Source organism: Zea mays, chromosome 9 (assembly GCF_902167145.1).
Source record: "Zea mays cultivar B73 chromosome 9, Zm-B73-REFERENCE-NAM-5.0, whole genome shotgun sequence".
In the NCBI taxonomy this organism is placed as follows: Eukaryota; Viridiplantae; Streptophyta; class Magnoliopsida; order Poales; family Poaceae; genus Zea; species Zea mays.
Window position 1 is genome coordinate 141,924,263 of NC_050104.1, and position 71,866 is coordinate 141,996,128.

General features: G+C 46.6%; 2 protein-coding genes and 2 long non-coding RNA genes across 17 annotated transcripts in view; all 4 read right to left on the reverse strand.

The window, feature by feature from the left end:
* The window catches only part of LOC103639225 (Tetratricopeptide repeat (TPR)-like superfamily protein), a 3,335-nt gene extending 2,711 nt beyond the window's left edge, over window positions 1–624 (reverse strand). Inside the window, exon 1 of the mRNA XM_008661997.4 lies at window positions 176–624. Within this exon, the coding sequence (XP_008660219.1) occupies window positions 176–232 (57 nt within the window). The 5' untranslated portion in view covers window positions 233–624. The remainder of the gene's footprint in view (window positions 1–175) is intronic.
* A 20,104-nt stretch (window positions 625–20,728) lies between these two features.
* On the reverse strand, window positions 20,729–23,371 carry LOC103639227 (uncharacterized). Its single transcript, XR_559320.3, has 2 exons — window positions 22,999–23,371; window positions 20,729–21,215 (listed from the first exon to the last, which is right to left on the reverse strand). It is a non-coding gene; the product is annotated as an uncharacterized lncRNA (long non-coding RNA).
* Window positions 23,372–35,298: 11,927 nt separating this feature from the next.
* Window positions 35,299–45,095, reverse strand: LOC100217147 (uncharacterized). 14 transcript variants are annotated; one of them, XM_035962102.1, is made up of 7 exons: window positions 42,426–42,570; window positions 42,221–42,299; window positions 36,231–36,290; window positions 36,069–36,116; window positions 35,905–35,961; window positions 35,697–35,766; window positions 35,299–35,573 (listed from the first exon to the last, which is right to left on the reverse strand). In XM_035962102.1, exons 1-6 carry the CDS (start codon window positions 42,533–42,535, stop codon window positions 35,713–35,715), a joined length of 408 nt encoding a protein of 135 aa, XP_035817995.1. In that variant the 5' UTR covers window positions 42,536–42,570; the 3' UTR covers window positions 35,299–35,573; window positions 35,697–35,712. The 14 variants fall into 14 exon arrangements, with proteins under 14 accessions (XP_035817995.1, XP_035817994.1, XP_020399099.1 ...); XM_035962101.1 differs by having other exon boundaries at window positions 42,221–42,317; window positions 42,426–42,568; XM_020543510.3 differs by having other exon boundaries at window positions 35,905–35,958; window positions 36,069–36,290; window positions 42,221–42,317; window positions 42,426–42,575.
* Window positions 43,870–44,981, reverse strand: LOC112694719 (uncharacterized). Its single transcript, NR_157344.1, has 2 exons — window positions 44,735–44,981; window positions 43,870–44,363 (listed from the first exon to the last, which is right to left on the reverse strand). It is a non-coding gene; the product is annotated as an uncharacterized lncRNA (long non-coding RNA).
* Window positions 45,096–71,866: the final 26,771 nt, after the last annotated feature.

The following is a 71,866-nucleotide window of genomic DNA, read 5'->3' on the forward strand; positions in this document are numbered from 1 at the left end:
AACGGTTTCACGCCCTCCTGGCATTTGGACGTCAACTGCACCAGAAGTCAAAAAGACACTACCTTGGGCTTTCGTGCAGTTCTTGAACACCAAGAAACATTCAGGTGGAATGGAAGAGAAAGGGAACCCAGCTCAAGAATGGAGTCAGCAGAGGAGGACGGGAACCAGCACTGACCTTCCTGTAGCTGAGTAGCCACTTCCTCTTCTTCTCCGGAGCAGAAGAAACCGCCATTGCCTCCCTCGCATCAATCGACGCAACCCACGCGTAGCCTGTGTCGATCCCCAAACGAGGGGAGGACACGGATTGGGAGGAGATGGGGAGGGGGAGGAGGTAGGAACGCCGGAAGGGCAATCGAAGGCAAGAGATGGCGTGAAGAGGGAGGAGGTTATATATATGGGGCCATTACTAGCTCCCAAATCTATCGCCTCTCTCCCGGGGTACTCTATTTTCATAAGCTTTTTCTGGGCTTGAATCGAGTGGGAAAGAAATGGGGGGAATACAATTCGGAGTCAGGGATAGAGAGAGATAAATGCGATGCCAGCTTTGACTGCACTGCACCCCACCTCCTCTCTCCTCTGCCCTCTCTCTCTCTCCTCGCTGCTTTCCCTTTCAGAGAAAGCTTCCGTCCCTCGCCATCCTAGCTGGCCAAGATGCCCGTCCAGTCCAGCAACACCTCTCATCCTCCTCAACGGCCATCGCAGGACCAGTAATATTAAAAAAAAAGGTCTCACAATTTCAAAAAACCTAAAAAAAATGGGTCTCGTGTAGGGTGGTGGGCTTTTTAAAAGGACAGAAATCAGTCATGCTACACCACTGCTCCTCGATCTCTCCTTCCTCCTCACAGTGAACCATTTTAGTTCCTTTCCTTCTTCCCTTCTCTCGCCATCTTTAATTTTCCCATCTTTTTCCTTGATTCGTTTATTCGCCTCCTTATTTTAGCCTATAGCCCTATACCCGTTTTAAAGCTCAGAGGATCACATTATCAATTTGTTTTAAACAGAAAAATCCGAGACCTCAAAGCTGAGGTAGCCGTTCATCATCCTGTCAGCGGCGGCACATGTTACACACAGAAAGAGTTCATTTTTTTTTAGCGTCATTGGGCGTCTCACCTACCAAATACATAGATGTTGCCACTTGAATATACAAGGCGCAAATGCGAAGCCTCGCAGATCAGAAAATACTGGGTACCACTACATGCAGGCTGGCTGCCTTTATATCCGAGTTTGTACTTCATGTCGAGTACACCGTCACACTGATGTATATCTGTATATATTTACCAATAAATAAATTCGTGCAACACAATAAGAAAATATGAAAAAAAAAATTATAGGCCAAAAATAAATTTCAAGTGTGTTTAAAGCTGCCCAAAAAATGATCAATTTCCATCGACCACGTCATAACCACGTCCTAACCAAAATTTAGCTTATGACACATTAAATATTTGAATATTAAAGTTTTACCAGTTTCCTCTACGAATAACAAAAAGTAAGTACTTTATCTAACACCAACTCTTTTGGGTGTGCGTGTCTCCCTCTTCTCGTATCTCTTGCTGTCACCACTCTCGATCTCGACGTGTTGCCTCCACGTGTTCGCCACGCACTCTCAGTCATGTCGTGTCGTCCCGGTCTCCATTTATATGACATCGTAGTTTAAGGTTGAATAGGATTGATAGAATACCCGTACCACTAAAATGTATTTTTCTTTTTTGGAAATTCTATCTCGAAATAACTTCTAGGTTAGACATGCTTGACATGGAGTTTTTTTTGGATGGTTGACCAACCAAAAAAATTTCTAGGTACGCACAAGTGTGAGCAAAGTGCACACAAAAACGTGTGTTGCTCTATGGGCATAGTCTATGATCCCAGAGAATTGTCATGAGTAACTATTTCTGGTCCAGGAGTAGCTCAGGTATTACGAATGGTATTTCTTTTGTTCCCATTGATAACGTGGTGACGGGTGAGTATTTTCCAACTACATAGAAAACCGACGATGTTTCAAGTAAGTTTTAACTAATCTTCTATTATCATTTCTAGCATTTAGCATAGCTAATAGTGTTTCATTTGTTCCATTCACACATAATATTGCAGCAAAAGGAAATAAACATCACTTTCATCGTGTTCCAAATGCCACCATCGCCGTCATCGCCATAACGAGTCTCTGTTGATGCTTGGACATCGGGTAATCACATTTTTAGCCAGCTCACTCATTATAGCGAAACTCCATTATTGTAGCATAACTTAGTCAATCTAGCTCAAATACTAACAAAAGTTAATGAATTCAACTAAACTCTAGTCATTGTTACTGAATCAGTGAGCACTTTAATCATGCGACAAATCTGAGTTAAGAGTGTTTTTGTGTATGCTTGTTATCTATACCATATATATTCGATCAGTTTAAACATTGCAAAAACCCACCTAACCAAACCACTTCCCACATCCATAAACCCCAATACATGCACTAAATAAATTGTACACAAACTTAACACATCATCAAAATCAATAGTTCAGATCATTGTCGTGGTTTTTTAACACACCATCAAAATCGATAAAAAAAATCGCTAGTCTAATTCTCGTGGTTTTTTTACCAGCGGATTTTTTTGGGATTATAGTTGGGTTAACAACAGCAGGCGGCCTTTTCGTTATGCAGAAACACGGCACTGGGCAAAAGCCTTCTTGTGAAGTCTACGTGCTAGACTGCTAGTAGGCGTTTATGCGTACAGATACATCTTTCAGAAGTGCTGTATGCGTGCAGAAAATACAAGAATATGGGGACGGTGACTCCATAGCAAGAGCAACATGAAACGCTCGCGGGAAGGGTGGTAAAAGTAAACTGCTGGTTACGTTACGTGGGCAAACATACGATGGGTGTGGGGTACGCAATACGAAAGCCTGGTTCTTAAATACGCTCTGTGCGAGGCAGGACCTGCCGTATTTATACGGCGGGCGCGGGCCTGACGTTCTGCATGCGGGGTAGGCCACGCGGGCAACAGGTCTGTTTCTGGGTAACGGCCTCTGTGGTGTCGACCTGACGTCACCGGAGAAAGTTACCCCTGCTTTCACGGAGGGAGGAGTGGATTCACGGTAAAATCCGAAAATTATTTAATTCTAGCTCTATTTGTAGTGATTTCTGACTGAGGCGCCATTTGGTTTGCCAAATGTAGTGATTTAGGGCCTGTTTGGTTCGCTACCTAACTTGTCACACTTCGCCTAACTTTTCTGACTAAGGTTAGTTCTTCAATTCGAACGACTAACCTTAGGCAAAAAGTGTGGCGCAGTTAGCCACGAACCAAACAGGCCCTTAGACCAGCGGTAACATGTTTAAATAGTACAGTATCAATTTTTAGTATATTATCTGATTACAGTTTGACTTAAACAAACAAGGTTTAATGTAATCGATTACCGTTGAACGTTACAAATATGTGAACCAAACAACACCTGAATTCTATTAAGTATACAATACGTATATGTTGCCAAAATACATCCCTTATGACACGCTTTGAGCGATATGTATGTAGTACATCATAAATATGTACTGTAGTTTTCGTGTAAGTTTGGAAAGTTCTTGGATTTTAGGATTGTGCGAGTACTCTCTCTCTCTCTCTCCGCCACGTTAAAGAAAATACATTCTTAAATCAAACAGATTATGGAGTATTTATTTGTGATAAATTAATCCGAAGATGTGAATACCGTTGATATTTTTTTTCTACAAACCTAGCCAGACACTTGCACTATAAAGAAAGTTTGATGCGTGGGAAAAAAATCTTGATAATTGTTATGATCAAAATATCAGCGTGCTCGCTTCCGTCCCGTCCGGGTGGTGCTAGCTGCGTGGCCATCTATTATGACCGCATACACATGCACTCACGAGTAAGCGAAGAGAAAATGGATGAACACACGGGAGAGGCTGTTTGTTTGTTGCGAGATCGTGATTCTTTTCAGCAGTTGGATCGGTCACGCGCTCGCTGCTCGCATCGCATGACGCGCCCTATCCACCGCACGAGAAGCGCAGGGCTAGATTAGCTCCCGGCTCTGAATGGTGCAGTGGCGTCCTAATTAAGCATCGACAGCGCTGCGCCGCCGGTGGGCAATTTATTAATTGCCGGCGAGCCCGACCGGCGGAGCTGCCGCGCGCCGGCCGATCGGACTAGTAGAGTCTAGATCGAGTGCCGCAGAAGCAAGCCACGGCGGCCGCGACCACGCCCAGCACCAGCTACAAACACGAGCTGCTGCTGCTGCTGCTGCCTGCTCTGCTATACTACTACACTGGACTACTGGAGTACACAACGCTAGCCGCGGTACACGGCGACGCCCCTCGCGGCTTTGAATACCTTTCCCTTTTCCGCGTCTCCCCTACCCAGCTTTACCCCCATCGCCATTGAATGCCTTATCACGTGGGCGCCGCCGGGCGCCGAGGAGACGTCACCGTCGTCCCCGGCCGCTTTATTATTACAGCCGAGCCGAGCCGAGCCCCGGCCGCGCGCGCCAGCCTTTCCCCAGTTCCCACCCCCCGGCCCCGCCGAGCCCACGTTCGCGTCGCCGTCGTCCGCTTCCGTTGCTCTGCTGCCTTTTCCTTTTACGCCGTCGTCGCGTTCCGTTCCGTCGCCCATCGCTGCATATTTGTTCGCTTCCCGCGTCTCCCGTTTCCCAGGCCAGCTGGTGCATGGATGTGTACGACACGACGATCCGTGGCCGCTACAGGAGATCGATGGGGGCGACGAGTGGCCGGACACATACGAACGGAGATGTACGTATGTGTGTGTGGTCGTACGTGCAGTGCAAGGTGCAACGTACGCACGACGGCGCAGCATACGTTATTTGCATCAGTGGTACTCCTCCGTCCGGGGGTGCCGGGCACAGGATCAGGCAGGGCAATATATATGCACGCATCACAGGGCATCCAGTAGCTCGATGGATCCATCTGTTCTGTGTACGCGCAAAGGCCCGCTGAAAGCACGGTTCGCTCGTTGGTAGGTAGGTACTACTGGTAAGGCACCGAACGGCGTGCTATATATCGGGCCACGTTAAACTGAGCTTCATGTGTCTTGCAGACAGCAGATTAGACATGGCTTTACGAGATGCATGGCAGCCACCCAGACAGCCATCAGGCTACGTTGAGCTGGTCTTCATGTCTAGCCGATCGACGGTCTAAACATGCATGATATTACGGGGGGTCGTTTTTTGTGCCAAGTCTCAGCCTCAAAAGTACGAGCCCGAATCAGCCTAGAATCTGCAAACTTTATAACCCCTCACCTCATTAATAAATCACACATAAAAAAAATAAAATGGTTCGCTCGTCTATTAATCAGGTTACTTGCTCGGAAAGCATGCATGCATGCCTGCCTGCACCTTAATTTTGGGGCTCTGGATCAAGTTGTCATTTCTCCGACCACGGATCGGACGGAGCCACACGGACCACGTGACGTAACGTAACCTTGGGGCCAGCTAGTTGTAGCTGTAGCTCGGCGGCAGTTCCATATCAATCAACCAGCGCGTGGTTAGTTAATTTACTCGTTCAGCGAGCGTGCGCAACAAGCAAAATCCATTCGCGTGAAAAAAAAATCGTAGGTGGCTGTCGCGCCCGTGTTGTTGCTGTTTGGATGGGGGGTCACCCCTCGAAACTAGAGATGGCAACGGGTACAAATCCGCTGGATTTTACCGTCTCAAACCCGTACCCGTGAAAAATATTCATGCCCATTAAAAAACCCGTACCCATGACGGGTTTGAGATTTTGCCCAAACCCGTACCCATCGGGTTAGCGGGTACCCATGGGTTACCCGCGGGTTTCATCTCCAATATACTTGTTCTTCTCATAATCAATAAGTATCGTAATGATTAATGAGATCATGATCCAAAATCTATGTAATGAACAACGAGTTCATGATTTGGTATAAAAATATTAGTAGAGAGAATGAAATACAAATAATAAGTTGTATAATTAAGTGACCTTGCACTAAGTTATCCATCCACCACATATATAACGCTAGTAAAAACTATAATAGCAAGCAAGCAACACTCTCACCGACTACTGATACATTCACCAATTGATAAAAATTATGAAGTAAATAAGGAATAACAAGTTTGTTGGTCGTTTATAAAATAAAATGACAATATGCACTAGGTTTGGTCGGGTTTAAAAAACCCACGGGTTCACGGGTTTGGGTACTATAGGAACAAACCCGTACCCATAAACCCGCCGGGTATAGATTTATGCCCATTAACAAACTCATGGGTATAAAAATTGACTCAAACCCGTACCCTAAATGGGGTAAAAACCTATCGGGTTTCGGGTACCCATTGTCATCTCTACTCGAAACCACGACTACTACGTACGTGCATGCTTCGAACTGGATAAAACTGTTTGTATAGTAGTCGTCGCGCACCCTCCTCTATTTCTACACATCACGCAGTATTGTTGTTCTACTCCAGCATATGTCTCCATCCAGCATGTGTGCTTCACTTTGCTCCACAGCCTGTCCACGTCGTCGTGCCGTGCCATGCCAGTTGGCAGTACACGCTGCTACCACTGCCTTTCGTTCTGCTAAGACCCTAAACTATTGCTAGATTAGATGAGGAGGGGGCACTGCATGCGACCAGCCCAGCCAGCTTGCCTACTACGTCTACGTGTAACGTGTGCCTGCCATGATGGCCCAGCACGTCCGCGCCAGTTGTCGACCTACTACTGGGGCTCTACTGTTCCCATTGGCCAGTAGTGTGCTTTAGCTTTAGGACAGGTAAGCCTACCCCTGAACTCTGAACAGCTTGTAGACTAGATATATACGCTTTCCATTGGTCTACGTGTACCATTGGGCCATATACAGACCAAGACACCCTGTCACTTCCGACAAGCTAAGCTAGCTCACGCGTGGGCCTCACCACGGAGTATGAAAGCTTGCTCTCCAAGGTCCAAGCTCTCCACACACTCCACAGTACAGTCGTATCCATAGTTCCATACCGAACTGCATTCATATTTTTTTTATGCATTCTACTCTCTCCTTTTTACGCATGTGTGTGTGATTTCTCTGACAGGGCGCAATCTATTAGAGGCTACTGATTCATAACGTAACAAACTATCGTCAAGTAAGCTAAGCTTGCCATGTGATTATTTGTAGCGGCAGTATTTTCACATGCATGAGCATGAGATCGATCGAGCGCGTTTCTTTTTCACGCATGCCAGTTCTCGAAAAGCTTGAAGGATTTTTAATGTGCATGTGACGTGTTTGCTGTAGTTAAAATCTCTACTATGTAAGTATTTTATTGGATTATTCTCGTGTCCTAGCTAGTAGCTACTCGATCCCCTGTCGTCGTCTTGGACAGCAAGAATCTGACTAGCAAATCTTATGGAGACGATTTAATAGATATTTCGGCAAAACAAATGATTAATTGTGCATGCATGATTAATTTCGTTCCGAAGGACTAGCTAGCTATAGGCAGTGTATACGTACCCCGAAATGAAGTTGGTGTACCGAACATATATATCATGCACATGCATGCGCGCCCATAATAGTCTACTTTCTAGAACAGTTTTTGGTGTACCAAATGTATGGGGGGCACAATAAGATCGATCGAAAGTCATCCAAAGCGAGCAACAAATGTATTGGTTCTATGGATTGCTCTCTTGCTTGCTTGTATTGGAGCGATGATCGAGGTACGGTGGTGTATATGGTCCATGACGACCATGCATCCAAGCCAAGCCATTGCACGGAGCATGCCGCTCGCGCGCTGCCAGATCTAATCTTAGCGGTCGTAACGTCTTTGAGACAACAGTAAGCACTCACGCACTGAGCTCAAAAAATAAATGTGGAGTAGCAATTCTAAAATAGATAAGGTTCGCAGAACAGATACTACTGTTTGGAATAAATGCGACATTTGACAGACACTAGGAGGGAATCTTGTTGCGCTAGGCAGGCAGGCAGGCAGCATTGGCCAGGCAGGCGGTGCCGGTACGGTAGTGGGTGAAGAGCCCCCCAGGCCCAGGGTCAATGCGTCGCGGAAAGTTGCGCAAGAAGCCAAGAACAATCTCTGCATAGCCTTCCGAGCCGCGCGCAGCTAGTTCGTAGTACCTCCTACGATCATGTTTTTAAGCTCCACCATCACCGTTGCTTTGCTCGTACGTCTGGATGATGTACTGTAGGAGTACGTAGTACTAGTAGGCCACCCTTACCGCCGTACGTGTACGTGCGTGCAGCTTTTCTTGTGATCTTGCGTCGGTCGCCCCTTTTCACCGCTTCCTCGCTAGCGCTAGCTGCGGCCTCGATCTCTTTCGGTCCCTCGTCTTTTGTTTGCCTCGTCTCAGTATCAGCCCTGAATCACTGACCATGCATCATGCATGCATACCTCGACGATCGTTCTACAGCTGCCATAATAAGTGTAGTGTGTACATATATGCTATGTTCTAGTAGTAGACAGTATGTACCAGTACACACTACGATCCGCTGGTGCGTTCACCTAGAGTATGAGCCTTATGTTTTTTATGAGAACTGATTTGGTGGACAGTGAATTATGAAATCTCCGTTATACACAATGTATGTATAATCTACAAAAAAAATTCTTCGTAAAAAACAAGACGTAAAATCTTCATAAACAAACATATAAGGTGAGAGGTCCAAGTTCCTAACAATTTTTTCCATACTGTTAGATGAATCTTCAATAATCTGTTGGATTTTTTTTTGGCTGGCGTCTCCCTTATAAAATCACTGTGCATGGAAGCAGGTAGCAGCAGGTATGACAGGCACGCAGGCAGGCACGCGTAGGGATGGCAATGACAATTTTCTCGTCGGAGAATGACTCTTCATCCTCGTCCCCGCTCACGGAGAGTTTTTTCTCCCATCCCTGTAAGGAACCCCCGCGAAGAATTTATCCGGTCGAGAAAGTTAACAAGTAAATTGACTAATTTGGATAAAAAAATTCATGGGGCGGGTACACGGGGAACGGAGACGGGGAGATGTTCTCCCCACGAACCTAACAGGGATTAAAATTTTCTTATTTAGATCCCCGCATGAATTAAATTAGTCATATACACTACCGGAATCAACCTCTTCGCCGAGTGCCGGAAGCACTCGGCGAAGCCTTAAAAACACTTTGCCGAGTGTCTGGAGATGACACTCGGCAAACAATTCTTTGCCGAGTGTCTACTACGTGACACTCGGCAAAGAAGCCTCTTTGCCGAGTGCCAGCCGTTGGCTCTCGGCAAATACTGACGGCCGTCAGCACTGCGACGGCCGCTGACGGCCCTTTGCCGAGAGCCCCGTTTGCCGAGTGTGGGACACTCGGCAAACTTGTCTTTGCCGAGTGCTCCTCTATGCCGAGTGTTCAGCACTCGGTAAAGAGGTTCTTTGCCGAGAGCCTAACTTTACCGAGTGCGGCACTCGGCAAAGCCGTCTTTGTCGAGTGCCCGACAAAAGGCACTCGGCAAAGAATACGACATTCGGCAAAGCCTCGGATTCCAGTAGTGATACCCATCCTCTAATTTGAGAATTCTCCTCCGGGTCCCCCTTGCCCTCGCTAGTCACGCGGATGGATGCGTTGCATCAGCGTGGAGGGTCATCATGGCAATGCAGCTGCTGAGATGAGGTTGGTGGGCGACAGGCGACGCGACACCGTGCATGGGAAGGGGAAGCCGCTGCTGATCGAATTCGTACGTACCGTAGTACGCTGAGAAATTAATGGCCGCGCATGCGATGCGATGCGATTGCGTGTCCAGCGGCCGCAGACCGCGGCTGGGTCGTCGGCGCGGCCCCGATTGACTTGTGCCGCGGGCGGGCCGGGACATGCATGCCAGCAGGCGCCTGCCTGCAGCCATGATGGTGCTCACCTCACCTGAGACTCTGAGACTGAGACAGACGAGAGGGAATCGAACCGAGCTGCTGGTCTGATCGATCGCTTCTCTCTCGATCCGGGCTAGCATCGAATGCCCTCACGCCGTCGCTGTGTTGTTGCTAGCTTGCGTTGGTTGGACACAAGCGGGGCGATGCAGCCGTGGACAGTGGACTGAATGCAAGCGCCGTGCGTGCAGTGCGTGTCCGATTCCGATGAGGCCGGCCCGCCGCCGGCACCGTGGTAAAGCCGGCACAGGGTACCAGCACAAGGGCACAGGAAAAGGCGTACTACGTACGGGCTGTGGGCGTACAGTCACCTCACTGTACGCACTACGGCGTCCGCCAGGCGCCAGCGGCAGTACGGCCGGCGCGTCCAATGAACGGCCCCCTGGCCCGCCTGCCGGGTGCCGGCCGCGCCGGCGGCCCCTGTATTACGTGCACCGGCCGCATGGCATGCCAATGCAAGGCTTACATTTCGATCCATCTTATCTTATTCTATATGTTCCACGCATGCAAATGCAAGGCTTACATTTCGTTGCACTCCCTTGTGACGCTCACGTACGTTCTTTTGTTCCGTGAAGCGCAGCGACCGGCCGGGAAAGCAACAGCTACCCAAGCTAGCAAAGCTTTTGCGACGACGTACGTACCCGACACCCATCGGCGCACCTGCATCCATATCCATGGATGCAAATATGATGCCCACTGGCCACTGGTGGCAGTGCACTAGATAGAGTACAGCTCGCCGAGCACACATCACGGTACGTGCCTGCGCGCGGTCACTGGCGAGATGCATGCATGCGAACGGCGGCAGTGCATGTTCTCGCCCGGGCCTCCATTGGTCTAGAATAGATGACATAGACCTTTGGATGGATCGCATGTGTTGGAAGCACGCTGGTTAGTGTTTTTTTTTTCTATCGGGCGGCTCGTCCTGCTAGTAGTGCTGCCGCGAAAGCCAAGTTCCATCGCCCCACCACCAGTAGATAGTGTTAGACTACCCGTCTAGGGTTTGTGTTATTCCCTGTGTAATGACCGTTATACCCCTGTGTAATGGGCCTTGGCCCAGTTACTCTCTCTATTTAATACCACTCCCAACCCCTGATTAGGGTATGGGTTCCTATTCTAACATGGTATCAGCTTAGGGTTTCATCCTCTCCTCCTGCTACAGCCGCCAGCCGCCAGGGGACGTCTTCCCCTTGCAGCCGCGCCTCTCTCCCGCCGCCGGCCCCAGCCCCCAGCCGCCGGCCTCCCCTCTACCTCCCTCCCTCTCCTTCCCACTCGTCCCCAGCCGCCGGCCTCCATCCGCCGCCGGCCCCAGCCCCCAGCCGCCGGCCTCCTTCCGTCTACACAGCGCCGCCCGACCCCGCACTCGCGGCTCGTCGCGCCTCCAGGGGCTGCTGCCGCGCCGCCTTGGACGGCCGCCGCCAGGACGCGCCCCTGCCGCACTCGCGCCTGGGAGCCGTGCTGCTCTGGCGCCGACCCCGACGCCGCCCTGCGCCCGGCCCAGCCGCCGCTCCGCCTGCGCGCCCTGTCCTGTGCCAGCCGCGCCTCCCCTCTCCAGCAGAGCGCGCCCTCCTACCCCCTCACCTCCACCGCCGCAGCCCTCTGCTCACCCTCTGCTCATGGCGGACCTCCGACCCGACCCACACACTGCCGGCCTAGTGCAACCGTCTCTGACCGCGGACCTGGGCACGGCCCCCACTTCCCTGGCCGCCGGCGTCGCCTCCCTGGGCCTCCCTACCACCGGCCAGACCCACCCCATGGGCCCCGGCCGCTCCGTGGCCGATGCCGAGGCTCCCTACATCGTCGGCCTACGGCCCATCCGCGACGTCTCTTCCCCGGCCCACCGTCGAGGCTCCCCACCGGGGTTTCCTGCCCTCGCGGCACCCCCCGGTACCGACTCCACCCTCGGCGACACCCTCGCCATGATCCAGGCGGCTGTGCTGGCCTCGCAGGAGCGTGCGCGCGCCGCCTCCCTCGCCCTGGAGCGTGAGCGTGCTCTGGGTGCCGCTCTGACCACCCAGATGGCCACCACGCAGCGTCTCCTCGGCCGCCCACCGGTCGCCCCGGTGGAACCCCTGGAGGACCCACGCGACTCCGACCTCGACGCCGACCTCATCGCAGCTCTCCACGCTCAAGCCGCTGGTCTGCACAACATCCGGGCCCTCGTGTCCGTGGTGTTGGATCCGGCGTCTTCCCACTACCCCCGGTGGCGTGGACAGGTCCTCCTCACGCTGCGACGGTTCGTCCTCGACGATCACGTCCTCGTCGACCACGACGCTCCACCGCCTCGCTCCTGGTGCCTCATGGACAGCGTTGTCCTCTCGTGGCTCCACGGCACCATCACCGTTGAGCTACAGGACATCATCCGCGACCAGGCGGACACTGCGCGCCAGGCGTGGCTCGCTCTCGAGGACCAGTTCCTCGGGAATCGGGATGCTCGGGCACTCCACCTCGACGCCCAGTTCCACCTGTTCTCTCAGGGGGACCTCTCCGTGGGCGAATACTGCCGCCAGATGAAGGGCCTCGCTGACTCTCTCCGCGATCTCGGCGAGCCAGTTGCCGATCGTACCTTGGTGCTGAACCTCCTGCGTGGCCTCAGCCCCCGCTACGGCCACCTGAAGGCTCTCATCAAGAGGAGCGTGCCCTTCCCCACCTTCCACGCCGTGCGGAACGAGCTTCTCCTCGAGGAGCTCACCATGGCGAATGAGGCACACACTCCTGCCTCGGCCCTCTACAGCGCTCCTACCAGTGGTCAGCCACCTTCAGGGGGCCAGACCACCCGTCCTCCGTCGACCGGGGCTCCCACCCGCCCCCCACCTGCCGTCCCGGCGGCCCCTCGTCCGACTGCCACGACCGACGGGGGTCGACGCTCCCGCAAGGGCGGCCGTGGGAGCGGCGGCTCCTCTCGTGGTGGTCCCTCCGGCCGGGGTAGCGGCCACGCGTGGCCGTCCTTCTACAACCCCTGGACCGGGACCATCGCCATGTGGCCGGGCCAGGCACCGAGTACCCCCCGTCCTCCGGCGCCCGCCCTCCTGACTACACCTCACTACGGCGCACCTCCTTATGGTGTTCCCGTCGCGCCCCAGGCTCCGCCCGCGCTCCTGCCCCCGGGGACCCACACCTCGACGCCTTGGTCCCCGCCGGCTGGTGGTTGGGACAGCACCTCCCTCGCTGCTGCTTTCAGCACCATGGCGATGACCCCACCCCCCTCCGGCTGGGTGATCGACTCCGGTGCCTCGTACCACACCACCCCCACGGCAGGCACGCTCTCTCGCTCTCATCCCCCACTCCCCTCTCACCCATCCTCGATCGTCGTTGGCAACGGTTCCACTCTGCCAGTCACCTCAGTAGGTGCCTCGGTTCTTCCTGGGCCGTTTTACCTCAGCGATGTTCTCGTAGCTCCCCACATCACCCACAATCTTCTTTCTGTTCGTCGATTCACTACTGACAACTCCTGTTCCATTGAGTTTGACCCCTCTGGTTTTTCTGTGAAGGATCTGGCCACCAGGACCCTTCTCGCCCGCTGTGACAGCTCGGGGCCTCTCTACACGCTCCAGCCCTCCACCGCCGGCGTGTCTCCACCTCCTGCCTTGGTCTCCACCACCTCCTCCACCACATGGCATCGACGTCTCGGCCATCCTGGACCCGACGTCATGACCAAGATTACCAGTAGTCTCGATCTTTCATGTAGTAGGGGACATTTTGAGGGTCTCTGTCATGCTTGTCAGTTAGGCCGACATACTCGTCTCCCATTTACTACTTCTTCTTCTCGGGCTGAGCAGGCTTTTGATCTGGTTCATTGTGACCTTTGGACCTCCCCTGTACTCAGTCTTTCTGGTTATAAATATTATCTGGTGATTTTGGATGATTTTTCCCACTTTCTCTGGACCTTCCCGCTTCGGTTGAAGTCGGACACTTTCACCACCCTCACACACTTCTTCACCTGGGTATCCACTCAGTTTCGTCGCCCGGTCCGTGCTCTGCAGTGTGACAATGGCCGCGAGTTCGATAACAACGCCTCTCGCTCCTTCTTCCTCACTCATGGCGTCCAGTTGCGTCTCTCGTGCCCCTACACTTCTGCCCAGAACGGCCGAGCCGAACGCATGATCCGCACCACCACTAATATGCTCCGCTGTCTCCTCTTCCAGGCGTCTCTCCCTGCCAGCTACTGGGCAGAGGCCCTGCATACTGCCACCCACCTCCTCAACCGTCTTCCCTCGAAGGCGGTACGCCACCCTACCCCCACTTCGCCCTTTACGGCACAGCCCCTTCCTATGACCACCTTCGCGTGTTCGGCTGTGCCTGCTACCCTAACACTTCCGCTACCGCTCCACATAAGCTTTCTCCTCGCTCCACCCGCTGTCTATTCCTTGGCTACTCCCCTGACCACAAGGGGTACCGGTGTCTGGACCTCACCTCCCACCGCATCATCATCTCTCGTCATGTCGTCTTTGACGAAGATGTGTTTCCCCTTGCTGGCTCCACCCCACCCACCGATCTTGACTCCCTCCTCGAGTCCGATCCGATTCCTCCCCCCCCGTCGACCCCGCCTGCGCCACGCGCGGCCCCGTCGACCCCTCCTGCGCCTCGCGCGGCCCCGTCGACCCCGCCTGCGCCACGCGCGGCCCCGTCGACCCCGCCTGCGCCACGCGCGGCCCCGTCGGTCCCGCCTGCGCCACGCGCGGCCTCGTCGACCCCGCCTGCGCCACGCGCGGCCCCGTCGACCCCGCCTGCGCCACGCGCGGCCCCGTCGACTCCGGCTCAATTCGCCAACCCCGCCCTCGTCTACCATCGCCGCGGCCACGCCACTACCTCGGCACCCCCCGACGCGTGCCCATCGACGAGCGCGGCCCGCTTCGCCGACCCCGCCGTCGTCTATCACCGCCGTGAGCCGGCCCCTCCAGCCGCTCCCGACGTTCCAGTGGCTCACTCCGAGTCATCCGTATACCACCCGGTCGCCATCCATCGTGACCCCGGGCACGTCCACCCGATGGTGACTCGGCGCGCTGCTGGCGTTCTCCGCCCCGTCGACCGGCTCATCCTGGCAGCCGCTACGACCAGCACTCCACCCGACGCTTCCCCGGTACCCTCCTCCGTTCGCACTGCCCTCGCCGACCCACACTGGCGTCGCGCTATGGAGGAGGAGTACGCGGCCCTCTTGGCCAACCACACTTGGGACCTGGTGCCGCGTCCACCAGGCACCAACGTGGTCACCGGCAAGTGGCTATTTCGCCACAAGCTGACCTCAGACGGCTCCCTCGACCGCTACAAGGCCCGTTGGGTCCTTCGGGGCTTCACCCAGCGCCCCGGAGTGGACTACGACGAGACCTTCAGCCCTGTCGTCAAGTTCGCCACTGTTCGCGCCGTCCTCTCCCTCGCCCTCTCCCGCGACTGGGCGATCCATCAGCTCGATGTCAAGAATGCCTTCCTCCATGGCACTCTGACGGAGACTGTCTACTGCAGCCAGCCCACCGGCTTCGTCGACGCTGACCGTCCGGACCTGGTTTGCCGGCTGAACCGATCCCTGTACGGCCTCAAGCAGGCGCCACGGGCTTGGTACAGCCGCTTCGCCTCCTACCTGGCCTCTGTCGGCTTCGTCGAGGCCAAGTCGGACACGTCCCTGTTCATCTACCGGCGCGGCGACGACACCGTCTACCTCCTGCTCTACGTCGACGCCATTGTGCTCACGGCATCCACCGCCGACCTCCTTCACCGCACGATCGTCGCCCTTCAGCGGGAGTTCGCGATGAAGGACCTGGGGCCCCTCCACCACTTCCTCGGCGTCACCGCCGAACGTCGGCCTCAGGGTCTCTTCCTCCACCAGCGCCAGTACGCCATCGACATCCTGGAGCGGGCTGGCATGTCTGACTGCAAGCCCTGCACCACGCCTGTCGACACTCAGGCGAAGCTCTCTGAGGACGACGGGCCTCCGGTCGCCGACGCGACGTCCTACCGGAGCCTCACCGGCGCGCTCCAGTACCTCACGTTCTCCAGGCCCGACATCGCTTACGCCGTCCAGCAGGTGTGCCTACACATGCACACTCCGCGGGAGCCCCATCTCACTGCGCTCAAGCGGATTCTACGCTACCTCCGCGGCTCCCTCGACTACGGCCTCCTACTCCGCCCATCCCCGACGTCGGAGCTCGTGGTCTACACCGACGCTGACTGGGCTGGCTGTCCCGACACGCGCCGGTCCACCTCCGGCTACGCCGTCTTCCTGGGCGCCAACCTCGTCTCTTGGGCCGCCAAGAGGCAGCCCGTCGTCTCTCGCTCCAGCGCTGAGGCAGAGTACCGTGCCGTGGCCAACGGCGTGGCCGAGGCCTCCTGGCTGCGCCAGCTCCTCCACGAGCTTCACAGTCCCCTCCAGCGCGCCACCCTCGTCTACTGCGACAACGTCAGCGCGGTATACCTCTCCACCAACCCCGTGCAGCATCAGCGCACGAAGCATGTGGAGATCGACCTGCACTTCGTCCGCGAGCGTGTCGCTGCCGGTGACGTCCGCGTTCTCAGCGTCCCCACCACGCTTCAGTTCGCCGACATCTTCACCAAGGGGTTACCGTCGAGTGTCTTTTTAGACTTCCGATCCAGTCTCAACATCTGTACAGGATAGAGTTGTGACTGCGGGGGGTGTTAGACTACCCGTCTAGGGTTTGTGTTATTCCCTGTGTAATGACCGTTATACCCCTGTGTAATGGGCCTTGGCCCAGTTACTCTCTCTATTTAATATCACTCCCAACCCCTGATTAGGGTATGGGTTCCTATTCTAACAGATAGATCCCGATCCACCCATCCGACTGGCATTGGATTCCCGGGCGTCAGCTGTGGGCGCGCAATAAAGGAAGCCCAGCATGGCATCGGCAGGTCACGCGCCGCTCGTCTCACATCTGTCATCTGCGACGACACAGGCCAGGGGCCAGCGCACAGAGGCCACGCACGCACGCAGCAGTCTAGCTAGTACGTAGTAGTAGAATGGAAGGAGAGAATCATTCGAGCCCTTTGCGACACAGCACTGAAGCTGAACCAGCAAATTAAAAAAAAAGGATCGGAGAAAGAAGTCAACAAGCTACAGCAGCAGACAGCACCAGCCTATAGCCCGGGTGCTTCACTGTGGATGGCGAAAGCACGAGCAGCCGAGCAGGTTGTTGGAATTTTGAGTGGCTCTCAGCATTTCTCGTTAACTTCCCGGGGATAAGGGGGGCCAAACGCCAGTTCCAGTCGATTTTCGAGTGGCTTTCACTGATGTTTTTTTTTGCGTGGTTCGATTCAACATGCATGGATCAGATTCAGCTGTGTGCAGCGTGCTTGCGTGACTTTTGGGCAGACTGGCAGCAGGATAACGATCAAGACTAGAGATGGTAACGGGGAATTTCCCGTGCGGATCCCACGAACATTTGCGAAAAACATTTGTTCCCCGTTCCCCGCGGGAAAATATCCCTAAGGGCTTGTTCGGTTGCTAGGGGATTGAAGAGGATTAAATCATCTTCTATTCAATTTTGAATAGGAGGGGATTTAATCCCCCTCAAACCACTAGTAACCAAACATGGCCTAACAGGATCTCCATCCCCGTTTAAATTATAATTAAAACATACGTTCTTTGTTTTTTGTTACTAATGTTAAATGTTGTTACTTATACATGTTATCAGATGTAAAAAATCATTATGCATACATCAAAATGAACACATTTCTACAATTAGTGGTATCTTGACAAGGTAATTATTTATTTTTTAGTTAATTAGTACACAATATTATAGTCACGTGCAAATTTAACGGGTCTCATGGGAAATGAGGATGAAAGAGTGCTTCCCCGTCCCTATCCTCGTTACCTGTCGGAGGATAAATTTTCCCCGTTTGTATCGTTTGTATCTGGGGGAAGTTTTTTTCGTCACCATCCTCTAATGGAGGATTACCCATGTGGAATCGGATATCGGGTTTCCCATTACCATCTCTAATCAAGACTCCCAGATCTTCTATTGCGGCGGGCGACGGCGACCGGTCGATCGGTGTTGGTTACGCGGGGGAGTGTCCAACAGCAGGCAATTGAACATGCGAAGCCCGACTCCCTGTCCCTGGGCCGGGCCCATGACACCAGGCGAGCATGTGACCTGGCTCAACTTGGTTGACGCTTTTTTGGCCTCGACATGCTTGTTTGGACAACTTTTTCTTTTATTATTTCTAAAAATCTTTTCTAAGATCTAAATTTCTGGATAATCTAGCTGCCACGAGAATCTAAATATCATGAAACTTGAGAGGATGAAGAGGTTTTGCCCGATTTAAGATTTAGGAAATGGTGGGTTCCTCTCGTCGCTACGACTCAGCAGATTCTCACAGAAGCGGGCCAAGAAGCGAAGCGTTTGGCTGCTAGAGGCGGCCAGAATCTAGCTAGAAGTCGAAACAAACAGGTCGAGGATGTCGCCGACTGGCTTCCCGACTCTTTTTTTTCTCCCCCACGCACGCTTGTTCGTCAACGCCACCATCAACCCGTGTGGCGCCCCTATGGCAGTGCTGCACTATGGCTCGCGACGTGTCATGCATCACTGCAAATTGTGAAGATCTTGGTAATCTGGCTATTAAGAAGGTGCAGGCTGAGAGACACCAAGCTTTTGCATTGGTTTGTCATCTCGTTGAATTAGCCTTAACTTTGACCGTTGCAATTGTTATCCATTTTATGGTTTTTCACTTTATTAAAAAAAAATGGGCCAGCCTGGTGGGCCGCTACAAGGCCTACTGGCCGAGCAGCCCACCAGGAACGCACATGTCTAGGGTTGGAAATGCCAGAAAAGAATGGCTCACGCAGTGAGGTGGGGTCTGGCCGATGTGCGGAGTCTGGCCGAAGGGCGGCGGCGGCTGGAAACAGTTCCGCATCCTTCGACGAAACTTTCGAGCGCTGATGCTGATCCGTCTGCCTCTTCCCCTTCTTGTCTCCATAAAAGGCATGGGCGGTAAATCCTCTGGTGCTTCACCCTAGAAACGTGAGGCTCTCTGTTCTCTCTTTCTTCCACTATTTCAGTCGCGATTTTGGATCGATTCTATCGTTCCTGGTGTACTTGTGTTGAGCGAGCAGTTGGTGATTGGAAGTGGAAGAAAGTGGAGCTGCGCTCGTGTATTTCTTGCGCTCTGTTACTGTATTACAGCACCTGTGCGGTGCTGTTCTGATCTGATCTTTGTCCACCGTGGCCTGGTGCTTGGGCTCCCTGCTGCGCGGTGTTCATCTTCTCGGGCTGGTGCCGTGGACGTCACCCTCGGCTCCGGCAGCGGCTCTAGTATCTCCGTCAACCTCCCGCCGTGCAGGCCCGGACGTGGGTGGCGGAATTGGTTTTCTGGGACAGAACTTCGTGTTCGCTGAGCTGGTCTTCCCACGTAGATTTTCTACGTGCTGTGAGTTACCCATTATCTCACTTTATTTACTGTTTAATTTTGTACAGTCTGGTAGTATTAAATACTTGGGTGTGATTGCACTGTTGTGGGCGGATTTGTGTGCTCGATGATGATAGCGGTGTAGTGAGACAACGTGACAGTCTGGGTTTTAGTGTATTATCATTTTCAGCATTGATATTATTTGTGCCTAATTAAATCTTTTTTTGTTGAGGCTGTTTACCTGTGTTAAATTCTGTTAATTTATTTAGTACACAGCTCCTTTATATCAGTATTTATATTTGATTATTAGGCTTATTACATCTGATCTAAAACCCTTATTTGGTAAGATAGGACTGTCACGTTAGTCGAGGATCTCTGATCACCTTTTAGCGTTGGAGGGTTGTTTATTAAAGCAACCCGCTATTTTGAGAGCAATAGTTTAAGATAAACAATCATGTTTATTGGTTTAATCTGCCTTCTTCATCTGCAAGCCATGTTTAATTATAAAATGGACCTGAGATGCTATTTTACATGTTTACATGTTCTAGAATTGCTACTGTTCATTGCTGCAATAATTATATATGGCATTTGTCTGAGTTATATGCTTGTTTTATCGGAATTAGAATATTTAATTTATTTAAATATGAAGGAACCATGTCACTTATTTCTCTAATTTTACAACAATCCAGAAAACCAATTCCGATTATGGCCTCCAGTTCTGATGTCATTAAGCCTGAAGCGTTCGACGGCGCTAGCTTTAAGCGCTGGCAGATTAAGACTCGCATGTGGCTCACTGACCTAAAATTATTTTGGGTAGTGACGTCGGCTGTTCCCGAGGCTGCATTAGATAATGCTGATGATGCAGCGAAGGCCGCCGCACTTGCGGAGAAGGCCAAGTGGGACGAAGCAAATGAGGCATGCTTGTCTCGTCTGCTGAACGTCTTGTCGAACCGCTTATTTGACGTGTACTCTGGTTTTACCTCCGCTAAGGGTCTATGGACTGAATTTGAGAACGAGTTCTCTGAAGTTGACAATGGCAATGAGTCATTCACAACGGAAAACTACCTCAACTATAAAATGGTTGAGGGAAGGTCTGTTATGGAACAGCTACAGGAGATTCAACTCCTTGTTAGGGACTTGGTCCAATATGGCTGCGTCCTACCAGACAGTTTTCAGGTGAATGCAATACTGCACTACACCAAAATAGTATACTTCCTACAGCCTAAACCCTAGGAAGTTAGCCCTAAACTCTAGGAAGTTAGCTAAACTCTCGGAAGTTAAGCCATCCCGTCGGAAGTTTGGCTCTCGGAAATTTTTTGTCGGAAGTTAGCTTAACTTCCTAGAACCCTCTAGGAAGTTAGCTAACTTCCTACAGCCAAAGAAGCCTCTCGGAAGTTAGTAGGTTCTCGAAAATTAGTAGCTTCACGCCGTCAACGCCGTCAGCTGACTAACTTCCTACGGCTGACTATAGCCCTAGGATGTTAATTGGACCAACATTAAAAATGTTTTTATTTTTATTTTACACCACATTCCACAACATAACAAATATATAAACAACTATATCACAACATATTTTCACATAAAACATCTCACACACAATCACATAACAATATTTAAATCTATAGTCTCATCAATTACACCACAAAAGTCTCATCTATAGCCATAAGACACATCTCATCCAGTCATAATAAGAGATAATATCTCATACATAGTCGTGTTGGAAGTTCTCGCATAGCTTCAAGAAGTTCTCGCACAGCTTCGTCTTGTAGTTGCTGCTCGTGCCCCCCGGACCACTGCCTCGGCCTCCTCCTGCTGGCGCCACAGCAGAAGATGGATTTTTCGCTGGCATGCTTGCGCTGATGGTTGCGATGAGATCACGCAACAAGTCGCTGGCTTGCTTGATCTGGTCAAAATTGCCTTCCAGCTCGATGTTCTTTAGGTTGTGGTTAGACTCGTGGTCGCGGATGGATAGCTTGACGCTTGTAACTCTGCTTAGTGTTGACCCCACCCTTGTCGATTATGCCACCGGCCAGAGAGGCGTCCAAACTGATCTTTCAATATATGAGATAAAATAAAATACACAAACATCTAAATCGTATATTCAGGCATATTAGAGTAACAATATAAACAAAGCATAATACCATATAATAAAATGATATTTGAATCTACTCTTACAAATACTTCGAACACTAAAAAAGAATTTCCATTTAATTCAAACACCACCTTGTAACATGTCTATACTAAATGCACCAAAGCAAGAGTGGAATGAACATTGATATGTATGGTACTCATCTAACATCTTAATTAAGTAACCAGAGGGGAAAAGGCAAGTTGATCTAGTGAGATATATTGAAACAGAGAAGCTTATATATCACGATTTAGTGTTACTATTCAAGTATTCCATATATCTTTGGCATATAAAATGAAACTTCCAGATAATTGATTTGTTGTAAGAAGAGTGAAAAAAGATACAGGTTACCGTTCTGATGTTATTTCGGGTAGGTTAAGACTATAACCTGAAAAACTTGGTGCAAGGCTTTGATTTGCTTGATAGACCAGTTTGAAATGACTCTGTGTCTGTAGCATAAAATTAATTACATTTTCTCATGCGTTAGAAGTTTGCATTGTAGTTATCCTACAGAAAATAGTTATTATACAGTCGAAAAAAGATTGATAAGGTTTCTACACAGATAAATACCATGTGTCTGCATGTTTCTTCTTGTTCATTGAACTGATGAACTGCCAAATTGAATTTTTATTAATATTCAAGATCCACAAGGTGGCTTCATTCCCATATATGCTTCAGATTACTATTTCTTCCGTAAAAAACTGTCTCTTTTTAACAGAATACATCTACAACTGTCTGTTTTTAACAAAATACATGTAAATGATGTTTCCAGACTTTTAGTTCTAGAACTAATTTTACTGTACCAAAATTGTCGTGAGGCACATACAAGTTGGGAGATTTCTCCTTGCTGGTTGAACTGGTGAATTGTCCAATTACATCGATCAAGATTCAAGAGGCAAAAGGTGCTTTGACTTCCATATATGCTTCAAATTACCATTTCTTCTCTAAATAACTTTCCTCTTTTCAACAACATACATCTAGATGAGCCCCATACTATTACACTATCTGAACTCTACTATGAGTATTAAACTATTTTTACTACATTACTATTTTATGAGGCACGTAGTCCTAACTATATTTGGGAACACGCAGGCTTTGTCACCATTATGTACTTACTTAGTACTAATGTTTTTACTTAAGAGGGGTAAGTTTCTCAAATAAGAATATGTTATTGTGCTCCTTACCTGTTAGCACTGGTGAAGTTTTTTATCAGTAGCTAGAAAAAATGTGTATAGCTTCTGCATAGGTAGCAGATATAATTGTGATACATTCCTTCAGATTTCATTGTATTCTTTTGATCCATCTTCAAGCCACATACAACGCTAGCCTTTAAGGTCCAAGTGAGTAGTCAAAGTTAAGAGAGTAACAGACTAACAGCCTAAGTATAGAGGGGGTTCAATTTTGGTGGCAGTAAGCTATCATTCCACCAATCCACGCATCACTTGAAGCAAGCAAGAAAATCTCTAACCCTCCAGGCCCCACTACCAGTCCCCTACCACAAACACCCCGGATGTGCATCTCATTGCGCGCATAAGCATAATCAAACGACCAACCAGAACACTCTCGCTCTGCTCCCATGGTACACATGTAAATCCAGTCGACGAAACACTTCTCGCAAGGAGCGAGGGCAACCAACATCAAGTAGAACCAAAACAATCGAGGCGGATAGCGGACAGGACTAGTGGGATAGCGATGCCTCACCTTTGTAGCGCTTCCCGGCGGCTGCAGCCCCGTTCGTCGTCTCCGGCCAGGACCTCTTTCAGGCCGTGACGATTCCCTCCATGCCCAGCCTAGCCTCGCGTCCGGCTGTAGAGGCGCACCGGAACCCTAGCCCCCCGATCTGATTCGCTACGAGGTCGGGAGCAGAGAAGTGAAGGAAGACTGCTAGGTTGCTGTTTGGTTTCTTTATCAAAAACGGAGATTGGGTCTTGGGCCTCGATGAAGCAGGGCGGTGGCGGCCGACATCTTCGAGTTGGAGAAGAGAGCGACGGGTGTTGGAGAAGAAAGGATGAACGATGGAAAGATAACGTTAAATTCGTAGATTAGGATAAAAAATATTACTTCCTAGAGTAAATTCATAGGAAGTTACTTAACTTCCTAGAGGTTGTACATATACTCTAGAAAGTTAGCGGCTCGTTTGACTGGTCAAAAGCTAAAAGATAACTTCCTAGAGTAGGTCGTAGGAAGTTAGCTGGGGCAGCTAACTTCCTAGAGAAGGTCGTAGGAAGTTAGAAGGGACGGCTAACTTCCTAGAGAAGGGCGTAGAAAGTTAGCAGCTCCTGCTAACTTCTTAGAGTATGCCGTAGGAAGTTAGCGACTTGTTTGACCACACGCGGTAGTCGGCATGTGAAAGCTAACTTCCTACAACTTTTATAAAATACCGTAGGAAGTTATGTTTATTTCCTAGAGCTACCAGTTGCCTCTCGGAAGTTATTTATTTCCTACTGTTTGTTATAAAAGCTGTAGGAAGTTAAAAAACCGTAGGAAGTGTATGATTTTGGTGTAGTGCTGGCAAAGCTCTCACCTTCTTGGCGAGACTTTGTGACTTCACGCCGCCACATGAAGAAGCAAATGACTCTCACTGAGTTGTCAGCTGCGATTAATGTGGAAGAGCGTGCAAGGTCCAGTAACAAGCCATCCCAGCAACTCCAGGCTCACGTTGTTGAGAAGGGTGGAGATAGAAAATTCCAGAAGAAGAAGAAGAACTCTCCACAGAAGAATATGAACCAACCTAAGTCCAAAAAGATGAAGAAGAAAAAGGAGGACTTTATCTGCTACGTTTGTGGTGTCTCCGGGCATACAGCTCGGAGGTGCAAACTTAGGAAGGGAAAAGGTCCTCCACCTCAGCGCAAAGAAGGGAACGTGGTGGTTAACTCCACCCCAGGGTATGCACCTCAGGCCTTTATGGCAAGTCCATCAGATGACTGGTGGATGGATTCCGGTGCTACTGTTCATATTTGTGCTGATCGATCCATGTTCTCTTCATTCTAGGGATACAACAGCGCACCAGTCTTGATGGGAAATGGTGTTCCGGCAGCAGTTCGAGGTACTGGACAGGTCTACCTGAAGTTAACTTCAGGAAAGACGCTCGTGCTGAAGGACGTACTCTATGTGCCATCGATGAGCCGGAACCTCATTTCAGTGTCGCTGCTATGTCGACAGGGTCTCAAATTAGTGTTTGAGTCTAATAAAGTGGTCCTGTCTAAGTTTGGTACTTTTGTTGGAAAGTCATATGAGTCAGGCGGTTTGTTCCGTCTTTCTGTTTTGAATAATCATTCTTCTTACCATGTTAATGTGGTCTGTAATAACGATTCCATTAATAATATATGGCATTCTCGTTTGTGTCATGTGAATTTTGAGGCCATTAAGAGATTAAGTGACATGTCTTTAATTCCTGAATATAAACATGTTAAAGGTGTAAAATGTGGTATTTGTGTGCAAGCCAAGCAGCCTAGAAAACCGTTTCATACGGTTGAAGGCAGAAGTACTACTCCTTTAGAACTAATTCACTCAGATATCTGTGAGATGAATGGTATAATCACAAAAGGCGGTAAAAGATACTTTCTTACCTTGATAGATGATGCTACCAGGTTCTGTTATATTTACTTTCTTAGAACTAAAGATGAGGCACTAGAACACTTTAAGATCTATAAGACTGAAGTTGAAAACCAGTTAGACAAGAAAATTAAAAGGCTGCGTCTGATAGAGGAGGTGAATACCTTTCCAACCTTTTTGATGAGTACTGCAAAGAGTGTGGAATCATTCATGAAACCACCGCTCCATATTCACCTCAGTCAAATGGGGTAGCTGAAAGGAAGAACCGAACGGTGTGTGACTTAGCTAACGCTTTGTTGCAAAGTTCGGGGATGCCTGACATATGGTGGGGCGAGGCAGTACTCACAGTATGCTATGTCCTGAACAGGGTGCCGCCTCGCAACCGTGAGGCCACACCCTATGAAGGATTTAAAGGAAGGAAGCCAGATCTTTCGCATCTTTGGACTTGGGGTTGCCTTGCAAAGGTGAATGTCCCGTTGCCGAAGAAGAGAAAGCTAGGCCCTGAGACCGTAGACTGTTTATGCACATAACAGTGCAGCTTATAGATTTCTAGTGGTCCATTCTGAGACAAGCGAAATCGCTGTAAATGTAATAATGGAGTCTCGGGATGTGACATTCTTTGAGAGCATCTTCCCTATGCGGGATAAGGAAGTAGTAGCCCCAGATGGTCCATCTCGGACATATTCTCTGCCCTCGAGTGTCAATGACCAGACTCCAGATTTGGAGTTAAGGAGGAGTAAGAGACAAAGGACTGAAAAGTCTCTGGGTGATGATTATATTATCTATCTAGTGGATGAAAAACCACGCTCTCTCACAGAGGCATATACATCTTCGGATGCAGAGTACTGGAGGGAGGCTGTCCGTAGCGAGATGGATTCCATCATCTCGAACGGAACTTGGGAGATAATTGATCTCCCAGCTGGTTGCAAGCCTGTGGGCTGTAAATGGATCTTTAGGAGGAAGAGGAGACCTGATGGTACTATTGAAAAGTACAAGGCCCGTCTTGTGGCTAAGGGTTTTACTCAAAAGAAAGAGGAGGATTATTTTGATACTTATTCTCCGGTGGCTCGATTGCCCACAATCCGTGTGCTTTTAGCGCTGGCAGCTGCGTATAAACTTCTTGTTCATCAAATGGACGTAAAGACAGCATTCCTAAATGGAGAGCTGGAAGAGGAAATTTATATGCAACAACCAGAAGGATTTGTGGTTAAAGGACAAGAGAGCAAAGTGTGTCGCTTGATTAAATCCTTATACGGTCTTAAGCAAGCTCCCAGACAATGGCATGAGAAGTTTAATAATACTCTGACCACTGCCGGGTTTTGTGTTAACGAAGCCGACAAGTGTGTGTATTCTCGCTTCTCTGGGGGCAAAGGTGTCATCATGTGTTTATACGTTGATGACATATTGATATTTGGGACCGATTTGGAGGCTATCATGGAGACAAAAATATTCCTCTCCAAGAACTTTGATATGAAGGACTTGGGTGAAGCTGATGTAATATTGAACATCAAGCTGATAAAGGGTGAGGATGGGATTACTTTGTCACAATCCCATTATGTGGAAAAGGTCCTGACTCGCTTTGGACATATGGACTGTAAACCAGTCACCACGCCCTATGATCCATCCTACACGCTCAGTAAATATGAAGGCGAGCCTGTGAACCAGCTACTATATTCGCAGATCATCGGATCTCTCATGTACCTGAGCAGTGCAACTAGACCAGATATCTCATATGCAGTATGCAGACTGGCTCGTTATTCGGCCAGTCCAGGAGATAGACACTGGGTAGCCTTGTACAGAGTGCTTCGGTATTTGAAGGGAGCGATGAATCTTGGTATTAAATATACCGGATTTCCGTCAGTACTTGAAGGATTCAGTGATGCAAACTGGATCTCTGACTCGGATCAAATGAAGTCTACAAGTGGCTATGTGTTCACTTTAGCTGGTGGGGCCGTGTCATGGAGATCGTCTAAACAATCAGTGTCGACACGTTCCACCAAGGAGGCTGAATTAGTTGCACTTGATTCAGCAGCATTGGAGGCTGAATGGTTGAGAGACCTGTTGTCAGACCTTCCAATGTTAGCAAAGTCGATACCGGCTGTCCTAGTATATTGTGACAACACTTCTATGTTGCTGAAAGTGAATAGTAGAAAGGACAACCAAAAATCCTCGAGGCATATCAGAAGACGACTTGATTCATGTCGGCATGCTAGAGAGACGGGTGTAATAACCGTAGATTACATCAAGTCTGAAAGGAACCTTGCTGATCCTTTCACCAAAGGACTGGCTCAAAAGCCAATCCAAGCAGCGTGCATGGGAATGGGACTCGTACCCTGTTAGCGGTTTCAACTGCGGATAACTGTCCTGTGTGACCGGAGATCCCGAGATCCAGGCTCCAGGAAACGAAGCACTGTGAAACCAAGAGCACAAAAGACAAAGAGTCTCATTAGCTGCTGTGCTCTGTCTGTATGGCAGGTTGAGCGATATGCTGTTAATGAAGTCAATGCTATATGCAGGGAAATTGTCCTACAAAATTTCTTTAATGATTTCACCTATACGAGCTGACTGTGGGGTCGCAGTCCGGGAGAGAATGGGGTTTTCTCTCTAGTGAGTTCATGAATAGATATTAAAGGGCATTACCGTAACGCCCTGCCCCGTAAGAGAAGCAGATAATCTGTCTAGTACTATGTGCCTTTTGTGCAAAGATTCTCACACTAGGGTTTGTGGATCAAGGCGTAGTCCTCCGCTTACTCGTGCAGGGTTGGAGTACACTGGGATAGGCTTTGTTTCAAACCTAACAAGTACCTCTGCCGAAAAGTAGTATATAAACAGCACGGGAGCTCAATGACATTGATCAGAAAATAAAAGTAAAAATGGTGGGGATTGTTATCCATTTTATGGTTTTTCACTTTATTAAAAAAAAATGGGCCAGCCTGGTGGGCCGCTACAAGGCCTGCTGGCCGAGCAGCCCACCAGGAACGCACGTGTCTAGGGTTGGAAATGCCAGAAAAGAATGGCTCACGCAGAGAGGTGGGGTCTGGCCGATGTGTGGAGTCTGGCCGAAGGGCGGCGGCGGCTGGAAACAGTTCTGCATCCTTCGACGAAACTTTCGAGCGCTGATGCTGATCCGTCTGCCTCTTCCCCTTCTTGTCTCCATAAAAGGCATGGGCGGTAAATCCTCTGGTGTTTCACCCTGGAAACGTGAGGCTCTCTGTTCTCTCTTTCTTCCACCATTTCAGTCGCGATTTTGGATCGATTCTATCGTTCCTGGTGTACTTGTGTTGAGCGAGCCGTTGGTGATTGGAAGTGGAAGAAAGTGGAGCTGCGCTCGTGTATTTCTTGCGCTCTGTTACTGTATTATAGCACCTGTGCGGTGCTGTTCTGATCTGATCTCTGTCCACTGTGGCCTGGTGCTTGGGCTCCCTGCTGCGCGGTGTTCATCTTCTCGGGCTGGTGCCGTGGACGTCACCCTCGGCTCTGGCAGCGGCTCTAGTATCTCCGTCAACCTCCCGCCGTGCAGGCCCGGACGTGGGCGGCGGAATTGGTTTTCTGGGACAGAACTTCGTGTTCGCTGAGCTGGTCTTCCCACGTAGATTTTCTACGTGCTGTGAGTTACCCATTATCTCACTTTATTTACTGTTTAATTTTGTGCAATCTGCTAGTATTAAATACTTGGGTGTGATTGCACTGTTGTGGGCGGATTTGTGTGCTCGATGATGATAGCGGTGTAGTGAGACAACGTGACAGTCTGGGTTTTAGTGTATTATCATTTTCAGCATTGATATTATTTGTGCCTAATTAAATCTTTTTTGTTGAGGCTGTTTACCTGTGTTAAATTCTGTTAATTTATTTAGTACACAGCTCCTTTATATCAGTATTTATATTTGATTATTAGGCTTATTACATCTGATCTAAAACCCTTATTTGGTAAGATAGGACTGTCACGTTAGTCGAGGATCTCTGATCACCTTTTAGCGTTGGAGGGCTGTTTATTACAGCAACCCGCTATTTTGAGAGCAATAGTTTAAGATAAACAATCATGTTTATTGGTTTAATCTGCCTTCTTCATCTGCAAGCCATGTTTAATTATAAAATGGACCTGAGATGCTATTTTACATGTTTACATGTTCTAGAATTGCTACTGTTCATTGCTGCAATAATTATATATGACATTTGTCTGAGTTATATGCTTGTTTTATTCGGAATTAGAATATTTAATTTATTTAAATATGAAGGAAGCATGTCACTTATTTCTCTAATTTTACAATTGCCACAAAGCCTTGTCAATTATGAAAGGAATAAGATGGAAAATGATTGGTTGCATCATATAATGGTATGTTGTATAGAGCAATATATATTTGCAAGTTATTCAAAGTGATGATATTTTACAACATTTTTCAAGAATTGAAGAGCCGGATTGGAAAGGAACCTCCAAAAAGTTCAACTGGCAGATTTTGTGCTCAACTACCATTTTTTGCATTCACTGTTTATATTGTCACATTGTATCTCTCATTTATTGCAAATGTTTAACTCGCAATGTGTAGGTTCAAATTCACGTTCTAATGTTGACGACACTATTAGAGGCGAGGAAGAAACCGATCACCTTTACCTAGGTACTTTTATCTTTTTATCAAGTATATTGTATTTTTATAGGTGTTGAATTCAGATAAATATCATTTTAGTCTATATTTATGGTATATTATGGTTTTAGTGGTATATTTAGCTGTATAATATGTTTGAGATATTTTTAAAGTGATCTTTAAATTTTATATAGTGATATATAGGGACAATTTTACGGAGGTCCGCCACTGGCTATGACACAGCTGGTCAGCTGCCTAACAGTGTTGGCAGGTGGAGTGGAGCTCGTCCTCGTGTTCCCACCCGAGACCCGACCCCATGCGTTGGCATGCATGTTTGCGCAAGCAGTGTAGCTGTAAGGATTTTGGATGGACGCACCTCAGAAGGCCACAAGTCTGGTAAGCAGGCTCGCGCACGACGACGACGATCTCCATCTGTCTCCACATGCAGCAGGACGCTACAGTGCGTGCAACAGCAGCAGAGGTTTGTTCATGCCAAAGCCAGCAAACTACAAAAAGGCCGTTGCTAGCTTGGCTTACATTCACATGCTGGTTCTTGGTAGTAGTTTTAATTTGCTCGGAGAAAATTAATCAAAGAGTCTGGGTAGCAGAGGTTAAAAGTCTGCAGTCCATCAACAAGCACGCACAGTGACTGATCGACTATTCGACGCTAGCTCTGCTAGCTGGCTTCCTGTGATATATCTCACTGCACCTATATAGGCTGCGGCGTCAATCAGCTCGCAACACGTAGACGTGTGCCAACCTGCCTGATCTCGACAAGTTCGACGATGGGTCCATGATCTTGTCCCCTTCCTTTTTGTTGCCACCACGTCCCTGGATCCTTAAACCTCACTTTCAACTGTAAAGCTGGTTCCATGATACTGCTGGGTCTCACTGCTTTAATGGGCCACATACGCGCCAACTTTCTCAAACATACGCTGATCGATATCGACGCACACATGTACTCCCCCCACTCTTTGCATGCATATGGCTAGCTGAACGACTTGCATCTGGATCCGCCAACGCGCGGCTGCCAAAACGCGCGTGCATGCCATTATTGCCAGCCACTCTAGGTAATTACCAAGAACAAGACCTCTGAAAAAAGATGGAACTAACCGATCGAGATCTTATCTCAACGACCATCATTACGTTTTTATTAAAGATGGCGCGATCGATCCGATATCGTAGTAACTTACTAGCTAATCAGTGTCTCACCCAAAGGCAAAGGCAAAAGTGATGATGTTGGGATTGATAGATTAGCAGGTCAATCATGGAATGATGTTGCTAGTCAATTACAAGCCAATTAGGAAGGGCATGAGATTAACATGATGAATTCATGGCTAGCTCGCTCCTATCAACAATGCCTTGCGTTGCGTTGTGAATAAAAGTATAAAACAAAGCCGATAGTCATGTCTACGACTCTTTTCTCTACTCCCTCGACCTGTTTGTTTTAGAGGGTGTTTGAATGCACTAGAGTTAATAGTTAGCTGCTAAATTAGCTAAAGACATCAAATTGGTCTAACAAATAGCTCAACTATTAGATATATACTTTTAGCAAATTAGCTAATAATTAGCTAGGTGTTTGTTTGCTAGCTAATTTCACTATCAATTTTTTAGCCAACTACCTACTAGCTCTAGTGCATTCAAACACCCCCATAATAGTCATATTAAGTTAAGTTTGACCAATCATATAGAAAAAAGTTGATATTTATACCATCAAATTAATATCAAGATACATTACGTAATATTTTTTTCCATAATTTATTTTTTGATGTGATAGATGTGTTTATTCTTCTTTATATACAAATTTACTGTTTACGTACGTTAGAATAGCATAGTTTGACTTATAGGCCATCTCCAACGGACATGTATATGGACGTGCAAAACACTGTAGATTGTACCGTTTACAGAGTGTGGTTTGAAATAGGGAGTGATATAGAGAGTGAGATAGAGAGACGGTTGAAGAATGCCTTAGAACAAACTTAGGTCCCTTATATTAGGGGTAGTTGGAATTGAAGAAGACTTTTAAATGACTCATCTTAAACATGAGTGAGTTAGTTTTAAAATGCCATGGGGGCAGGTATGAGCTGGCTGGAATTAAAGAGGCTCATAGGTGGTAAGACATGAGATCTTTTTGACAACATGGCAGAGCTAGCTAGCTAGCAAAAGCCACAAGTTCCAAAGATGAAAGGCAGCGAGAGTAGTGTGTGTGTGTGTGAGAGAGAAAGCATGGTGCTGGTCCTGCACTCCTGCTCCTGCAAGGAGCCAAGGACTCCTGTTCGCAGCTGTGTCCAGATCTGGATTGATGCAATGGTATGACAATACTGAAAGGCACTCACTCACTCACTCATTCACAGATAGATAGATTCCTGCTTACCAGGACAGAGCAAAAACACATGAAAGAATGGAACGCATGCTCGTACTCCTATATAGTAGCATGTACTATATGTTTGTAGACCAGTAGCAGATGGTCGCTGTGGTCAGGTAGACAAACTGTACATGTGAAAAAGCAGGCAAATGTACGTAGATAGTGGGGGCTGCTAGCTAGCTTGTAGTATATATATATATATTGCATTGTGTCCACGACAGCAGCTAAAAAGCTTGCGAAATGCATGCAAACGGAACACTGCAGTGACCTAGCGACGGCTTTTGTCTCTGTGCCCCGCTGGCTGCAGCTCAGGGTCCAGATCAAAAGGTCTTGCAGCTGCAGGTTGCATCATGTTCACGGGAGTTGTTCCTTAGTGGCGTGCTCTTTGCCTACTGTGCTTGTGTGTAGTAGAGCCATGCTAGACCTCGACAACCAGATCAGCACGCGTGCGGTTGTGACCGGCTGAGACATCGGTAAGAGGATCACGGCGATCCGAGAGCTAGCGATTAAACTAAAGACATATACCTAGGAATACATAGGTAGAGGAAAAAAACCCTATTATGTCTGGTTCGGTACAAGAGAATGGAAAGTGTCCATAGGGGAGAAAATCTATTGCTATTCAATTTTGTATAACAAGATATTTCCTTCCTCATGTATTCCCTTCAATTACTGTATCATCTGGTTTGATGACAAGAGAATTGGAGGGAATTGAGAGGAAATAAAATCCCTAGCTATTCAATTTTCAAATAGCAATGGATTTCCTTCCCCTCAATCCTCTATAATTCCATTTCCACCAAACCACCTCTTAGTGTTGGCTTGGTCAAATTCGATTTGATCAAGACACTAAATTAGACATCTTATCTGCTTTCTGATTAAGAGCGTAACAATGTATTGATTGTGGCTATATTTCTACCACATGTATTTATAACCATTACAACAACACACAGAAGAAGGAAGAAAGTCAAACCCTAAACCCAATTTTAAAGTAATAGACAATATAACAAAACTCCTAAAGTTATACTGCATTAATGAACCTTACTCTTATAACAATAAATCAATTGTTACTGTCAAATACATTGACCTTAAGTATTATGTTGTAAAGTACAGAGTCTAGGGTCACACAATTGGACTTTTTAGCATATAAACATAAAGGATTCACGCGCTAAATGGTTTCCACCCAATATGTTTAGAAAATATGCATGTAGTCGACATGAGTTTATGATTCTAGATTAAGATGTTATCAATGTAACCATCTCCCTTAAAAATAAGTTTTCTACTTTAAGGCAGAATGATGTACTATGCCTGTTGTGTTCATTAAGATACAGCTGGTTGCTGAAATGAGTTGACCTAAGTTGAGAATTATAAGTTAACAAATTAAGTTTTAAGTATAAGGAAGTAAGTATGAGATTAAGGCTTTGTTTGGAATAGCTTCAGCTTCAAGAAATTTGGTGGAGCAGGTCATTAAGTGCTCTAGAAAATCATAGAGTTGAAGCTGTAAGCCTTTAGAAGATATTTAGATAAGTTATTTTATTTATTATTTAGATTAAAAATATTTTTTAAACTATTTAAATTGATATTATAAACTACAGCTCCAAAAACACTCCTTAAACGGGCGAATATTATGAACTATTTAAATTTATATTATAAACATTCCCTAAATGGGCAAATATTGGGTTGATCTTGTTGAAGTATATAAATGGACTTCCAACCTTTTCCCAAAAAGTTTAAGTTTTTGGGTTCTATTAGTTAGTTCATCCACTCTAACATGGTATTAGAGTGAGATGTCACGAATTCGAATCCTAAGAGAGGCTTAATTTATATCTCCACTCATTTATTTCCATGTTTAAGAGTGTGTTTGATTTGACTTTTGCCTCCTAAAAACCAAAAGCCAAAACAAAGGCCCGAACCAAAAAGAAGCTTTTTCCATAAGTCTAAATTCTCGTAGTGCAAAATTGAAAAGGTTCTTTGGACCTGCTTTTAGCGGATTTCGAATGGAACTATGCAAATATATATGGACAAACTTTTAGAGGCTTCCATCAAACGATTTTTAGTTTTTTAAACTCTCTGCCACAACAACTTTTTTTTTACAGATCATAGTCCACGACATCTTTTTCATAGTCACAACCCAACCAAACAGACCCCAAATGAATTGTCTACCTTTTCCAACAGCTTAAGCTTTTGAGTTTGAACTGGTTAGTGCATTCACTCTAACAGATCTTGTTTGTCTCGGTTAAGAGATTGAGTCGAACACCTTATCCGTGCCCTAATCTGGAGCGCAACAACTTTTTGGTTGCGACTTCTTTTCACGTCGCATATATAAAAACAAGAAAAGGACTAGCAGGCGAATCAACTTTCGTCGTTTCACTGAATACACACAAGATTTCATAAGTGTTTAGTTCCGAAGTCAGTTTGGATGGAACGACTCCGTCCCTAAAAACGGCTCAGTCCGAGAGAGTTTGGAAGTCAAATGGTTTAATATTTAAGCATAATTTTCTATTTTTACACGAACTATATATATATATATATATATATATATATATATATATATATATATATATATATATATATATATATATATATATATATATATATATATATATATATATATATATATATATATATATATATATCACACACACCGAAAGACGCCAGCAACAGTACTAAGCTTTCATGCGAAATTACCGAGGAACTTTTGGGCCCATGGAATTCGATCTAGATTTTTTAAGAGTTTCAGGACAGTGCCCCATCTTTGAATATCCGCTGATCAATGATCAAAACACAAGTCCAGTTTAACCAACTGGTCATGGCAAATCCTGAATCCCGTTGTTAGGTGATTACTACCGGCAAACCTTTTCTTATCGCGGGTGCAATCTTAACGTTCTGTGGGTTGCACTCTAGTAATAAAGTCTACATGTGAGCGTATTTGACTCATCAGAAACAAGGCGAGTGCAATTGTCTGGGTAATGGGATTAAGAAACTAACGTGTCATGTTTGGTTCACGAAATGTAACGTAAATATTAATAACAATAATTTATATTTTAATATCGGCAGTGACAAGTTTGAATAAAACGATATTCATTTATAGTGTGGTATCATATTAATGTTAGAGTTAAATAAACATGATTTAATTACTGCCGTGAACCAAATGGCATCTAAGGGGTGTTTGTTTGGGATTAGGGAGATTATAATTTCAAACAAACACCCACCAAGTCTCTAAATTACTAACAAATTTCCTCAATGGTAGATTATGTCTCTCGTGAAATTCGGTAATCCGTGATACGCGATTTTGTTTGCGGGAGGAAGCTCATAAAATCATTTTTTGTGGAACCAGATATAGATTGTACGTGCAGTAACAGTAGGCGTTGGGCTGAAAGCTGGTAGGCCGAGTACAGACAGTGGATGTGGCCACGGCAAGCTGACGGCCTGCGTAAGCATTGCAGGGCCGTGACCGAATGCAGGGCTTCTGTTCCCTAGAAGAAAGCCACAAACCCCGCGGACAAAGAAACAAAATTTCTAATGCCCGCATTTTTGGGAGGCAAAATCTCTCGTCCACTCTCTTGTGTAGTTCATTCGAACACCAAGTGCCATGCCAAACTTAAAGCCAGATAATTGATAACGAACTGATAAAGACACAATAGGTGCTGCAATGCAACGGCCAACAAGCCAGATTGCATCTCGGATTCGTCCCTACCACGGTTTCCGACCAGCTAGACATTTATGTGAGCTCGGCCTCGGCGTCCTCCCTCCCTCACCTCCGAGCAGCTGCAACGCGTAGCCTGCACACGTTTATTACACGCAAGGACGGACACGGTCATGTCGGTGCGGCGTCTTTTGCACTTGCACATAGCTCTGCTGATGCCGTTGAGCTGTGCAGGTTTCAGGTGCAGCTTCAAGCTTACCATGGGTCCGGTCGTCTCAACCGGAAGCGCAGGTGGGCTTGCGAGGGGGCAGCTGGTGGTGAGGCGTTCTCTGGCCAGCGAGAGGAACAGAACGTCAGTAAGTTCAGTGCTGGAGGAACCACAGCACACGAGTTCATTCACGTGGCGTTTCCCATCAGAGGCAGCCATTAGTTGAACTTGAACCGAGTGGTGTAGCGGTCCAACCGACCTTCAGCTTGGGCTTCAGAGACTCGACGGTGGCCCTCGTGCTACTGTTCGCAGCCTGCTGCAAGAACACAAGCCAAAAGGACGGAGCACACGGTTGTTAGAGATGATGGTCCGGGGGGCCTGAGCTCTGAAACATACATGCGCGGTTCATGAGCTCTCTCTGACCTTGCCCAGCACCCAGTCTGCAGAGTCGAAGTAGGCGCGCTCGTGGTCCTGCATTCGCACAGCACACACGCAGGAGCGACGTGAGTGAGTGGGAGTGATCATCAGAGCTTCTAACAATCTAGCTAGGCATTCGTGTTCTTTGGTCCAAACATCATCAGCCACCTTGGATATCAAAGGCTTCTTCTTGGGTGCGATTCCTCCGTACTTCTTCTCCCCGCATGCCTGCAAAAAAACGGATCAAGACGTCGCAGTTCACAAACTTGTGCCGAATCCTGCGCCAAACCCCCGAATTATGAATCTGCCCTCCGGAGAGAGAGAGTCGACTTCTGAAGCTGTGCCCAGCTCTTCCAGATAGGGGAAAGGGTCCGATGAATGCTAGCTTATCCGTTTGTTCACGGGTCAGGCCATCATCCGGCACAGATACAGACGCTTCTGATCTAGTGGACTGACATGACGAAACTACCTTTCTGACCACTCCGGTTAATCATAATTTCACAGCTGAAAGTACTGCGCCAGTGCGCCCCGCGCTGACAAAAAAACAAGCGTCCCTTTCGACCCCTCGCTCGACCAATAGATCATCCCAGGAAACGATATGCCTCTGGCCCGGCCGGCTGGCCTAAGCATGTGACCGATCTACATCTACCGACGGCGACCCCTGAACAAAGCCACGAAAACGACAGGGTTCCACCGGCGCTATAGATGTACATGAGGCACGGGCCCGTTAACCCGGCCCGAGGCCCTTTTTTTGGCCCGGTTCGCGCCCGGCCCGGCACGTATGGGATGGGCCCGGGCTGGCATGGCCCAGTGGAGCAGGCCGTGCTGGCCAGGCACGTGGGCCGGCACGGCACGGCCTGCTCCACGCGGACAGCCCGGTTGGGGCCCGTAGCCGACGCCGTGGCCCTTACCTCCTCGCCTCCTCGCCCCATGGGGCCCACCTCTCAGTCCCTCCGCTCGCACTCGCATTCGCACTCGCACCCTGCTCCCTCTCTCTCTCCCGACTCGGCGGCGATTGACTTGGCGATTGGCGATTCCCCTCCGACGCCTCCGTCGCGGCGCCGCCCCTGTCCAGCGACCTCGGCTCCCGTCCCCGACGCCGGTGACCTCGATCCACCAGCTCCTCTCTAACCCTAACCCCTCTCCCCTATCCAATCCCCTCTCTCTCGGTGAACTATGTGAGTTCGTGTTGTCGTCTCGTCCTCCCCTCCGGCCCTTCCCAGCTCGCCGTCGTCTCTAATCGGTCTCTGTCTGTCGTGTGTCGTCTGGGTGGCCCTCGTGTTCTCCGGCATCGGGCTCCGGTAGCACAGGTAAACCCTAACCCTAACCCTAGATCTTTCGTAAACCCTAACCCTAACTGTATAATGTTTTGCTCTTTTGTAGGTCAGTTGCTGATGCCTCGTCTTCCTCCTCTGGGGTAGATCGGGCACGGCGACTGCGTGCTCCGTTGAGGGACGGTGCTGGAGATCGGCCGTCCGCGGTGAAGGTCACCATGGCGGATGATGACGATGTCAATCCGGTCACCGGCAACGACGACCTTCGCGCGGCAGGGCTTGTCCCAGATGACGAAGACGACATCCAGGCTGACGCTGCTGCTTTGCTCGGTATCGATCTAACCTCTGCTCCTGTCGATCTAAGTTCTAATCCGACCAACGCTGGTGGAGGGCCTGCTACGGCCACCGATACTCCGGTCGGCTCCACCAGCACCGATGGTGGTACTGGTACCTCATCTGTTGGTAAGCGTAAATCTACTGTCTGGGTTGATTTTGATGAGGTATTTGAGAAAGTTAATGGGTCCAATGTTCGAATTGCTGCTATTTGTAGAATGTGTAAGACTCGTTTATCTGCTAGATCTTCTGCTGGTACTGGGCATTTGCTTAGACACCAGAAAGCTTGTAGGAAGAAGGTTGATCACGCTGCTAGGGTCCAGTCTAGGCTTGCTTTCAATCCTGATGGTTCTCTACACAATTGGGAATATGATCCTATTTTTGCTCGAACTGAGTTGTGTCGTCTGATTGCTAGGCTTGACCTTCCATTAGGTATTGGTGAGTCACAGGCCTGGGAGGATTATATTGCCCGTGCTCATAACCCCAGGTTTACCAAAGTGTCTAGACAGACCACCACTAGAGACCTTCTGAAGCTTTTCACTGAACGACGTAATGTGCTTATCAATTCTGTGTTGCCTGCTACTTCTTCGGTTGCATTAACCTCAGATATTTGGTCTGGTAATGCTAAGGAGGACTACATTAGTGTTGTCTGTCATTATGTTAATGCTGATTGGGAATTACAGAAAAAGGTCATTGGTCTTAGGCTTATTGAGGTTAGACATACTGGTCAAAATATTGCTGAAAGAATTGGTGTTGTGGTTGAGGAGTTTTGTCTGGTTGACAAGATTTTCTCTCTCACTCTAGACAATGCTTCTTCTAATTCAAAGGCTATGGATACATTGACACCTTTGTTTGCTGGTTATTTGGGTCCTGATCCTTCTTCTAACTACACTCTTATGCATCAACGTTGTGCTTGTCATATCATTAATCTCATTGTTAAATCTGGAATGAAGAGACTGAAACCTTTTTTGGAAGATTTTAGAACTGCAATTAATTTCTTAAATGCTTCTAATTCTAGAATAGCAACATTTAAAGAGTACTGCTTAGCAAGGGGTGTTAGACCCAGAAAATTTGGCTTGGATATGGATGTTAGATGGAATTCTACTTATTTGATGCTTAAACACTTGGTCCCATACAAAACTGTTTTTTCTGTCTTCATCAATTCACATTATGAGTCACAATTATTGCCTCCTAATCATTGGTATGTTGCTGAGAAGATTTTAGAGTTTCTAGAACTGTACTATGACTCTACTTTTGTTCTGTCTGGTGTTTATTATCCAACTAGTCCACTAGTTCTTCACCATATTCTGGAAATTGCATCTCATTTGAAAGCATGTGAAAGAGATTTAAATCTTAGAACTATTGTGTTTCCAATGCAACTTAAATTCCTTAAATACTGGAGTGACATACCTTTGCTATATTCATATGCATTCATTCTGGACCCTAGAGCTAAGATGAGAGGTTTTTTAATGTGTTGCATTTACTTGGAGAGTGCACTGGGTGTGAGTACAGTACATATTATGCTGATGTCAAAAATGAATTGTATAAACTGTTTACTAAATATGAGACTAAGTTTGGTGCAGTTAGGGCTCAAAGGGCTGCTCAGCCTTCTATTCATACAGGTAAAAGAAAACAAGCTTGGGGAAGAATATTTGGAGATTCCAGTTCAGGTGTTGTTGGTCCTCCCCCTAGCTCTACCCCTTCTGCTTCATCTTCATCTGCTATTTGTGAGCTCTCGGCCTACTTAGATAGTGACAATGTCACTTCTTATGAGGATGATTTTGATATACTTCTCTGGTGGCGTGACCACAAGCTAACATATCCAGTTTTATCCATAATGGCAAGGGATATTATGTCTGTTCCTGTATCTACTGTCTCTTCGGAGTCTTGTTTCAGTTATACAGGGAGGATAATCGAGGAGCGACGACGACGCTTATTGCCTGAGAATGTGGAGATGCTGACTTGCTTAAAAGATTGGGAATTAGGAGAAAAGAGAGAACAACATGCTGTTGACAATCCAGAGCTTGAGGACTCATTCCAGAATTTATTTCTTGATGAAGATGAACCTGTTGCTGCTTAGTTGTAGTCTTCTAGACTGTGATGTGGTCATCTGACATGTGCTTTCACTGCTTTGTCATTGAGTGATTGTGAGAGAGTCATTTTGTATTGTAATATACATTTGTAACAGATACAAACTTAGTGATTAAACTTTGAGCTGGCTGCACTCTTTTTTCCTTTCTAGGGTTTCTCACAAGGGTGAGTTTTACCTAGAAAGGTTTTTAATGAGGCAGCATTGCACAAAACAGCTCATTTATTATATTTGTCTATATTTTGTGCTGTTTTTTTAACTTTGGTTAAATTTCTCTATGTTTTCTGCTGTTTGGGATCTCTGACGGGCTGGTGCTGGCACGACCCGTTTTTTTGAGCGTGCCTAGCGGGCTGGCCCGACACTTAAAGTGGCCCAGAGGGTCGTGCCTGGGCCAACGGCCAGGCACGTGGGCTCTCTAGGCACGACCCGTTAAGCCCGTGTGTCCGGGCCGGCCCGTTGGCTGATGGGCCGTGCTTCCCCGGGCCCGTGTCGGGTCGTGCCGGGCCGGCCTGTTGGCCATCTATAACCGGCGCCGGCCTGCTCGCTGCTCATGCGTAATCCATGCAGATGCGGCTGCAAAGCTGCTGACCCTCCGAGTAGGGGTGGGCATTTTAAAACCGAAAACCGAACCCGAACCCGAACCGAACCCGAATAGACCGAATTATTGGTCTATTCGGGTTTTCGGGTTCGGGTTCGGTTCCTATATGTGCTATATTTCGGGTTATGGGTTCGGGTTCGGTTCCTAACCTATAAAACCCGAATAGACCTAATAACCCGAAATATAAAAAAGCTCTTAATATGTGATGGTATTATTATATGATTTATGAACTTATTAGCTAGAAATAATGATATCATCTAAACGATAGTATATATATCTTTGTATGCTAATTTTTATAGTCACTTGTTGTAGTAATAGTACTTTCAATTAATTATTCATTGTCTATATTTTAACAAAATATACTAGTCTCTCTACAATTCGGGTCTATTCGGTGGACCGAATAGACCGAACCAAAATTGTGAGTCTATTCGGGTTCGGTTCCTAAAATATTTTTAGAAATTTCGGTTCTCATTTTTCAGAACCCGAAATTTCACAAACCCGAATAGACCGAACCGAATTACCCTAATAGACCGAATGCCCAGCCCTACCTCCGAGTGAGATGAGAATCTCAGAGGGTCAGCTTCGGCTACCGGTCCATCCATCGTCGGCAGGACCGAGGCCACATCTCGTCATGCATGGGCATGGCTGCTCTGCTCAGGGAACCTCTCAAGTTTCAGTCAGTCGATAGATTCTTGGGCCCAAGAACTACAGGTCGCGTAAAGTTCACTTCCGCTCATTCCTCCACTGACGTTACTAAACAATGGTCCTGGTGCGCGTGGTCAGCAACAGCATGCAGTCTCGCTCCGTAGGCATAATCTATAGCGGTGTTAGTGCTAAGATAGTGCAGGATCTTTAGATGCGTTGTTAGGCGCCGAGGATAAGTGCAGCTTGATCTGCAGTACACGCGTTAGGTGTTGAGTAGTAATTACCTTCTTCTTTTCGGTGGCGGTTACACAGACCGGACGGTTTTCGGTTGATGTTTGTTTCGTAAAAGAAAACTGCTGACGAACTTTCGTCATTGGAAAGTGAGCACCGACGGCTAAGAGGGTGTTTGGTTTCTAGGGACTAATGTTTAGTCCCTTTATTTTATTCCTTTTTAGTGTATAAATTGCTAAATATAGAAACTAAAATAAAGTTTTAGTTTCTATAATTGGTAATTTTGGAACTAAAATAGAATAAAATCTAGGGACTAAACATTAGTCCCTAGAAACCAAACACCCCCTAAGGCCTTGTTCGTTTGCGTCGAATTGCACCCGGAATCGTTCCGGCTAATCAAAGTTTATATAAATTAGAGAAGCAATCCGGCCGGGAATTGTTCCAACCCACCAATCCGACACAAACGAACAAGGCCTAAGATGTTTGTTTTGTAGAAGAAACTGAAGTCCTTAATGGGCAAACACTAAAACCCTCTCCTCTCCGTTTTCTTAATCTGCCTGTCGGTTTTCCGTTTTCAGGCCGATCCCTAAAGGAGCCTGGCTTTCAAAACTGGACTTGGTGAAGCCAGTAAGAGTTCCTTCGATGTATAATAAATATGTATCAAAATTGAGACATTCCATTGCTCTGGGCTCTGCAAAACTCCAACTCTATCGGTGCATGTACTAAGTTATGTTCCAATGAAAGCTACCCCACCAAAAAAAGTTCGTTTTGAGGCTAATAATCCAGAAATTAATCAAAGCAGGGCAGTATTGATCCAAGTAGTCAGGTTACTCAGGTAGGGGAAATGAACAAGGCATGCATATACAATGCATGTGCAGCAAGCAAGTAACAACTGATGATGGATAACATGTGAACTGCAACCTCTAGCCTTGATTCCTTTTCTTGGGCCAAGAATCATGCCAGTTCACAGAAACTATGCACAAATTACCTCTTCCTCCATGGACGCCGATGACTTGGCTCCATCACGGCCTGCCATCTCTTCCTCCTCTTGTCTCCCTCGTCCGCTGCTGCTAGAACGAAGCGCTCTGTAAACGTTTCAGTGGCTCAAGAGGAGGGAAACAAACGAGTTAAGAAGGTGACAGGAACAATCGGCATGGGAGAAGAGGGGCGTTGGGCAGTCTTTGAAGCAGGACCTTGTGGCGCTCTCTGCAGGTGGAGGGAGGCGAGGGGCGAGGAGAATCCAGGCGCGTGTGCTGAGAGGGGCAAGCCTGTTTCTGTTTATATAGAGCTCGTGTACGGCCATACGAGGAGGAGAGATCACACACAGCTGGGGCAACAGCACAGGATGGGATCGCCTGCCTTCTCCCTCCGAACCCGAAGGTAGGAGTGCCCAGTTAGCTGCTCTCCACCGTTAAAGGAATCGAACGGTTGGCAGCAGATTGACAGTATTTCTCTGCTTTGATGCTGGAACAGAATAAATCAAGTATACATACACATAAACAAGGCCAATAAATTGGGATCAAACTAGTTCATTCCAGCAGCAAGTATGGAGTTGAAACCATTTAAATAAACAAAAAAAATAGTACCAAGATTTAATTGAAACTAAATGCAGGCTGAGATTGACTGCATGCTCGTATTTTTATCTCCAAAAGATATATAGAACAATAATACATTTAGTTCAAAATACAGCAAGACATTTAGTTCTAGTTTTAGCTCGTGGCCGTTTACAAGATGACTTATTTTACCTTATTTTCCGCTGACCCTCTCTTGCACAAATAAATCTAAATGATGTCACTATTCCAACAGATTTTCTTTTGTTTGCATATCTCTTTTTAACCTCAAAACCGTGTTACTCCATATGTATTACAAAACTTCCAAGACTCTACCTCATCCTGAAACTTCATGCCAATTTCAGGCACCATAACAGGAAGTACGCCATGTCTAAAACATCAAGAGCAGGGTCTCAATTTTCCTTATGAGCAATAAAACAATAGAAGAACAACAAACATGAGAGTTCTATCTTTGACATGCTGCCTCCGGGATCATCTCCTACCTCTCCATTCTTAACAAGAGGTGTATATTGTCTAAAAACAGATAACAAGCTAGCAGTTTGCACAATATTATTGTTCTTCGTAAACTATCAAAAATCAGAAGAAGAATAAGTATGGGTGTTGTATTATTTGCCTTTTGTCTTCTTGATAATTCTTGTTCGGATCTTCTTCCATTAGGGATGTTATATCTCAATGTGAGAGAGAGAAAAGGAAGAAGAGATGATGCTCAGGTTGCAGAATGGAGGTTTCTGGTGCCAAAACAGAGCAAGGAGGCATTTTCCCTCCATACGGCAATAAATGCAGGTCGTTTCCCTCCACTTCGTCTGTTTCCCGCGGCATCATGTTTCGATTCATCCAACCTTTAGAGGGCGAAGGCAGACGATCCCAATCCAACAGCACAGACTCCATGCATAATCGCATATGGGTCCTAGTCGACACGGAGGATCCTCATCCCGCAAGAATGCTACAGTTAGGCCCCATTAAATTCAAGGGTATTCAATGAATATCCATTATTTTTTGCAAAAAAATTTCGATATATACATGTATGTAGTGTATATACATGGAAATAGAAAATCAATCAAATAAATGAAGAAATTCTGCTAATTTGAACCAAAATATCTCCTTCCTACATCTCATACCTAACTAGCTCAATAGATTCTCGTGGCCCATGTGGCCATGAGACCCAACGAAGTGACAAAGTCCACCTTATTACCTCATAGCAAAAAATCTCTAAACTATATTGTAGTCGCACCACGACAGAGCCACCAAAGCGCCAGCCGCCAAGTCATGGTCGTGTCTTGCCGCCCCATGTGCCCACATGGAGACACTAGCACTTTTGTCGCGCCACCGCGTCATCGCTAGGTGCCCATACCTAACTGGCTAATTGTTGTCGTCGCGTTGCACCTGACCTCATTGCTGTACCGACCGTCGTCTGAGGCTTCGATCCGTCGCAGTCAGGGCACCATCACGTGCAAGTACAAACCGCCATGGGGCAGGGTCCCATCATGTCAATGTCCAAGCTCGCCTGGCTGGTGGCCACCCGATCGTGACCTCTCCTGCTTGACCGCTTCCAGTACTTGGCTGCAGGTGAAGCCAGTAAGAGTTCCTTCGATGTATAATAATTGTGTATCAAAATTGAGACATTCCATTGCTCTGGGCTCTGCAAAACTCCAACTCTATCGATGCGTGTACTAAGTTAAGTTCCAATGAAAACTACCCCACCAAAAAAAGTTCGTTTTGAGGCTAATAATCCAGAAATTAATCAAAGCAGGGCAGTATTGATCCAAGTAGTCAGGTAGGGGAAATGAACAAGGCATGCATATACAATGCATGTGCAGCAAGCAAGTAACAACTGATGATGGATAACATGTGAACTGCAACCTCTAGCCTAGCTTGATTCCTTTTCTTCGGCCAAGAATCATGCCAGTTCACAGAAACTATGCACAAATTACCTCTTCCTCCATGGACGCCGATGACTTGGCTCCATCACAGCCTGCCATCTCTTCCTCCTCTTGTCTCCCTTGTCCGCTACTGCTAGAACGAAGCGCTCTGTAAACGTTTCAGTGGCTCAAGAGGAGGGAAACAAACGAGTTAAGAAGGTGACAGGAATAATCGGCATGAGAGAAGAGGGGGCGTTGGGCAGTCTTTGAAGCAGGACCTTGTGGCGCTCTCTGCAGTTGGAGGGAGGCGAGGGGCGAGGAGAATCCAGGCGCGTGTGCTGAGAGGGGCAAGCCTGTTTCTGTTTATATAGAGGGCCATACGAGGAGGAGAGATCACACACAGCTGGGGCAACAGCACAGGATGGGATCGCCTGCCTTCTCCCTCCGAAGGTAGGAGTGCGCAGTTAGCTGCTCTCCACCGTTAGGCTGTCTCCAGCAGCGTTCTCTAAATTCCATCCCCTAAAAGAATATTCCCTGTACTTTACAACACACTCTAAAAGATTCTATCCTCTATATCTTCTCAGTCTCCAGCAACGTACTCTAAATTTGGTCCTCTAAAGCTACAGTGTTAACAGACTTTCTTTTTTCCTATTGATTTAGTTTTTTTGTTTTGTTTGCATTACACGCTATAACATTAAAAAATGATGCGCAACATAGTATATTTAATTAATTTTTAATTACTATTTTCCAAAATAAAATGTGAGTAACATAATAATATTTTTTTTTCAAATAGTAAATATTAATTACCACTCAAAGTCGTTTCTATATCTAGAGGGTTACTTAAACTACTTCATTTATCCATTGTTACTATATTCAATAATACATATTTGCGAACGAATAAATAGTATGCAAAAAAATATCTAAGACATATTAGTTAAAATTTAAGTTCTTAAAGACGATCTGAAGTTGTAGAACTAGATTTTAAATATATTATTCTTTTTTCTATGCTATTTTCACGACAAAACAAACTTGCAGATATTTAGAGAAAACAAAATCTGAACGAGAGCGAGCGCGAGAAGCCAGACTGTGAGCGCGAGAGGCCAGTTTGACGCGGATAGCGTATGCTCCAGATTTGGCGGTTGCTAGAGGCATACTCTATTTTACAGGACCTGTTAGCGGTTGTTGCTGGAGGGCTACCGGACGGTAGAAAACGCTATATATACCGTAGCGGACCACTTACAGTCTGTTGCTGGAGGCTGCCTTAAAGGCCAATAAATTGGGATCTGTTGACATCTTTTTAGGGCGCCAAACACTCAACAAGAACCAGCGGCGGTGCTCTCTGCACAGGGGCGGACGGTCCGCGCGCAGGGGCCAGACGGTCCGCGGCCTCGTGCGAGGCTCGAGTTCCTGCCTGACGGCCGGACGGTCCGCGTGTACGCAGGGGCGGCGGAAGACGCCAGCAGCGCCTGGATCTCGCTCCCGGGAGGGACCCCGTCGGGGAGAAGAGATCCTAGGAGTTGTCTAGGCTCGGGCAGGCCGACCTAGACTCATCTAATCGACGTAGAGTCGAAGAGAACGAAGAATTTGGGGATCGGAAAGCTAAACTAGAACTAGACTAGAACTACTCTTAGGAAATAAATGTGAAATAGAAGTGTTTTGATTCGATTGATGATTACAAATCGGCCGTATACCTCTCTATTTTTAGAGGAGGGGGGCTGGACCCTTTACAAACTGATTTCCGAGCGAATCCCGCGAATCTAGCTAACAACCGTAGCACAAAACTCGGAACCCTAATCTGTTCTACGCTTGCGCGGACCATCCGGCCCATAGGCGCGGACCGTCCGGACCATAGGCGCGGACCGTCCGGCCTCAGGGCCGGACCGTCCGATCTCAATTTGGTGCCCAACATATGCCCCCTGCCTTTTGGTGGAGCTGAGCAAACCAAAAGCATTTTAACTCGATGTGATTACATCGGTTTTCTTAAGCATCTTGTCACATACTAGGATGGTACTGCTTGAGGAAACGCCCGTTCAAAGCCTTAGGTAAATCCTTGCCTTGTAATGTTTGTAATAAATAGACGTTACCAGACATTACCTGTTTTACTTTGTAAGGACCTTCCCAGCTTGGCGACCATTTCCCAATCTTCCGATATTTATTCCTTAGAGGCAGGATGGTCTTCCACACCAGGTCTCCTATCTGAAATGATTTTGCTTTGACCTTCTTGTTGTAGGCTCTGGCTACCATGATCTTGTCCTTTTCTATTGCTCCCAAAGCTATCACCCTCTTGTCGGTCACCTCGTCAATATTATCCATCATTGAATTATAATAATCAGTGACAGTTAGATCATTTTGTCTGGCGAACCTGACAGCATTCAAACTTATTTCCACAGACAACACTGCTTCCTGCCCATAGACAAGCTCAAAAGGAGATACTTTAGTAGCACTATGTTTAGATATTCTATGAGCCCATAAAGCTTCAGACAAAATCTTATGCCAATGCTTAGGATTATCGGATATCTTCTTTTTTATTAAGTTAATCAATGTCCTATTACTAGACTCGGCCTGTCCATTGACCTGAGCATATGAATTAAGCAACTTAACTCTATATAATTCAACAAATTCATGTACCTCCTTTGACATAAAAGAAGTTCCTTGATCTGTAGTCAAGGTCTAGGGAATGCCGAATCTATGAATAATATGCTCAGTTATGAACTCAATTACCTCCTTGTGTGTCATGTTCTTCAGAGCAACGACTTCAGTCCATTTGGTAAAGTAGTCAATGGCAACCAACATGAACCGATGCCCCTTTGACGATGAAGGATGAATTTCTCCAATAAAGTCTAATCCCCATCCTCTGAAAGGCCAAGGCTTGATGATAGGATGTAATTCGGCTGCAGGGACCAACTGTAGGTCGCCGAATTTTTGACACACTTGGCAACCCTTGTAGTACTTAAAACAATTAGCTATCATATTAGGCCAATAAAAACCAGACCTTCGCAACAACCACTTCATCTTTGGAGCCGATTGATGGGTACCACAAATTCCTTCATGTACTTCGGCCATGGCTAATATAGCATCATCTGGGCCCAAGCACTTAAGCAGGACATCGTTGACTGTTCGGCGGTAGAGTTCATCACTCATCAAGACATACTTGAAAGTTGTACGCCGAATGTTCTTATCTGTCCTGACATTGGGATTTCGTAAATAATTAGTTATGGGCGTCCTCCAATCACTTGCATCGGCTTCATTATCAGCCGAATCGATTAGGAGAACTTTCCTGGTAACCCCGGACGGTCCGACGTCTTCACGCGGACGGTCCGCGACCTGGGGATTTGGCCCTGCACTGGTTATCAGATTTTCAGTATTGTGAAATTTCCCTCGCTTTATCCGATAACCTGATGCATCTTGTGCCAAATTGTTAGATCTATGATTCTCAACTCTAGAGATATGCCGAATACTGAATTTGTCGAAAGAATATATTATGCTCCAACATTTTTCAAGGTAGCTATTTAGAGTACCATCAAAACATTGATATTCTTCTAACACCTGTTGGACGACCAGCTGAGAATCACCAAATGCCTTTACATGTTTTACTCCCATACAATTTAAAAGTTCCAAGCCGAACAAAAGGGCTTCATATTCGGCTTGATTGTTAGTGCAATAAGTTTTCAATCGACTAGAGAAGTCGAAGGAGACATTACTTGGTGAAACAAGCACAATGCCAATCCCTTGCCCTTCATTGCAAACCGATCCATCAAAATATAAAGTCCAAGGAGTAATAGTGAGGTATGACATGTCTAGTTTATGAGTATCATTAATCCGATGTTCTACAATAAAATCCGCTACGACCTGGCCTCTCACAGATTTCAATGGTTCATAGGCCAAGTCATATTCTATGAGCGCATAAGCCCACTTATCAATTCTACCACTCATAATTGGGTTATGCAACATGTATTTAATTACATCGGCTTGACCAGAGACAGTGCAATGACTAGACATTAAATAACATCTACACTTGGTGCATGCATAAAACAAGCATAAGCATAACTTCTCAATAAAAGTGTACCTCATTTCAGCATCCACCAACCTCCGACTTAGATATATCACCACATGCTCCTTTCCTTCAGTTTCTTGTGTCAGAACAGCACCAATGACCTTATCTTCAGCTGCAATGTATAATCGGAATGGTACTCCTGCTCGTGGTGCTTTTAATACGGGAGCCGAAGACAAGTATTTTTTAATGAGATCAAATGCATCCTGCTGCTCTGCCCCTAAGCAAATTCGGCATCATTCTTAAGCCGAAGGATAGGGGTGAAGGCATCAATCTTCCCGGCTAGGTTAGAAATAAACCTACGTAAATAATTCACCTTGCCGAGAAACTTCTGCACTTCGACCTTACAGGTTGGAGGTCCCACATTCCGAATAGACTTAATTCGGTTAGAGTCTATCTCTATGCCATGTTCATGGATGACAAATCCTAAAAACTTACCAGCCGACACCCCAAAAGCACATTTACGTGGGTTCATTTTCAAACCATACCGACACATTTTATCAAAGGCTTTGCGCAAATTAGCTATATGAGAACTAAACTCAGCCGATTTGACTACAATATCATCATTGTAGACTTCCACAGTGTTTCCTAACAACTAATGGAAGATCAAATTCATAGCCCTTTGATAAGTAGCACCAGCATTTTTAAGACCAAATGTCATGACAACCCATTCAAATAAACCAATGAAGCCTGGACACATAAAGACCGTTTTAGACGCATCCTCTTTGGCCATGAAGATCTGGTTATATCCGGCATTACCATCAAGAAAGCTAATAATTCTATTTCCTGATGCATTATTGATTAATGTGTCGGCTATGGGCATGGGATACTCATCTTTAGGAGTTGCTCTATTTAAATTGCGAAAATCAATGCATACTCTAAGCCTACCTGACTCCTTCTCCACCGGCACAATATTGGAGACCCAATCTGCGTATCTACAAGGTCTAATAAAATCAGCTTCTAGCAGCCGGTGGATTTCGTCCTTGATTCGTGGGAGAAGATCTGGACGAAATGTTCTAGCTTTCTGTTTGAAAGGTCTGAAATCGGACTAAATAGGTAGCCGATGCTCTACGATCTCTTGGCTTAATCCAGGCATCTTAGTGTAATTCCAAGCAAAGCAATCTGAATATTCCTTCAATAGACCGATCATCTCATTTCTAAGATCGGTCTCCAGGGTCTTGTTTACAAATTCGGCCTTGGAGTTTTACCATCTCCTATGTCAATCTCCTCCAAAGGATCAGTCGATGTAAACCCCTGTCCTAGTTTATCAAAATCTCTAAATTCCTCTATCACGTCCCCTATAGAGGAACCAGATGATCTTTGTGTGGTGGTGGGCTTTCCGGTCTCGGGGACCGGATCATCCGTAACACTGTCTTTACGCTGCGGTAGATGTTCGGTCTTAAAGTCCAAACTGTCTTATGAAAGACCAAACCATCCGGCCTTAGAAGCCGAACTGTCCATGACCAAAGACTCATGAACTTTGTGTGTACTCATCATTTAAACTTTATTTAGGATTTAGCCGATTCTCCATCGGCTCTAGCATTACAGGAATGAAACCCTTCTTATCTATACTTATGAACTGATAATCCGAAGAATCTACTCCTGTGAGACATGTAGCAGTCTCATAAGTCCAGAGTACAGGGTCATCGGCCACAGTGATACAGGCCGATACATCAGCATGTACTTGTTCTACATCATCGCCTACCCATTGTATTAACATTTGATGTAATGTAGAAGGTATACATTGATTGGCATGAATCCAATCTCTACCTAGGATTAAACTGTAATTTCCTTCTACAACAGCGACGAAGAACGCAGCAGCAAGGGTCTTAGTCCCGATGGTTAATTCAACGGACGTGACTCCCCTGGCTTTGATTGAACTATTAGTTCCAACACCGCTGAGGGTCATGTTGGTCTTGACAAGTTCGTCATCTTGTTTACCTAATTTTCTGTATAATGAGTAAGGCATTAGATTTACAACCGCCCCTCCATCTACCAACATTTTAGCAATCGGTATCCCATCAATGTGACCGCGCACGAAGAGCGACTTTAAATGATTTACCGATTCCTTTGTGATAGTCGCCTAGAGGGGGGGGGGGTGAATAGGGCGAAACTGAAAATCTCAAAAATAATCACAACTACAAGTCGGGTTAGCGTTAGAAATATAAACGAGTCCGCGAGAGGGCGTAAAAACAAATCGCAAGCGAGTAAAGCGGTGAGACACAATATTTGTTTTACCGAGGTTCAGTTCTCGCAAACCTACTCCCCGTTGAGGTGGTCACAAAGACCGGGTCTCTTTCAACCGTTTCCCTCTCTCAAACGGTCCCTCGGACCGAGTGAGCTTTCTCTTCTCAAATCAACCGGGAACAAAACTTCCCCGCAAGGACCACCACACAATTGGTGTCTCTTGCCTTGGTTACAAGTGAGTGTTTGATCACAAGAAAGAATGAGAAAGAAAAAGCGATCCAAGCGCAAGAGCTCAAAAGAACACGACAAATCACTCTCACTAGTCACTAATGCTTTTGTGGAGTTGGGAGAGGATTTGATCACTTGGGTGTGTCTAGAATTGAATGCCTAGCTCTTGTAAGTAGTTGGAAGGTGGAAAACTTGGATGCAATGAATGGTGGGTGGTTGGGGGTATTTATAGCCCCAACCACCAAACTAGCCGTTTGGTGGGGCTGACTGTCGTATGGTGCACCGGACAGTCCGGTGCACACCGGACATGTCCGGTGCGCCAGCCACGTCACCAATGCCGTTGGGTTCCGACCGTTGGAGCTCTGACTTCTGGGCCCGCCTGGATGTCCGGTGGCGCACCGGACATGCACTGTAGAGTGTCCGGTGCGCCAGCATGGGCGTGCCTGACTTCTGCGCGCGCTGGCGCGCATTCAATGCGCTGCAGGTAGCCGTTGGCGCCGAAATATCCGTTGCTCCGTTGTCACACCGGACAGTCCGGTGCACACCAGACATGTCCGGTGAATTATAGTGGACTAGCCGTTGGAGATTCCCGAAGCTGGCGAGTTCCTGAGGCCGCCCTTCCTTGGAGCACCGGACACTGTCCGGTGTACACCGGACAGTCCAGTGAATTATAGCGGAGCGCCTCTGGATTTTCCCGAAGGTGACGAGTTGAAGTTGGAGTCCTCTAGTGCACCAGACACTGTCCGGTGGCACACCGGACAGTCCGGTGCGCCAGACCAGAGGTGCCTTCGGTTGTCCCTTTGCTCTTTTGTTGAACCCAATACTTGATCTTTTTATTGGCTACGTGTGAATCTTTGGCACCTGTATAACTTATACACTAGAGCAAACTAGTTAGTCCAATTATTTGTGTTGGGCAATTCAACCACCAAAATTATTTAGGAACTAGGTGTAAGCCTAATTCCCTTTCAATCTCCCTCTTTTTGGTGATTGATGCCAACACAAACCAAAGCAAATATAGAAGTGCATCATTGAACTAGTTTGCATAATGTAAGTGCAAAGGTTGCTTGGAATTGAGCCAATATAAACATTTATAAGATATGCATGGATTGTTTCTTTGTTTTTAACATTTTGGACCACGCTTGCACCACATGTTTTGTTTTTGCAAATTCTTTTGTAGATAGTCAAAGGTAAATGAGTAAGATTTTTGCGAAGCATTTTCAAGATTTGAAATTGTCTCCCCCTGTTTCAAATGCTTTTCCTTTGACTAAAACAAAACTCCCCCTAAATGAAATTCTCCTCTTAGTGTTCAAGAGGGTTTTCATATATCAATTTTGAAATGCTACTTTCTCCCCCTTTTGAACACAATATGATTCCAATTAGAAATTAATCAATTGAGAATCATACCAATTGAAAAACGCTTTTAAAATTAGGTGGTGGTGCGGTCCTTTTGCTTTGGGCTAATACTTTCTCCCCCTTTGGCATGAATCGCCAAAAACGGAGTCATTAGAGCCCTTGGAATTTCTCTCTCCCCCTTTGGTCATAAATAAACGAGTGAGGATTATACCAAGGACGGAGTCCTTTTGCTTTGGACTTATGTTCTCTCCTCCAAGGATGGAGAGTTGCCCGGAGCGACAGCGAAGGATGAGTTACGGAGTGGAAGCCTTTGTCTTCGCCGAAGACTCCAATTTCCTTTCAATATAAATATGACTTGGTTTGAAATAGACTTGAAACCACATTAGTCATATCATATGAGAGAGACATGATCAAAGGTATATAAATGAGCTATGTGTGCAAATCAACAAAAGAAGTTCCTAGAATCAAGAATATTTAGCTCATGCCTAAGTTTGTTAAAGGTTTGTTCATCAAGAGGCTTGGTAAAGATATCGGCTAATTGATCTTTAGTATTAATGTAAGAAATCTCGATATCTCCCTTTTGTTGGTGATCCCTTAAAAAGTGATACCGAATGGCTATGTGCTTAGTGCGGCTATGCTCAATGAAAGTCGCCTAGAGGGGGGGTGAATAGGGCAAAACTGAAATTCTCAAAAATAAACACAACTACAAGCCGGGTTAGCGTTAGAAATATAATAGAGTCCGCGAGAGAGGGTGCAAAAGAAATCACAAGCGAATAACGAAGTGAGACACGTGGATTTGTTTTACCGAGGTTCGGTTCTCTCAAACCTACTCCCCGTTGAGGAGGCCACAAAGGCCGGGTCTCTTTCAACCCTTACCCTCTCTCAAACGGTCCCTCGGACCGAGTGAGCTTTCTCTTTTCAATCACTTGGAACACAAAGTTCCCACAAGGACCACCACAAGATTGGTGTCTCTTGCTTCAATTACAAGTGAGTTTGATTGCAATGAAGAACCAAAGAGAGAAAGAAAGCAATCCAAGCGCAAGAGCTCGAAAGAACACAAGCAAATCTCTCTCACTAATCACTAGGGCGTTGTGTGGAGTTTGGAGAGGATTTGATCACTTTGGTGTGTCTAGAATTGAATGCTAGAGCTCTTGTAAGTAGTTGAGAAGTGGAAAACTTGGATGCAATGAATGGTGGGTGGTTGGGGTTATTTATAGCCCCAACCACCAAACTAGCCGTTTGGTGGAGGCTGTCTGTTCGATGGTGCACCGGACAGTCCGGTGCGCCAGCCACGTCACCAAAGCCGTTGGATTCCGACCGTTGTAGCTCTGACTTCTGGGCCCGCCTGGATGTCCGGTGTTGCACCGTACATGTACTGTAGAGTGTCCGGTGCCCCAGCATGGGCGTGCCTGACCTCTGCGCGCGCTGGCGCGCAATAAATGCACTGCAGGTAGCCGTTGGCGCCTGAAGTAGTCGTTGCCCCGCTGTTACACCGGACAGTCCGGTGTACACCGGACATGTCCGGTGAATTATAGCGGAGCAACCGAAATGAATTCCCGAGGCTGGCGAGTTCCAGAGGCCGCTCTTCCTTGGAGCACCGGACAGTCCGGTGTACACCGGACAGTCCGGTGAATTATAGTGGAGTTGCCTCCGGAATTTCCCGAAGGTGAAGAGTTTGAAGTCGGTCTTCCCTGGTGCACCGGACATGTCCGGTGGTGCACCGGACAGTCCGGTGCACCAGTCCAGGGTGCCTTCAGTTGGCCCTTGCTCCTTTGTTTGAACCCAATACTTGATCTTTTTATTGGCTAAGTGTGAACCTTTGGCACCTGTATAACTTATACACTAGAGCAAACTAGTTAGTCCGATTATTTGTGTTGGGCAATTCAACCACCAAAATTAATTAGGGACTAGGTGTAAGCCTAATTCCCTTTCAATCTCCCCCTTTTTGGTGATTGATGCCAACACAAACCAAAGCAAATATAAAATTGCATAATTGAACTAGTTTGCATAATGTAAGTGCAAAGGTTGCTTGGAATTGAGCTAATAAATGTTACTTACTAGATATGCATGGATTGTTTCTTCATTTTTAACATTTTGGACCACATTTGCACCATATGTTTTGTTTTTGCAAATCCTTTTGTAAATTCTTTTCAAAGTCCTTTTGCAAGATAGTCATAGGCAAATGAATAAGATTTTGAGAAGCATTTATAAGATTTGAAAATTTTCTTCCCTTTTTCAAATGCTTTTCCTTTGACTAAACAAAACTCCCCCTCAATAAATTCTCCTCTTAGTGTTCAAGAGGGTTTTAAGACATCAAATTTTGAAAATACTACTTGCTCCCCCTTTAGAACATAAAGAGATACTAATTGAAATTTTCCAATTGAAAATCATAAATTTTTTAAAATTAGGGTGGTGGTGCGGTCCTTTTGCTTTGGGCTCATACTTTCTCCCCCTTTGGCATGAATCGCCAAAAAACGGAATCATTAGAGCCCTTCGATTCCTACTCTCTCCCCTTTGGCAAATAAAACATATGAGTGAAGATTATACCAAAGACGGAGAGTGATGTGGAGCGACGGCGAAGGATGAGTGGTAGAGTGGAGTGGAAGCCTTTGTCTTCGCCGTTAGACTCCAATTCCCTTTCAATATACCTATGACTTGGTTTGAAATATACTTGAAAACACATTAGTCATAGCATATATAAAGAGATATGATCAAAGGTATACTTATGAGCTATGTGTGCAAGTTTAGCAAAAGAAATTCCTAGAATCAAGAATATTGAGCTCATGCCTAAGTTTGGTAAAAGTTTGTTCATCAAGAGGCTTGGTAAAGATATCGGCTAATTGATCTTTAGTGTTAATGTATGAAATCTCGATATCCCCCTTTTGTTGGTGATCCCTAAGAAAATGATACCGAATGGCTATGTGTTTAGTGCGGCTATGCTCAATGGGATTATCCGTCATGCGGATTGCACTCTCATTATCACATAGAAGAGGAACTTTGGTTAATTTGTACCATAGTCCCGCAGGGTTTGCCTCATCCAAAGCAATTGCGCGCAACAATGGCCTACGGCAATGTACTCGGCTTCGACGGTAGAAAGAGCGACGGAATTTTGCTTCTTTGAAGCCCAAGACACCAAGGATCTTCCCAAGAACTGGCAAGTCCCCGATGTGCTCTTCCTATTAATCTTACACCCCGCCCAATCGGCATCCGAATAACCAATCAAATCAAATGTGGATCCCCGAGGGTACCAAAGCCCAAACTTAGGAGTATAAGCCAAATATCTCAAGATTCGTTTTACGGCCGTAAGGTGTGATTCCTTAGGGTCGGCTTGGAATCTTGCACACATGCAAACGGAAAGCATAATGTCCGGTCGAGATGCACATAAATAAAGCAATGAACCAATCATCGACCGGTATACCTTTTGATCGACGGATTTACCTCCCGTGTTGAGGTCGAGATGCCCATTGGTTCCCATGGGTGTCTTGATGGGCTTGGCATCCTTCATTCCAAACTTGGTTAGAATGTCTTGAGTGTACTTCATTTGGCTGATGAAGGTGCCCTCTTGGAGTTGCTTGACTTGGAATCCTAGAAAATACTTCAACTCCCCCATCATAGACATCTCGAATTTCTATGTCATGATCCTACTAAACTCTTCACATGTAGATTTGTTAGTAGACCCAAATATAATATCATCAACATAAATTTGGCATACAAACAAATCATTGTCAAGAGTTTTAGTGAATAAAGTAGGATCGGCCTTGCCGACTTTGAAGCCATTTGCAATAAGGAGATCTCTAAGGCATTCATACGATGCTCTTGGGGCTTGCTTGAGCCCATAAAGCGCCTTAGAGAGCCTATAGACATGGTTAGGGTACTCACTATCTTCAAAGCCGGGAGGTTGCTCAACATAGACCTCCTCCTTGATTGGTCCATTGAGGAAGGCACTCTTCACGTCCATTTGATAAAGCTTGAAGCCATGGTAAGTAGCATAGGCCAATAATATACGAATTGACTCAAGCCTAGCTACGGGTGCATAGGTTTCACCAAAATCCAAACCTTCGACTTGTGAATACCCCTTGGCCACGAGTCGAGCTTTGTTCCTTGTCACAAAACCATGCTCATCTTGCTTGTTGCGGAAGACCCACTTGGTTCCTACAACATTTTGATTAGGACGTGGAACTAAATGCCATACCTCGTTCCTTGTGAAGTTGTTGAGCACCTCTTGCATCGCCACCATCCAATCCGAAGCTTGGAGCGCTTCCTCTACCCTGTGTGGCTCAATAGAGGAAACAAAAGAGTAATGCTCACAAAAATGTGCAATACGAGATCGAGTGGTTACCCCCTTATGAATGTCACCGAGGATGGTGTCGACGGGGTGATCTCGTTGTATTGCTTGGTGGACTCTTGGGTGTGGCGGCCTTGGCTCTTCATCCTCCTTGTCTTTAGCATTTGCATCTCCCCCTTGATCGTTGCCGTCATCCTGAGGTGGCTCATCATTTTGATCTTCTCCTTCATCAACTTGAGCCTCGTCCTCATTTTGGGTTGGTGGAGATGCTTGCGTGGAGGAGGATGGTTGATCTTGCGCATGTGGAGGCTCTTCGGATTCCTTAGGGCACACATCCCCAATGGACATGTTCCTTAGCGCGATGCACGGAGCCTGTTCTTCACCTATCTCATCAAGATCAACTTGCTCTACTTGAGAGCCATTAGTTTCATCAAACACAACGTCACAAGAAACTTCAACAAGTCCTGAGGACTTGTTAAAGACTCTATATGCCCTTGTGTTTGAGTCATATCCTAGTAAAAAGCCTTCTACAGTTTTAGGAGCAAATTTAGATTTTCTACCCTCTTAACAAGAATAAAGCATTTGCTACCAAAAACTCTAAAATATGAAATATTGGGCTTTTTACCGGTTAGGAGTTCATATGATGTCTTCTTGAGGATTCGGTGTAGATACAACCGATTGATGGCGTAGCAAGCGGTGTTGACCGCCTCCGCCCAAAACCGATCCGAAGTCTTGTACTCATCAAGCATGGTTCTAGCCATATCCAATAGAGTTCGATTCTTCCTCTCCACTACACCATTTTGTTGAGGGGTGTAGGGAGAAGAGAACTCATGCTTGATGCCCTCCTCCTCAAGGAAGCCTTCAATTTGCGAGTTCTTGAACTCCGTCCCATTGTCGCTTCTAATTTTCTTGATCCTTAAGCCGAACTCATTTTGAGCCCGTCTCAAGAATCCCTTTAAAGTCTCTTGGGTATGAGATTTTTCCTGCAAAAAGAACACCCAAGTGAAGCGAGAATAATCATCCACAATAACTAGACAGTACTTACTCCCGCCGATGCTTATGTAAGCGATCGGGCCGAATAGGTCCATGTGTAGGAGCTCCAGTGGCCTGTCACTAGTCATGATGTTCTTGTGTGGATGATGAGAGCCAACTTGTTTCCCGGCTTGGCATGCGCTACAAATCCTGTCTTTCTCAAAATGAACATTTGTTAGTCCTAAAATGTGTTCTCCCTTTAGAAGCTTATGAAGATTCTTCATTCCAACATGGGCTAGTCGGCGGTGCCAAAGCCAGCCCAAGTTAGTCTTAGCAATTAAGCAAGTGTCGAGTTCAGCTCTACCAAAATCTACCAAGTATAGCTGACCCTCTAACACTCCCTTAAATGCTATTGAATCATCACTTCTTCTAAAGACAGTGACACCTACATCAGTAAATAGACAGTTGTAGCCCATTTGACATAGTTGTGAAACGGAAAGCAAATTGTAGTCTAAAGAATCTACAAGAAAAACATTGGAAATAGTATGGTCAGGTGATATAGCAATTTTACCCAATCCTTTGACCAAACCTTGATTTCCATCCCCGAATGTGATAGCTCGTTGGGGATCTTGGTTTTTCTCATATGAGGAGAACATCTTCTTCTCCCCTGTCATGTGGTTTGTGCACCCGCTATCGAGTATCCAACTTGAGCCCCCGGATGCATAAACCTACAAAACAATTTTAGTTCTTGACTTAAGGTACCCAAACGGTTTTGGGTCCTTTGGCATTAGAAACAAGAACTTTGGGTACCCAAACACAAGTCTTAGAGCCCTTGTGTTTGCCCCCAACAAACTTGGCAACTACCTTGCCGGATTTGTTAGTAAGCACATAAGATGCATCAAAAGTTTTAAATGAAATGTCATGATCATTTGATGCACTAGGAATTTTCTTTCTAGGCAACTTGGCATGGGTTGGTTGCCTAGAGCTAGATGTCTCACCCTTATACATGAAAGCATGGTTAGAGCCAGAGTGAGACTTCCTAGAGTGAATTCTCCTAATCTTGCTCTCGGGATAACTGGCAGGGTACAAAATGTAACCCTCGTTATCCTGAGGCATGGGAGCCTTGCCCTTAACAAAATTAGACAATCTTTTAGGAGGGGCACTAAGTTTGACATTGTCTCCCCTTTGGTAGCCAATGCCATCCTTGATGCCAGGGCGTCTCCCATTATAGAGCATACTTCTAGCAAATTTAAATTTTTCATTTTCTAAGTTATGCTCGGCAATTTTAGCATCTAATATTGCTATATGATCATTTTGTTGTTTAATTAAAGCCATGTGATCATGAATAGCATTGATATCAACATCTCTACATCTAGTACAAATAGAAGTGTGCTCAACGGTAGATGTAGATGGTTTGCAAGATTTTAATTCTACAACCTTAGCATGCAACATATCATTCTTAGTTGTAAGGTCGGAAATAGTAGTATTGCAATCATCAAAATCTTTAGCCTTAGCAATCAAATTTTCATTTTCTACTCTAAGGCTAGCAAGAGAATCATTCAATTCCTTAATCTTAGCAAGCAAATCATCATTATCATTTCTAAGATTTGGAATTGAAACATCACAAACATGAGAATAAACCTTAGCAATTAATTTAGCATTTTCATTTTTAAGGTTGGCAATAGTGTCATGGCAAGTGCTTAGCTCACTAGATAGTTTTTGACATTTTTCTATTTCTAGAGCATAAGCATTTTTAACCTTAACATGTTTCTTGTTTTCCTTAATGAGGAAGTCCTCTTGGGAATTCAAAAGATCATCCTTTTCATGAATAGCACTAATTACCTCATTTAATTTTTCCTTTTGTTCCATATTAAGGTTGGCAAAAAGAGTGCGCAAGTTATCCTCCTCATCACTAGCATTTTCATCACTAGAAGACTCATATTTAGTGGAGGATTTAGATTTAACCTTCTTCTTTTTGCCGTCCTTGGCCATGAGGCACTTGTGGCCGACGTTGGGGAAGAGGAGTCCCTTGGTGACGGCGATGTTGGCGGCGTCCTCGTCGTCGTCGGAGGAGTCGGTGGAGCTCTCGTCGGAGTTCCACTCGCGTCACACGTGGGCATCGCCGCCCTTCTTCTTGTGGTACCTCTTCTTTTCTCTCCTCTTGCCCTTCTTGTCGTTAGGGATGGCAATTCTGCCCGCGGGCACGGGTATCCGCGGGTTTTGTACCCGATGGACATGGATACGGGTAAGAAATCTCGCCCATGGGTAAGGATACGGGTAACATTTCTCACCCGCGGGTAATTGACGGGTATAAAATTTCGCCCGCGGGTATTACCTGTTACCCGCTTAATTTACTAGCCCATCAAAATATCGCCCATGTGTTCATTTTATCCTAAAACATTGTGTTGTAATAATTAATATCTTAAGAGTTTGAGACTTATGTTTGTGGATGATCGATCATGTTTGTGGACTTTGAAGTTTGAACTATGTTCCTTGCCATTATATTATGTCTCTCAAGTTGTTGATGTTCTTGGTGAAATGAACATGACCACATACTCGTATGATATTTTTTGGCGGGTAACGGGTTGCCCGATATCCGCGGATATCCTGCGGATACGGGCACGGGTCGAAAATTTTACCCGCAAGCTCTCGCGGGCATGGATAAGCACTAGAGGCGCGGATATGTTGGCGGGCGGGTAAATGACTTACCCGCATTTTACCCGACCCGCTGCCATCCCTACTTGTCGTTATCCCTGTCACTGTCACTTGATAATGGACATTTAGCAATAAAGTGACCGGGCTTACCACACTTGTAGCAAACTTTCTTGGAACGGGATTTGTAATCCTTCCCCTTCCGTTGCTTGAGGATTTGGCGAAAGCTTTTGATGATTAAAGCCATCTCCTCATTGTCGAGCTTGGAGGCGTCAATCGGTTGTCTACTCGGTGTAGACTCCTCCTTCTTCTCCTCCGTCGCTTTAAAAGCCACCGGTTGTGCCTCGGACGTGGAGGGTTCATCAAGCTCGTTGATCTTCTTTGAACCCTTAATCATACATTCAAAGCTCACAAAATTCCCGATTACTTCCTCGGGAGTCATTAGTGTATATCTTGGGTTGCCACGAATTAATTGAACTTGAGTAGGGTTAAGGAAAATAAGAGATCTTAGAATAACCTTAACCACCTCGTGGTCGTCCCACTTCTTGCTCCCGAGGTTGCGCACTTGGTTTACCAAGGTTTTGAGCCGGTTGTACATATCTTGTGGCTCCTCCCCTTGGCGAAGACGAAAGCGACCGAGCTCCCCCTCGATCGTTTCCCGCTTGGTGATCTTGGTGAGTTCATCACCCTCGTGCGCGGTCTTGAGAAGGTCCCAAATCTCCTTTGCATTCTTCAACCCTTGTACCTTGTTATATTCCTCTTTACTTAGAGAGGCGAGGAGTATGGTTGTGGCTTGGGAGTTGAAGTGCTCGATTTGGGCCACATCGTCCGTATCATAGTCTTCATCCCCTATGGATGGTACCTGTGCTCCAAACTTAACAACATTCCATATACTTTTGTGGAGTGAGGTTAGATGAAATTTCATTAAATCACTCCACCTAGCATAATCTTCGCCATCAAAGGTTGGCGGTTTGCCTAATGGAACGGAAAGTAATGGAGTATGTCTAGATGTACGAGGATAGTGTAAGGGGATCTTACTAAACTTCTTGCGCTCTTGGCGCTTAGAAGTTACGAACGGCGCATCGGAGTCGGAGGTCGATGTTGATGAAGTGTCGGTCTCGTAGTAGACCACTTTCCTCATCCTCTTATGCTTGTCGCCTTTCCGATGCGACTTGTGGGAAGAAGATTTTTCCTTCTTCTTTTTGTGGTGTGAAGAAGAAGATCTTTTCTCCTTCCATTTGGAGGAGTCCTTCTTCTTCTCCTTCCTCTTGGTGCGGGACTCTTCCGATGAAGTGCTCCCTTGGCTCGTAGTGGGCTTGTCGCCGGTCTCCATCTCCCTCTTGGTGTGATCTCCCGACATCACTTCGAGCGGTTAGGCTCTAATGAAGCACTGGGCTCCGATACCAATTGAAAGTCGCCTAGAGGGGGGGGGGTGAATAGGGCGAAACTGAAATTCTCAAAAATAAACACAACTACAAGCCGGGTTAGCATTAGAAATATAATAGAGTCCGCGAGAGAGGGTGCAAAAGAAATCGCAAGCGAATAACGAAGTGAGACACGCGGATTTGTTTTACCGAGGTTCGGTTCTCTCAAACCTACTCCCCGTTGAGGAGGCCACAAAGGCCGGGTCTCTTTAAACCCTTACCCTCTCTCAAACGGTCCCTCGGACCGAGTGAGCTTTCTCTTTTCAATCACTTGGAACACAAAGTTCCCACAAGGACCACCACAAGATTGGTGTCTCTTGCCTCAATTACAAGTGAGTTTGATTGCAATGAAGAACCAAAGAGAGAAAGAAAGCAATCCAAGCGCAAGAGCTCGAAAGAACACAAGCAAATCTCTCTCACTAATCACTAGGGCGTTGTGTGGAGTTTGGAGAGGATTTGATCACTTTGGTGTGTCTAGAATTGAATGCTAGAGCTCTTGTAAGTAGTTGAGAAGTGGAAAACTTGGATGCAATGAATGGTGGGTGGTTGGGGTTATTTATAGCCCCAACCACCAAACTAGCCGTTTGGTGGAGGCTGTCTGTTCGATGGTGCACCGGACAGTCCGGTGCGCCAGCCACGTCACCAAAGCCGTTGGGTTCCGACCGTTGGAGCTCTGACTTCTGGGCCCGCCTGGATGTCCGGTGGCGCACCGGACATGTACTGTAGAGTGTCCAGTGCGCCAGCATGGGCGTGCCTGACCTCTGCACGCGCTGGCGCGCAATAAATGCACTGCAGGTAGCCGTTGGCGCCTGAAGTAGCCGTTGCCCCGCTGTTACACCAGACATGTCCGGTGAATTATAGCGGAGCAACCGAAATGAATTCCCGAGGCTGGCGAGTTCCAGAGGCCGCTCTTCCTTGGAGCACCGGACAGTCCGGTGTACACCGGACAGTCCGGTGAATTATAGTGGAGTTGCCTCTGGAATTTCCCGAAGGTGAAGAGTTTGAAGTCGGTCTTCCCTGGTGCACCGGACATGTCCGGTGGTGCAGTCCAGGGTGCCTTCAGTTGGCCCTTGCTCCTTTGTTTGAACCCAATACTTGATCTTTTTATTGGCTAAGTGTGAACCTTTGGCACCTGTATAACTTATACACTAGAGCAAACTAGTTAGTCCGATTATTTGTGTTGGGCAATTCAACCACCAAAATTAATTAGGGACTAGGTGTAAGCCTAATTCACTTTCACTCAACGGGATTATCCGCCATGCGGATTGCACTCTCATTATCACATAGAAGAGGAACTTTGGTTAATTTGTAACCATAATCCCGCAGGGTTTGCTTCATCCAAAGTAGTTGCGCGCAACAATGGCCTGCGGCAATGTACTCGGCTTCGGTGGTAGAAAGAGCAACGGAATTTTGCTTCTTTGAAGCCCAAGACACCAAGGATCTTCCCAAGAACTGGCAAGTCCCCGATGTGCTCTTCCTATTGATTTTACACCCCGCCCAATCGGCTTCCGAATAACCAATCAAATCAAATGTGGATCCCCTAGGATACCAAAGCCCAAACTTAGGAGTATAAACTAAATATCTCAAGATTCGTTTTACGGCCGTAAGGTGAGCTTCCTTAGGGTCGGCTTGGAATCTTGCACACATGCATACGGAAAGCATAATATCCGGTCGAGATGCACATAAATATAGCAAAGAACCTATCATCGACCGGTATACCTTTTGATCGACGGATTTACCTCCCTCGTCGAGGTCGAGATGCCCATTGGTTCCCATGGGTGTCTTGATGGGTTTGGCATCCTTCATTCCAAACTTGCTTAGAATATCTTGAGTATACTTCGTTTGGCTTAGGAAGGTGCCCTCTTGAAGTTGCTTTACTTGAAATCCTAAGAAATACTTCAACTCCCCCATCATAGACATCTCGAATTTTTGTGTCATGATCCTACTAAATTCTTCACATGTAGACTCATTAGTAGACCCAAATATAATGTCATCAACATAAATTTGGCATCAAACAAGTCATTTTCAAGAGTTTTAGTGAATAGAGTAGGATCGGCCTTTCCGACTTTGAATCCATTAGTGATAAGGAAATCCCTAAGGCATTCATACCATGCTCTTGGGGCTTGCTTGAGCCCATAAAGCACCTTAGAGAGTTTATAGACATGGTTAGGGTACTCACTATCTTCAAAGCCGGGAGGTTGCTCAACATAGACCTCTTCCTTGATTGGTCCATTGAGTAAGGCACTTTTCACGTCCATTTGATAAAGCTTAAAGCCATGGTAAGTAGCATAGGCCAATAATATGCGAATTGACTCAAGCCTAGCTACGGGTGCATAGGTTTCACTGAAATCCAAACCTTCGACTTGGGAGTATCCCTTGGCCACAAGTCGAGCTTTGTTCCTTGTCACCACACCATGCTCATCTTGCTTGTTGCGGAAAACCCATTTGGTTCCTACAACATTTTGGTTAGGACGTGGAACTAAATGCCATACCTCATTCCTAGTGAAGTTGTTGAGCTCCTCTTGCATCGCCACCACCCAATCCGAATCTTGTAGTGCTTCCTCTACCCTGTGTGGCTCAATAGAGGAAACAAAAGAGTAATGCTCACAAAAATGTGCAACACGAGATCTAGTAGTTACCCCCTTATGAATGTCGCCGAGGATGGTGTCGACGGGGTGATCTCGTTGGATTGCTTGGTGGACTCTTGGGTGTGGCGGCCTTGGTTCTTCATCCTCCTTGTCTTGATCATTTGCATCTCCCCCTTAATCATTGCCGTCATCTTGAGGTGGCTCAATTGATTGATCTTCTTCTTCATCAACTTGAGCCTCATCCTCATTTTGAGTTGGTGGGGATGCTTGCGTGGAGGAGGGTGGTTGATCTTGTGCATTTGGAGGCTCTTCGGATTCCTTAGGACACACATCCCCAATGGACATGTTCCTTAGCACGATGCACGGTGCCTCTTCAATACCTATCTCATCAAGATCAACTTGCTCTACTTGAGAGCCGTTAGTCTCATCAAACACAACATCACAAGAAACTTCAACTTGTCCAGTGGACTTGTTAAAGACTCTATATGCCCTTGTGTTTGAATCATATCCTAGTAAAAAGCCTTCTACAGTCTTAGGAGCAAATTTAGATTTTCTACCTCTTTTAACAAGAATAAAACATTTGCTACCAAAGACTCTAAAATATGAAATATTGGGCTTTTTACCGGTTAGGAGTTCGTATGATGTCTTCTTGAGGATTCGGTGTAGATATAACCGGTTGATGGCATAGCAAGCGGTGTTGACCGCCTCGGCCCAAAACCGATCCGAAGTCTTGTACTCATCAAGCATGGTTCTTGCCATGTCCAATAGAGTTCTATTCTTCCTCTCCACTACACCATTTTGTTGTGGCGTGTAGGGAGAAGAGAACTCATGCTTGATGCCCTCCTCCTCAAGGAAGCCTTCAATTTGAGAGTTCTTGAACTCCGTCCCGTTGTCGCTTCTAATTTTCTTGATCCTTAGGCCAAACTCATTTTGAGCCCGTCTCAAGAATCCCTTTAAGGTTTCTTGGGTTTGAGATTTTTCCTGCAAAAAGAATACCCAAGTGAAGCGAGAATAATCATCCACTATTACAAGACAATACTTACTCCCGCCGATGCTTATGTAAGCAATCGGGCCGAATAGATCCATGTGGAGTAGCTCAAGTGGCCTGTCGGTCGTCATGATGTTCTTGTGTGGACGATGGGCACCTACTTGCTTTCCTACTTGGCATGCGCTACAAACCCTGTCTTTCTCAAAATGAACATTGGTTAGTCCTAAAATGTGCTCTCCCTTTAGAAGCTTATGAAGATTCTTCATTCCAACATGTGCTAGTCGGCGATGCCAGAGCCAGCCCATGTTAGTCTTAGCAATTAAGCAAGTGTCGAGTTCAGCTCTATCCAAATCAACCAAGTATAGCTGACCCTCTAACACTCCCTTAAATGCTATTGAATCATCACTTCTTCTAAAGACAGTGACACCTACATCAGTAAAAAGACAGTTGTAGCCCATTTGACATAATTGAGAAACGGAAAGCAAATTGTAATCTAAAGAATCAACAAGAAAAACATTGGAAATGGAATGGTCAGGAGATATAGCTATTTTACCAAGACCTTTGACCAAACCTTGATTTCCATCCCCGAATGTAATAGCTCGTTGGGGATCTTGGTTTTTCTCGTAGGAGGAGAACATCTTCTTCTCCCCTGTCATGTGGTTTGTGCACCCGCTGTCGATGATCCAGCTTGAGCCCCCGGATGCATAAACCTACAAAACAAGTTTAGTTCTTGACTTTAGGTACCCAAACGGTTTTGGGTCCTTTGGCATTAGAAACAAGAACTTTGGGTACCCAAACACAAGTCTTTGATCCTTTGTGTTTGCCCCCAACAAACTTGGCAACTACCTTGCCGGTTTTGTTAGTCAAAACATATGATGCATCAAAGGTTTTAAATGAAAAGCTATGTTCATTTGATGCACTAGGAGTTTTCTTTTTAGGCAACTTAGCACGGGTTGGTTGCCTAGAGCTAGATGTCTCACCCTTATACATAAAAGCATGGTTAGGGCCAGAGTAAGACTTCCTAGAATGAATTCTCCTAATTTTGTCCTCGGGATAACCGACAGGGTATAAAATGTAACCCTCGTTATCCTGAGGCATGGGTGTCTTGCCCTTAACAAAGTTGTACAATTTCTTAGGAGGGGCACTAAGTTTGACATTGCCTCCCCGTTGGAAGCCAATGCCATCCTTGATGCCAGGGCGTCTCCCACTATAGAGCATACTTCTAGCAAATTTAAATTTTTCATTTTCTAAGTTATGTTCGGCAATTTTAGCATCTAATTTTGCTATATGATCATTTTGTTGTTTAATTAAAGCCATGTGATCATGAATAGCATTAACATCAACATCTCTACATCTAATGCAAATAGAAGTGTGCTCAATGGTAGATGTAGAGGGTTTGCAAGATTTTAATTCTACAATCTTAGCATGCAAAATATCATTCTTAGTTCTAAGGTTGGAAATAGTGGCATTGCAAATATCAAAATCTTTAGCCCTAGCAGTTAATTTCTCATTTTCAATCCTAAGGCTAGCAAGAGAAATATTTAGTTCTTCAATCCTAGCAAGCAAATCATCATTATTATCTCTAGGATTGGGAATTGAAACATCACAAATATGAGAATCAACCTTAGCATTTAAACTAGCATTTTCATTTCTAAGGTTATCTATTGTCTCATGGCAAGTGCTTAGCTCACTAGATAATTTTTCACATTTCTCAACTTCTAGAGCATAAGCATTTTTAACTTTAACATGCTTCTTATTTTCTTTAATAAGGAAGTCTTCTTGAGAGTCCAAGAGATCATCCTTTTCATGGATAGCACTAATTAATTCATTTAATTTCTCTTTTTGTTGCATGTTTAAGTTGGCAAAAAGAGTGCGCAAGTTATCTTCCTCATCACTAGCATTTTCATCACTAGAGGATTCATATCTAGTGGAGGATTTAGATTTAACCTTCTTTTTGCCGTCCTTTACCATGAGGCACTTGTGGCCGACATTGGGGAAGAGAAGGCCCTTGGTGACGGCGATGTTGGCGGCGTCCTCGTCGGAGGAGGAGTCGCTAGAGCTTTCGTCGGAGTCCCATTCCCGACAAACATGGGCATCGCCGCCCCTCTTCTTGTAGTATCTCTTCTTCTCCTTTCTTCTCCCTTTCTTGTCATCACCCCTGTCACTGTCACTAGAAATAGGACATTTAGCTATAAAGTGACCGGGCTTACCACACTTGTAGCAAACCTTCTTGGAGCGGGGCTTGTAATCCTTGCCCCTCCTTTGCTTGAGGATTTGGCGAAAGCTTTTGATGACAAGCGCCATCTCCTCATTGTCGAGCTTAGAGGCGTCGATTGGTTGTCTACTTGGTGTAGACTCCTCCTTCTTCTCCTCCGTGGCCTTGAATGCAACCGGTTGAGCTTCGGACGTGGAGGGGCCGTCAAGCTCGTTGATCTTCCGTGAGCCCTTGATCATGAATTCAAAGCTCACAAAATTCCCGATTACTTCCTCGGGAGTCATTAGTGTATATCTTGGGTTGCCACGAATTAATTGAACTTGAGTAGGGTTAAGGAAAATAAGAGATCTTAGAATAACCTTAACCACTTCGTGGTCATCCCACTTTTTGCTCCCGAGGTTGCGCACTTGATTCACCAAGGTTTTGAGCCGGTTGTACATATCTTGTGGCTCCTCCCCTTGGCGAAGACGGAAGCGACCGAGCTCCCCCTCGATTGTTTCCCGCTTGGTGATCTTGGTGAGTTCATCACCCTCGTGCGCGGTCTTGAGTAAGTCCCAAATCTCCTTCGCACTCTTCAACCCTTGCACCTTGTTATATTCCTCTCTACTTAGAGAGGCGAGAAGTATGGTTGTGGCTTAGGAGTTGAAGTGCTCGATTTGGGCCACTTCATCCTCATCATAATCTTCATCCCCTACGGATGGTACCTGTGCACCAAACTCAACAACATCCATATACTTTTGTGGAGCGAGGTTAGATGAAATCGCATTAAATCACTCCACCTAGCATAATCTTCACCATCAAAAGTTGGTGGTTTGCCTAATGGGACGGAAAGTAAAGGTGTATGTTTAGAAATGCGAGGGTAGCGTAGGGGAATCTTACTATACTTCTTGCGTCTTGGCGCTTAGAAGTGACGGATGCCGCGTCGGAGCCGGAGGTGGATGTCGATGAAGAATCGGTCTCGTAGTAGACCACCTTCCTCATTTTCTTTTTCTTGTCCCCACTCCGATGCGGCTTGTGGGAAGAGGATTTCTCCTTCTTCTCTTTGTGGTGTGAAGAAGACTTCTTCTCTTTCCCTTTGGAGGAGTCTTTCTTCTTCTTTCTCTTGTTGCGAGACTCTTCCGATGAAGTCTTCCCGTGGCTTGTAGTGGGCTTTTCGCCGGTCTCCATCTCCTTCTTGGCGTGATCTCCCGACATCACTTCGAGCGGTTAGGCTCTAATGAAGCACCGGGCTCTGATACCAATTGATAGTCGCCTAGAGGGGGGTGAATAGGGCGAAACTGAAAATCTCAAAAATAATCACAACTACAAGTCGTGTTAGCGTTAGAAATATAAACGAGTCCGCGAGAGGGCATAAAAACAAATCGCAAGCGAGTAAAGCGGTGAGACACAAGGATTTGTTTTACTGAGGTTCGGTTCTCGCAAACCTACTCCCCGTTGAGGTGGTCACAAAGACCGGGTCTCTTTCAACTCTTTCCCTCTCTCAAACGGTCCCTCGGACCGAGTGAGCTTTCTCTTCTCTAATCAACCGGGAACAAAACTTCCCCGCAAGGACCACCACACAATTGGTGTCTCTTGCCTTGGTTACAAGTGAGTGTTTGATCACAAGAAAGAATGAGAAAGAAAAAGCGATCCAAGCGCAAGAGCTCAAAAGAACACGACAAATCACTCTCACTAGTCACTAATGCTTTTGTGGAGTTGGGAGAGGATTTGATCACTTGGGTGTGTCTAGAATTGAATGCCTAGCTCTTGTAAGTAGTTGGAAGGTGGAAAACTTGGATGCAATGAATGGTGGGTGGTTGGGGGTATTTATAGCCCCAACCACCAAACTAGATGTTTGGTGGGGCTGACTGTCGTATGGTGCACCGGACAGTCTGGTGCACACCGGACATGTCCGGTGCGCCAGCCACGTCACCAATGCCGTTGGGTTCCGACCGTTGGAGCTCTGACTTCTGGGCCCGCCTAGATGTCCGGTGGCGCACCGGACATGCACTGTAGAGTGTCCGGTGCGCCAGCATGGGCGTGCCTGACTTCTGCGCGCGCTGGCGCGCATTCAATGCGCTGCAGCTAGCCGTTGGCGCCGAAATATTCGTTGCTCCGTTGTCACACCGGACAGTCCGGTGAATTATAGTGGACTAGCCGTTGGAGATTCCCGAAGCTGGTGAGTTCCTGAGGCCGCCCTTCCTTGGAGCACCGGACACTGTCCGGTGTACACCGGACAGTCCGGTGAATTATAGCGGAGCGCCTCTGGATTTTCCCGAAGGTGACGAGTTGAAGTTGGAGTCCTCTGGTGCACCGGACACTGTCCGGTGGTGCACTGGACACTGTCCGGTGGCACACCAGACAGTCCGGTGCGCCAGACCAGAGGTGCCTTCGGTTGTCCCTTTGCTCTTTTGTTGAACCCAATACTTGATCTTTTTATTGGCTACGTGTGAATCTTTGGCACTTGTATAACTTATACACTAGAGCAAACTAGTTAGTCCAATTATTTGTGTTGGGCAATTCAACCACCAAAATTATTTAGGAACTAGGTGTAAGCCTAATTCCCTTTCACTTTGGTTTAGTAAAGGTGGCTTCTTTAGGACCAAAATCAAACTGGGCAACAACAGGTTCATCGTCGCCAACAATAGTACAATCGGCGGAATATGTAATAACATTTACGTCCATACCTGGGCGCTCTGGAGAAGCCTCGTAGTCGACCAGGTCTTCTCCCAGTAGGTCGTCTTCTTCCATTGATGTTGGTATGTTGTTGGAGGCTTCCTGGTGTGGTGCGGACGGTCCAGACTCCGAGGGCGAATGGTCCGCGCCTGGTGCAGATTGTCCGGCCTTGCTGGCCAAGCTATCTGCCGTACCTGCAGGGTGGTGCACAAGTGTTGTTTTATTTTCTATTTTCGTGACCGTTTGTTTTTCTTCAACGACCTTTGGTCTCCATTTCTTTTGTGGTGGCGGGTACTGTGGATGTGTGTCATTGAATATCTTTTCTGCCTCCTTCTCCTGGCTCTCCTTTGCTCTTAGGCGCTGTAATTTCCGCTTTTGGGACCGTGTCAATCCCGCTGGGCACCATCGAGGCATGGAGTATTTTGGATCGGCTGTTTTGATGGTAGTCGTATCTTCTTTTTTGATTGTGTTGGCCGATTCGCCAAAAATCATCGGCCCTTTATTATCTTCCTGTATGACAACATCTGCAGTACCTACTTTGATGATGTCCTTTTTTTATTGTTCTTTCAGTTGCTGCAGGCATATGCCCCCTGCCGGATTGGTCGGCCTTGGAGGCCGAGTAGTCCAGCAATCTTGTTGGGTCTGTGCCTGGTGACCGGATTGAGCGGCGCTCAATCGGTCTTGTGCTGGTGGTGCCAACCTATTGAATACGGATGTTTGGGGTGCCCCCAAGCGGGATACTGTGGCATCCCAAACGAATATGGTGGCATGCCCCACATTTGATTTGGAACATATGGTGGAGGCATGCATGTGTATGGATATGGCATAGGTGGATATGGAGGTGGAGGTGTCCATGCAGGTATGTTAGGTCTCAACTGCACAGTATGACCTTTCATTTCCTCCGATTGGTGAGGTGGTCCAATTGTCCTTACCTGACGTTGCTCATGAACAGGTGAGCAGGGTCGCTTTGCTGGCCGGTCTCTGGAGCCGGCCTTCTTTTTCACGTACTTAGACAATAATTGATCGAAGGTCGGGTCGGTTTTGACCAACCGACCAGCTGCCTTGAATGTATTTGTTTTCCACATACCTATCTCTGGTCGTCGTGGTTTGAAGGTACGTGGCCGTTGTGAGTCTTGAGTGGGGCCGGACCGTCCGCTGGAATTCTCTGGACCGTCCGCGCCTGTGTGTCGGACCGTCCGGGATGCGCAGCACGGGTTCCTGCTCCTTGGTCCGTGCCTGCCCTCTAGTGCCGAAGGTCGTGATGGTCATCTTAAGAGTTTCCCCTCCATCGGGATTCTTCTCTGCCACCACTTTCCTGCAAGAAATTTTATGATTCTAATCGGCCTCTCTTGCGTTGCCGATGACTATCTCCTTGCTTTTGCCTTTTATCAGTTCTGTTTGGTCGAACCAGAACTTTCTTGCCCTCAAAGTCGATCATGTTCATTGGAAAGGGCTCTGTATCCACCTGCATTTCCTGAAATTTCAATCGTCCCTCATTAATGGCCGATTGAATCTGTCGACGGAATACATTACAATCATTAGTGGCATGAGAAAATGAGTTATGCCACTTGCAGTATGCCCGACGTTTTAGCTCGTCGACGGATGG

Coding starts and splice junctions, on each gene's coding strand:
- LOC100217147 (XM_008659958.4), bottom strand. CDS start 42,535: ATGGCCGTACACGAGCTCTATATAAACAGAAACAGGCTTGCCCCTCTC. Junction 42,318..42,425: donor CCTGCAGAGAGCGCCACAAG/GTCCTGCTTCAA, acceptor AAACGTTTACAG/AGCGCTTCGTTCTAGCAGCA. Junction 35,767..35,904: donor CTCTGAAGCCCAAGCTGAAG/GTCGGTTGGACC, acceptor CTCGCTGGCCAG/AGAACGCCTCACCACCAGCT.